Source organism: Triticum aestivum, chromosome 5D (assembly GCF_018294505.1).
Source record: "Triticum aestivum cultivar Chinese Spring chromosome 5D, IWGSC CS RefSeq v2.1, whole genome shotgun sequence".
NCBI classification, from domain to species: domain Eukaryota; kingdom Viridiplantae; phylum Streptophyta; class Magnoliopsida; order Poales; family Poaceae; genus Triticum; species Triticum aestivum.
In genome coordinates this window covers 482,838,345-482,909,675 of record NC_057808.1, presented here as the reverse complement: position 1 = coordinate 482,909,675, position 71,331 = coordinate 482,838,345, and the positions used below count along the sequence as shown (strand labels likewise).

The 71,331-nt window shown below is 46.2% G+C and overlaps 2 protein-coding genes, 1 long non-coding RNA gene, 3 other non-coding genes and 1 pseudogene across 6 annotated transcripts; 3 read left to right on the top strand and 4 right to left on the bottom strand.

Annotated features, from left to right (window-relative positions):
* Positions 1–3,470: 3,470 nt before the first annotated feature.
* LOC123125618 (uncharacterized) lies at positions 3,471–6,444 on the bottom strand. The gene is made up of 5 exons (XR_006461447.1): positions 6,411–6,444; positions 5,704–5,815; positions 5,405–5,487; positions 4,851–4,917; positions 3,471–3,765 (listed from the first exon to the last, which is right to left on the bottom strand). It is a non-coding gene; the product is annotated as an uncharacterized lncRNA (long non-coding RNA).
* Positions 6,445–35,736: 29,292 nt separating this feature from the next.
* Positions 35,737–39,120, top strand: LOC123122990 (NADH-ubiquinone oxidoreductase subunit 8). The gene is made up of 8 exons (XM_044543381.1): positions 35,737–35,929; positions 36,088–36,169; positions 36,657–36,710; positions 36,814–36,905; positions 36,991–37,104; positions 38,388–38,455; positions 38,580–38,691; positions 38,782–39,120. Exons 1-8 carry the CDS (start codon positions 35,876–35,878, stop codon positions 38,875–38,877), a joined length of 672 nt encoding a protein of 223 aa, XP_044399316.1. The 5' UTR covers positions 35,737–35,875; the 3' UTR covers positions 38,878–39,120.
* A 429-nt stretch (positions 39,121–39,549) lies between these two features.
* TRNAT-AGU (transfer RNA threonine (anticodon AGU)) lies at positions 39,550–39,623 on the top strand. The gene has a single exon. It is a non-coding gene; the product is annotated as a tRNA-Thr (tRNA).
* Positions 39,624–44,372: 4,749 nt separating this feature from the next.
* Positions 44,373–44,446, top strand: TRNAT-AGU (transfer RNA threonine (anticodon AGU)). The gene has a single exon. It is a non-coding gene; the product is annotated as a tRNA-Thr (tRNA).
* Positions 44,447–44,801: 355 nt separating this feature from the next.
* On the bottom strand, positions 44,802–47,662 carry LOC123125617 (pectin acetylesterase 9-like; annotated as a pseudogene).
* Positions 47,663–49,430: 1,768 nt separating this feature from the next.
* LOC123126795 (U2 spliceosomal RNA) lies at positions 49,431–49,624 on the bottom strand. Its single transcript, XR_006462014.1, has one exon. It is a non-coding gene; the product is annotated as a U2 spliceosomal RNA (small nuclear RNA).
* Positions 49,625–50,782: 1,158 nt separating this feature from the next.
* On the bottom strand, positions 50,783–53,976 carry LOC123125616 (F-box/FBD/LRR-repeat protein At1g51370). The gene is made up of 4 exons (XM_044546091.1): positions 53,424–53,976; positions 52,328–53,224; positions 51,664–51,813; positions 50,783–51,451 (listed from the first exon to the last, which is right to left on the bottom strand). The coding sequence occupies exons 1-4, from the start codon at positions 53,454–53,456 to the stop codon at positions 51,071–51,073; spliced, it is 1,461 nt and encodes a 486-aa protein (XP_044402026.1). The 5' UTR covers positions 53,457–53,976; the 3' UTR covers positions 50,783–51,070.
* Positions 53,977–71,331: the final 17,355 nt, after the last annotated feature.

Genomic DNA, 71,331 nt, shown 5'->3' with positions numbered 1-71,331 from the left:
TCTTCAAATAAAACAATGCTACCTCTTGGTGGAGATAGCACCCCGGTTGTACATGCACAAGAACCAGCCCTACCACACATAACCCAAACTCTCGCAGATTGTACCCCTACTGCGATGGACAGAGAACCAGCTTCACCCAATCTAACCCCAACCCCAGCCAACAGTTCCTGTTGACACAGCACCATCTCCACCACAGAGCTCCCAAACAAGAGCAGTTAGTATGGCAGCTCCAGTGCCCAAAGGGCCAGTACTATCACGGTGAACCCCAACTCCACCAGTTAGTACGCCTATTCCTTTGGATGAAGCACAACCAGCTAGTCGTAGTTTAGCATCTATCGCATTTGATGTTGTTAAATCATATGTGCGTATCTTCCCATCTTGGAAATATTATACTGAAGATGAAGGAAAATGCCAGTTGCAGGTGTTTGTCCAGGAGTTATGTGTAAGTAATGTTATTCATGGCAATTACTTTGCTTCGTCCCATACATCCTACCTCCATGATGGTTATAATACAGCAAATTTTCCCATTTTTCTCTATAGAGAAGGACCAATTTGGAAACTCAGGATGAGGTAACCTGTGCTAATACCTCTGCTATCTTCAAGAATGCTTGGTGGCAGTATCGGAATTACCTGAAGAAAACGTACTTCACCGGCAAAGAAACTCATCAAATTCCCTTACGTTCTCCTGAGACAAATTTACTGGACGATGACTGGGAACGCCTTGTTCTGTACTGGTCCCGAACCAAGAATGTGGTAAGGTCTATGAGCTCATTTTCTATTTTTAAGTATTATATTCTTGCGTCTTACTGTACTCTGTTCATGTAGAACAAGTGCCTAAACCTGAAGAACAATTGTTCTAATTTAAGATTCCATTGCTATCATAGTTCAAAAAAGCGCTAGGCGTTAATTGTGCGTTTTGCCACCGCCTTGCGCTTTACTGACCAAAGCGCATGCTTATGCGCAGTTATGCACAGATTATGCGTAGTTATGCGCAATGCGTTTTGCCAACGCCTAGAGCCTAGGCGCGCTTAAGCGCTCGCTTAGGCGCGCCTTTTTTAACTACGATTTCTTTGCTCTTGTATCACTGTATTTACTCATACAAACTTATTTTTAAATTGAAGAATCCAATCGAAACTCCAATGGCACAGCAGGTATGTTCACGCATGTTTCTTTAACAGGTTTGCTCTTATCAATAGCTCTGCTGATTTCAATTTCAATTGTGTATACAGTTGACTTTCATATCATGCACATTACTAGCATCACAACAGAGCCAATAGTGTTGTTGTACATGTAGACCCGTGGTACCCATCTGAAATCTTGTTGTGCCGTGTAGTTTCCCACGCTTTGTATTCTTTCACTGCTGCTTTGTCTTGAACTGATATGATTTGAACCGTGTCTCTATTTTGATTTGGCAAGACAATGCAGTGACCATAGGACATAGATATATGTTTATTTGATGCTTTTATTATGTACTAGTACTTGGCAATAGAAGACTTGGTAGTTTAATCTTGTCCACCTTACTAATGAACTGGTTCACCGAAATGAGTTTCATATACTGGTACATGCTAAACTTGTTATGTGTCTGCTTGTTTCTTCTTTTAGAATGCTGACAGAATATTGGGGAAGAGTGCCTTATTAAGCAATGGTAAAGGAAGTAATGCAGATAAGGTTCAGGATAGTGACACATCCTTGTTGGTCTCCAACAAAGCTGATAAAACAGCTAAGGAAGACTATCTTGAAGACAGCGAGACAACCCCAAAGTCCTGTCTTGGTTTAGTGTTCGAGTTACTGGCCACTACCGCTTGCACAAGCTATTCAAACTCACTGTCTGAATCAGTTCGGTTTCTTGAGTCTCAACTACAAGTTGAAAGACATCGATCAGCTGTGCTGCGACAAGAAGTGGAAGGATTGCGGAAGTCCCTAGAGCATTCAGATGCATACTTTCTGGTGCAATAGCAAGCGTTGGAGGATTTTAGCGCCAAACAGGACAAAGCTAATCAACTTGCTAAGCTTATTGCCAGCATGGTGGATACCCAGGATAACGTTTCTTGAGCTCTTCTGAAGTTGTTTCAGTTATGCTCTTGTTTTGCTGCCGCGTTTATTTGCACTGGTGGCCAATTTTGACGGCCAGTGTATGTAATGTGCTGCTTTGTTCCCTATATTTGCACTGGTGGCGAACTTTGATGCCCAGTGGATGTAATATGTGTAATAGCGGTAATAGGCTAGCGTTAATTGCCTGCTTATTTATTTCCTTATTGTCTTGTTTAGTTGTTTGCTTGTAGTCACTGCAGTTCTTTTTCTGTTTTTTTCTAGTGGCCACAATAGCCTATTTTTGGTAACTAGGCCAAAATAATCATGGCAACACACGGACTGTTGTAACCATGGGCCTCCTGCAGGCCGTATGGTCCATGCGCCTTCGTCCGGCCGTAGGATCCATCGGCCTTCTATACGGGCCTTAGGGTCCATGGGCCTTCTACGGGCCATAGGGTCCATGGGCCTTCTACGGGCCGTATGATCCATGGGCCTTCTACGGGCCATACTATCCATGGGCCTCATACGGGCCGTAGGATCCATGGGCCTTCTACGGGACGTATCATCATTTCGCCAATCATGGGCCGTACTATTCATGGACCATAACGGGCCGTTAATAGGCCGTATTTGATAACTCTATGAAAACAGCCCAACGGGTTTTTTTGACATGAAAACGGCCCAACGTATTAACGGTCCGCAAACGGGCCGACTATAACGACGGGCTGAATTTGGCCCACAAGCAGAAAATGACAGTAACGGGCCGTATGTCACCGAATGCTGCAAATGAGCCCAAGAATTAATGGGCCCTGAGAAGGCCGAAAGATAACTTGGGCTGGAAACGGCCCAATGGAATAACGGGCCGTTAATGGGTATAAAGTGATACACTGTTCATTACGGGCCAGTTTCACCACGGGCCGTTAATGGGCCAAGAGTTACAAAGGTCCTCATATGGGCCGAAAGAAGTCATGGGCCACACATGGGCCGGAAGTTAAAACGGGCTGAATCATATTGGACGGCCCAGATGACGCTACTGGGCCTAATTCGGATAGGGCGTAACAGGCCCTAGGTTACACTACACCATGACCAAAGAATAGGGGTCAGAACATCTGCCGGGAAAAGTAGCCATTGGAGGCAGTCAAACTGCCGGGAAAGTTTTTTGCCGGCAATTACAAACCGCCCTTGAAAGTCCCGTCGGGGAAAGTAATTCCCGGCAGTTAGTGTGAACCCCGGCAGATGCTCTGCCCTTCATATTCATACCATTGCCGGCAGTTAGAATTATTACCGGCATACTGCTCTTCCCCGGCAGGCTGACAATTCAGGGCAGTTAGAAGATTTCCCGGCAGCTCTTCTGCCTGGATTTGAGTTCGCTGCAGCCACACAAGTCTCCCATACATGTATTTCAACAGCTATTATCTAAAGTCCATTTTGTGCCATGTATATATAAAACACACATGCATGCATATACTTATGAGCAATCCATCATCCATAGATTCACAAGTCTCCATCCATACATAATCCATACATATATAGGTTCACAAGTCCAGGACAGCCAAAAGCACAACCATCCATCAGGTCTAAATGCATACAGTTGTAGGTTCATAAGTCAAAGTATTACATCATAGACAAAAGTGCAAAATAGGTTTTAGGTAGAAACATATCCCAGCAGAAGATCCTTTTAGCCTCACCAAACACACCTCTTGAAACTTGTGAATGCAAAGGCATTATGCTGGTGACCTGTAAAGAAAAAGGTAATGGCCAAATAGATCAGCTCGGAAGAACACATCTTCCAAACATAGAAGTTGCATGGGTTGAAAAAGAAAATCAACTCATCCAAACAAAAAGACACATGTGTGTTACCCTGTACTTTGCATTGCACAAGGCATAGAAAGAATGTGTGGATGTACTCATATGAACAGATTGTGCACTATGTATGAATCATCAGGAAAATCAATGTAACCTATCACTATAAATATATACCAATTGTCATCTTTTGGTGTAGTATAATTTCTCTTGATTGCTGTGAAGTAAACAAAACATTCAAAAACAGGGGCCAAGTGCAAAATCAGAACTTAGGCCCTAAATGTCATTCAAAATTAGAAAGCAAACTTTATAATATATATCACGTTGGCAGTGCAATTGTTTGAATAACTACATTCTATCAAAAAGTGATTTTCACTGTAACTCAAAAGTAATACATTCTAGTGCTAGAAGAAATTGCAGAAAAGGAAACTATATTACAGAAAAAACGGCGACTAAATAAACAGATGGGTTTTAGGGTAAATAACCAGATGGTTGGTTGAGGCCTTGAGGGTGATCCCCAAGCTAGTAACTTGTCAAGTTTATTGAGTAGCCATTAGGATAGTCACTAGTAATACTAGTCAGGAGTCAGGATTACTATTACGTGCAAAATTGGGGCCCTAATAATTTGGGATAGTCATCAATAGTTATGAGAATGTATACCAAGTGAACAGCCCACTGATTAAGTTTGCACTTGGTTTCAGGAAAAGAGTTTGCAGGCACATAAATGTCTGTGGAAAGATTAAGTAGTAGCTGCAGAATTATTTAAGAAACAAGAAACAGAGTTGCTGGTTGTGATTCAGAATAGAAGGACTTAAGCATATGTTTGAAAGTAGGCACATTTTTTATCTACTGGGAAAACCAAAAAAAGTACTAGTTGCTAAGGAGGAAATAAGAAACTTGTAGGTTCCTACTTTCAAGCACATGCTTCATTCAGAAAAATAATAAGTCATCAGTATGTGAAAGGAGAAACATATCTTTTCTTTAGTATAATATTCCAAAATTCTAAGAAGATACAATACCTTCTAGCTGTGGGAACTGCTATGGGCTGCCATGGTTGCTTCTGCATAACTTTACGAACACCCCAATCTGCAAACATAGGATTATCAACAGGAAGCAATTTGAGAAACCTACAATTGCTGAAATAGACATGATTAGAAAGAAGTTTAAAATATCTACAAGGTCATGCAATAGATCGCCCGAGAGCATTGGCCATGGTCCTCACATTCCCATAAGGGCATTGCAAAATAGCATCATTTTTCATCACCATTGAGAACCATGGTCGGCGAGTCCCCTGGAAAGGCCTTATTAAGCAGCTCTAGCAATATGTTAAAACTCTTATCACTCCAACCCCAAGAAATTTGGTGTGGATTAATCTAACTACAAAGTGTAGCTTTGAGAAGCTTGTGCACCCGGGATAAAGTTTGGCATCTGCATCATCTAATAATTGGTGAAAAGCCTCTATATTTAGATCACTTCCATCTTCCCTTAGGTCACCATCATTCCCACCATCGTCCCCAACTTAACCGAATTCATGCCCTATATCTTGGAGCATTTCTGGTATCTCATCAAGTACCTCAAATATGTCCTCATCTTCAACCTCATCATTTTGAAACTCTTGTCCATTACGGTTTGCTTGTACTAAATTTCGACCCTTGCCTAAATATCGCAAGCCAACACAAATCAGTATTTTTTTTACAGAACCAAGGCATTGAAATCATAATTACAAACCAAAGCAACCTTCCAAGTATTCGAAATATAGTCAAACAATTACCATGTAACGATAGAAACAAATCACGAGATATTCAAAATATAGTCAAAAGAAACCACACAGTGATATATAAAAATCAAATTCTCAGTTATGATAAGACTCACAAAAGGCTGCAAGGGCACTTCTTCGGTTATTGATGGTTGCAGCTTGATACTTCTTCCCTTGCCAACTTTGATCTCAAAACTTGTCTTTCAAGATCAGTTTAGGCTGGTTAACCTGCAAACCATCCAAACATAATTAGCATGGGTGAAGAATAATCAACAATTATCCTGCAATTATCTATCCATCATCTATTTTTTGTTATCCTATTCTATATGTGTGTTCATCATGCAGCTCATCCTACTTAACACTACCTTCAGGAAGGCCTAGGACTTGGTTAACCAGAATATGGCATACATGTTGGTAACAAGTTTAATTTTCAGTTTTATTCCTTTAATCCTGACATGCATACTGGCATATGTAGGTCGTATATTACTTCATCTGCACTATACTCCTTGTTGTGGAATTTACATAACTAAGTATTTATGAGATCACAATAGAGGTTTTGTGAGTTGTATATTTCTGTTGCCAACAGTTGCTTATTCTTTTCTATATGTGCAAGCATGATCTGCTGCAAATTCTCTTTGCATATTGTTGTTGCATAAACAGATCAGAAGGTTTAGATCTTCTCTTACTAGTTAGTCAGAAACCTGTTATTTGGAGCATATCAATGCCAGGCTGCTAGATCTGAAGGCTAATGTGACAATTTGCTAGATAATTTGATAGAGCGCAATAGAGAATGATCTTACAAAACATGGCTTTAAATGCATACCTGTAAAGACCGACCACAAACAGAGAAAAGAGCTCAGTTGCAGCCTCTATGTGCGACTGAGGCTAGCTGTTGCTGCTGCTGCTGCTTCAGTTGACGAACACAAGTTGAAGCCGTGGCAGAGGGCAGAACAGAGGAGCAGCAGCAACAGACGAACAGCAGTGGCAATTGCACCAGGTGGTAGCACGAACGAACAGAGGAGCTGTCACACCGGGCTGCACTGTGAGGCGAAGCAGGGGCGGGGATAGGGATTGGGGAATGGGGTGGCGGCGCTGGACTGGGGATGCTGGTGCGGCGTGGAAGGAGATGGGGATGGGAGGCGGCGGCTCAGGGTGATGGATGCCGGTGCAGTGTGGATGGGGATTGGCGGCGGCGTGTCTCGGAGGTGTGGGTGGGGCAGCGCGAGTACGAGATTTGGTGGTGTCCGGCTCTACGAGTACAAGATTTGGGGGCGGCGGCGCTGTGTAGAGGCGTGCATGGGGAGGGCGACGGCAGGGTGACGAAGGGGATGGAAGCGGGGTGGCAAGGATGCGGGTGAGCCGCCGGCGGCGATAGGCTGGGCGGGCGGCAAGGACGCTTGACGCGGGCGAGTCGGCGGCGGCGCTAGGGTTGCCGGCCTCGAAGGCGAGATGCAGTGCGGCGGCTTACGAGGAGGGAGGGAGAGTGGCGGAGGAGATATGTGGATAAGGGAAAAGATAAGGCCGCGTGGGCTTCCAGTGCCTTCTAATTTTTCGCTCTCCCCCGACTGCGCGCGTTTTCTTGGGCCGTCCCCGCCAACTTGGTTACCAGCAGTCCATTTGCCCTCAACTAGAGTTCGCGGCAATTGGGCTGACCTCGAAGAGGCCGGCAGTTATTCTGCCTGTCTATAACTACCGTTCCCGGCAGTTAACTTGACTGACATAGTCTTGCCTGGCAAATAGAGCATTCCCGGCAGTTAATTGCCTCCAATACTGGATCATTCCCGGCAGTTAATTGCCCCTAAACTTTGGTCATGGTGTAGTGTTAGCGGGCTGTAAATGGGCTATATGCGAACAGGCCGTTAACAGGCTTTCCGTGGGCCGGCCCGCCACCTTTTGACCAAGTCAAACGGGCCGGCCTTTTCACAGGAATGGGCCTCTGTTGGGCAGTGCCACATGTCGCCGTATCATAGGCGCCTTCGGTCCAATGAGCGACATCTGTCCCAACGGTGAGCCGGCACATATTTCCTCCAGCCAATGATGATTTTACACATGGAAAATCCCCATTGGTCGAGGTTGTTAACGGGTTATCGGATCCAAAACCCGACCTGATAGCTTAACGGCGTTCCGTTACGGTGGATGCCACGTGTCGGTCACCCTTGACGAAAGCACTTCTGTGACGCGCGATTTATCGTCATGGAAGTGGACACTTCCGTGATGATAATTTTGGCTATGTCATGGAACACTTCTACGACAGCACAGGTATGACTATCTTGATTCTGTCATAAATTTGTCATGGATGTACATGCATGACAGAAAACGTGACCTACTGTGACAAACACGTATCATCACGGAAGTGTCTTTTTTTTGTAGTGATTATAGGCGGTTCCCAAACATAAAGGTAAAGATTTTACTCCCCCTCCACCGACAATCACACTCCACGGCTTGTCCGAAACAACGGGTGTCGTCCAACTTTCAACAATCCTGGGGGAGTTCTGTTTAAATTATTTGTGAATTTGTTTTTGATCTTTTGATCATAGGACTGGGCATCCCAGTTACCAGTCATTTTCTCGTGAATGGTGAGCGGAGTCCACTCATCGTGAGAATAACCCACCTAGCATGGAAGATACTGCTAGCCCCTAGTCGCTACATGAGCGATTCGGGCATACAAAACAGATTATTATTTGAAGGTTTAGAGTTGGGCACATGCAAATTTACTTCGAACGACAGGTAAATACCGCATATAGGTAGATATGGTGGACACTCATGGAAGAAACTTGGTTCAAGGAATTTGGATGCACAAGCAGTATTCCCGCTTAGTACAGATATTTTGGCTAGCAAAGGATTCTAAATAGCAAGCAGCATATGTTCAAGTGACAATATAACTTCTATACAAATATACCCAAGCATAAATCATTATATTGTCTTCCTTGTCCAACTTCAACTAATTTGCTCAGGTTTGAAAATAATTAATGGGGCTCACAATCATAGAAGATGTCCAAGATAGTATATTTATATGTGAAATCTCTCTTCCTTCAATATTCTTTCATGAATTGTTCAAGTGACCAATACAATGTTTGCTAACCTTCAATAAATTTACCACCTCTACTTCTTATATCTGAAGTCATTACTCCCCATGGGAAAGGCATATGAAACCTATATAATTTCAGATTTATGACATTCAAATCATTCAACCATTTACTCATAGGATATAAGTGAAGCACACGAGTAAATGACAAACTACTCCAAAAAGATATAAGTGAAGATCAATGAGTAGTTAAATAATTATGTAGCTATGAGAAGACTCTCTCTCATTTAAGAATTTCAGATCTTGGTATATTATTCAAACAGCAAGCAAAACAAAATAAAACGACATTTCAAGGATAGCACTCATCATGTGAAGAAGCAAAAACTTAGGCTCAACCGATACTAACCGATAATTGTTGAAGAAGAAAGGTGGGATGCCTACCGGGGCATCCCCAAGCTTAGATGCTTGAGACTTATTGAGATATTATCTTGGTTATCCTTAAATATTACCTTGGGGTGCCTTGGGCATCCCCAAGCTTAGGCTCTATCCACTCCTTATTCCATAGTACATCGAATCTTTACCCAAAACTTGAAAACTTCACAACACAAAACTTAACAGAAAATCTCATGAGCTCCGTTAGCGAAAGAAAACAAAACACCACTTCAAGGTACTGTAATGAACTCATTCTTTATTCATATTGGTGTAATATCTAATGTATTCCAACTTCTCTATGGTTCATACCCTCCGATACTACTCATAGATTCATCAAAATAAGCAAACAACACAATGAAAACAGAATCTGTCAAAAACAGAACAGTTTGTAGTAATCTGTATCAAACGCAAACTTCTAGAACTCAGAAAAATCTTACAAAATAGGAAGACCTAGATAATTTGATTATTGATCTACTGCAATTGGAATCAGTATTTTATCATTTCTGGTGATTTTTAAGAATTGTTTTCGTGGGTAGAAAGTTTCTGTCTTTTTCAGCAAGATCAAATAATTATCATCCAAGAAGATCCTATAGGTCTTACTTGGCACAAACACTAATTAAAACATAAAACCACATCTAACCAGAGGCTAGATGAATTATTTATTAATAAACAGGAACAAAAAGCAAGGAACGAAAATAAAATTGGGTTGCCTCCCAACAAGCGCTATTGTTTAACGCCCCTAGCTAGGCATGATGATTTCAATGATGCTCATATAAAAGATAAGAATTGAAACATAAAGAGAGCATCATGAAGAATATGACTAGCACATTTAAGTCTAACCCACTTCCTATGCATACGGATTTTGTGAGAAAACAACTTATGGGAACAATAATCAACTAGCATAGGAAGGCAAAACAAGCATAACTTCAAGATTTTCAACACATAGAGAGGAAACTTGATATTATTGCAATATGTAGAAGCATATGATCCTCTCACATAATAATTTTCAGTAGCATCATGAATGAATTCAACCATATAACCAGCACATAAATCATTCTTTTCATGATCTACTTGCATAGAAATTTTACTACTCTCCACGTAGCAAATTTATTCTCATCAATAGTAGTGGGAGCAAACTCAACAAAATAACTATCATGTGAGGCATAATTCAAATGAAAATTAAAATCAAGACGACAAGTTTCATGGTTATCTTTATTCTTTATGGCATACATGTCATCACAATAATCATCATAGATAGGAGGCATGCTTTCATCATAATAAATTTGCACATCAAAACTTGGGGGGCTAAAAATATCATCTTCATCAAACATAGCATCCCCAAGCTTGTGGCTTTGCATATCATTAGCATCATGGATATTCATAGAATTCATACTAACAACATTGCAATCATGCTCATCATTCACATATTTTATGCCAAGCATTCTATGTAATTCTTCTTCTAGTACTTGAGCACAATTTTCCTTCCCATCATTTTCACGAAAGACATTAAAAAGATGAAGCATATGAGGCAACCTTAATTCCATTTTTTTGTAGTTTTCTTTTGTAGACTAAACTAGTGATAAAACAAGAAACTAAAAGATTCAATTGCAAGATCTAAAGATATACCTTCAAGCACTCACCTCCCCGGCAATGGCGCCAGAAAAGAGCTTAGTTGACGGGGTGTGACTGCCGCTTACCTAGCCTCCCCGGCAACGGCGCCAGAAAAGAGCTTGATGTCTACTACGCAACCTTCTTCTTGTAGACATTGTTGGGCCTCCAAGTGCAGAGGTTTGTAGGACAGTAGCAAATTTCCCTCAAGTGGATGACCTAAGGTTTATTAATCCGTGGGAGGCGTAGGATGAAGATGGTCTCTCTCAAACAACCCTGCAACCAAATAACTGTTGGAAATATGCCCTAGAGGCAATAATAAAATGGTTATTATTGTATTTCCTTGTTCATGATAATTGTCTGTTGTTCATGCTATAATTGTATTAACTGGAAACCGTATACATGTGTGAATACATAGACCACAACATGTCCCTAGTAAGCCTCTAGTTGACTAGCTCGTTGATCAATAGATGGTTATGGTTTCCTGACCATGGACATTGGATGTCATTGATAACGGGATCACACCATTAGGAGAATGATGTGATGGACAAGACCCAATCCTAAGCATAGCACAAGATCGTGTAGTTCGTTTGCTAGAGCTTTTCTAATGTCAAGTATCATTTCCTTAGACCATGAGATTGTGCAACTCCCGGATACCGTAGGAATGCTTTGGGTGTACCAAACGTCACAACGTAACTGGGTGGCTATAAAGGTGCACTACAGGTATCTCCGAAAGTGTCTGTTGGGTTGGCACGAATCGAGACTGGGATTTGTCACTCCGTATGACGGAGAGGTATCTCTGGGCCCACTCGGTAATGCATCATCATAATGAGCTCAATGTGACTAAGGAGTTAGCCACGGGATCATGCGTTACGGTATGAGTAAATTGACTTGCCGGTAACGATATTGAACAAGGTATTGGGATACCGACGATCGAATCTCGGGCAAGTAACGTACTGATTGACAAAGGGAATTGTATACGGGATTGATTGAATCCTCCACATCGTGGTTCATCCGATGAGATCATCGTGGAACATGTGGGAGCCAACATGGGTATCCAGATCCCGCTGTTGGTTATTGACCGGAGAGTCGTTTCGGTCATGCCTGCATGTCTCCCGAACCCGTAGGGTCTACACACTTAAGGTTTGGTGACGCTAGAGTTGTAGAGATATTAGTATGCGGTTAACCGAAAGTTGTTCGGAGTCCCGGATGAGATCCTGGACGTCACGAGGAGTTCCGGAATGGTCCGGAGGTAAAGATTTATATATGGGAAGTCCTATTTTGGCCACCGGAAAATGTTCAGGATTTTTCGGTATTGTACCGGGAAGGTTCTAGAAGGTTCTGAAGTGGGGCCCACCTGCATGGGAGGACCCACATGAACGTGGGTAGTGGGGGCAAGGCCCCACACCCCTGGTCAAGGCGCACCAAGATCCCACCTTAGAAGGAATAAGATCATATCCCGAAGGGATAAGATCAAGATCCTAAAAAGAGGGGATAACAATCGCTGGGGAAGGGAAATGATGGGATTTCTTTCCCCCATCTTTGCCAACGCCCCAATGGACTTGGAGGGCAAGAAACCAGCCCCCTCCACCCCTATATATAGTGGGGAGGCGCATGGGAGCAGCACCCCAAGCCCTGGCGCCTCCCTCCCTCCCGTGACACCTCTTCCTCCCCGCTTGCGCTTGGCGAAGCCCTGCCGGGATCCCGCTACTTCCACCACCACGCCGTTGTGCTGCTGGATCTCCATAAACTTCTCCTCCCCCCTTTCTGGATCAAGAAGGAGGAGACGTCCCCGCTCCGTACGTGTGTTGAACGCGGAGGTGCCGTCCGTTCGGCGCTAGGATCATCGGTGATTTGGATCACGACGAGTACGACTCCATCAACCCCGTTCTCTTGAACGCTTCCGCTCGCGATCTACAAGGGTATGTAGATGCACTCCTCCCCTCTCGTTGCTAGCATCTCCTAGATTGATCTTGGTGACACGTAGGAAAATTTTGAATTTCTGCTACGTTCCCCAACAGTGGCATCATGAGCCAGGTTTATGCGTAGATTCTATGCACGAGTAGAACACAAAGTAGTTGTGGGCGACGATTTGTTCAATTTGCTTACCGTTACTAGTCTTATCTTGATTCGGCGGCATTGTGGGATGAAGCGGCCCGGACCGACCTTACACGTACTCTTACGTGAGACAGGTTCCACCGACTGACATGCACTTGATGCATAAGGTGGCTAGCGGGTGTCTGTCTCTCCCACTTTAGTCGGATCGGATTCGATGAAAAGGGTCCTTATGAAGGGTAAATATCAATTGGCATATCACCCTTGTGGCTTTTGCGTAGGTAAGAAACGTTCTTGCTAGAAACCCATAGCAGCCACGTAAAACATGCAACAACAATTAGAGGACGTCTAACTTGTTTTTGCAGGGTATGCTATGTGATGTGATATGGCCAAAAGGATGTGATGAATGATATATGTGATGTATGAGATTGATAATGTTCTTGTAATAGGAATCACGACTTGCATGTCGATGAGTATGACAACCGGCAGGAGCCATAGGAGTTGTCTTAATTTATTGTATGACCTGCGTGTCAATGAAAAACGCCATGTAATTACTTTACTTTATTGCTAACCGTTAGCCATAGTAGTAGAAGTAATAGTTGGCGAGACAACTTCATGAAGACACGATGATGGAGATCATGATGATGGAGATCATGGTGTCATGCCGGTGACGAAGGTGATCATGCCGCGCCTCGAAGATGGAGATCAAAGGCGCAAGATGATATTGGCCATATCATGTCACTTTATGATTTGCATGTGATGTTTGTCATGTTTACATCTTATTTGCTTAGAACGACGGTAGCATAAATAAGATGATCCCTCACTAAAATTTCAAGAGATGTGTTCCCCCTAACTGTGCACCGTTGCGAAGGTTCGTTGTTTCGAAGCACCACGTGATGATCGGGTGTGATAGATTCTAACGTTCGCATACAACGGGTGTTGACGAGCCTAGCATGTACAGACATGGCCTCGGAACACAAGCAAAACACTTAGGTTGACTTGACGAGCCTAGCATGTACAGACATGGCCTCGGAACACAAGAGACCGAAAGGTCGAACATGAGTCGTATAGTAGATACGATCAACATGGAGATGTTCACCGATGATGACTAGTCCGTCTCACGTGATGATCGGACACGGCCTAGTCGATTCGGATCATGTATCACTTAGATGACTAGAGGGATGTCTATCTAAGTGGGAGTTCATTAAATAATCAGATGAACTTAATTATCATGAACATAGTCAAAAGGTCTTTGCAAATAATGTCGTAGCTTACGCTTTAGTTCTACTAAGATATGTTCCTAGAGAAAATTTAGTTGAAAGTTGATAGTAGCAATTATGCGGACTGGGTCCGTAAACTGAGGATTGTCCTCATTGCTGCACAGAAGGCTTATGTCCTTAATGCACCGCTCGGTGTGCTGAACCTCGAGCGTCGTCTGTAGATGTTACGAAACATCTGACATACACGTTTTGATGACTACGTGATAGTTCAGTGTGTGATGCTAACGGTTTAAAATTGTGGCACCAAAGACGGTTTTGAAACGTCGCAGAACATATGAGATGTTCCAAAGACTGAAATTGGGATTTCAGACTAATGCCCACGTCAAGAGGTATGAGACCTCTGACAAGTTTCTTAAGCCTGCAAACTAAGGGAGAAAAGCTCAATCGTTGAGCATGTGCTCAGATTGTCTGAGTACTACAATCACTTGAATCGAGTGGGAGTTAATCTTCCAGATGAGATAGTGATGGTTCTCCATAGTCACTGCCACCAAGCTATTAGAGCTTCGTGATGAACTATAACATATCAGGGATAGACATGATGATCCTTGAGCAACTCGCGATGTTTGACACCGCGAAAGTAGAAATCAAGAAGGAGCATCAATTGTTGATGGTTAGTAAAACCACTAGTTTCTAGAAGGGCAAGGGCAAGAAGGGATACTTCATGAAACGGCAAATCAGTTGCTGCTCTAGTGAAGAAACCCAAGGTTGAACCCAAACCCGAGACTAAGTGCTTCTGAAATGAGGGGAACGGTCACTGAAGCAGAACTACCCTAGATACTTCGTAGATGAGAAGGCTGGCAAGGTCGACAGAAGTATATTGGATATACATTATATTAATGTGTACTTTACTAGTACTCCTAGTAGCACCAGGGTATTAGATACCGGTTCGGTTGCTAAGTGTTAGTAACTCGAAATAAAAGCTGCGGAATAAACGGAGACTAGCTAAAGGTGAGATGACGATATGTGTTGGAAGTGTTTCCAAGGTTGATGTGATCAAGCATCGCATGCTCCCTCTACCATCGAGATTGGGGTTAAACCTGAATAATTATTATTTGGTGTTTGCGTTGAGCATAGACATGATTGGATTATGTTTATCGCAATACGGTTATTCATTAAAGGAGAATAATGGTTACTCTGTCTATTTGAATAATACCTTCAATGGTCTTGCACCTAAAATGAATGGTTTATTGAATCTCGATCGTAGTGATACACATGTTCATGCCAAAAGATATAAGATAGTAATGATAGTACCACATACTTGTGGCACTGCCACTTGAGTCATATTGGTATAAAACGCATGAAGAAGCTCCATGTTGATGGATCTTTGGACTCACTCGTTTTTGAAAAGATTGAGACATGCGAACCATGTCTATTAGTATATATGCATGAAGAAAGTCCATACAGATGGATCATTTGGACTCACTTGATTTTGAATCACTTGAGACATGCAAATCATACCACATGGGCAAGATGACTGAAAGGCCTCGTTTTCAGTAAGATGGAACAAGAGAGCAACTTGTTGGAAGTAATACATTTGATGTGTGCAGTCCAATGAGTGCTGACGCACGCAGTGGATATCGTTATGTTCTTACTTCACAGATGATTTGAGTAGATGCTGAGAATATTTACTTGATGAAACACAAGTCTGAATTATTGAAAGGTTCAAGTAATTTCAGAGTGAAGTTGAAGATCGTCGTGACAAGAGGATAAAATGTCTGTGATATGATCATAGAGATGAATATCTGAGTTACGAGTTTGGCACACAATTAAGAAATTGTGGAAATTGTTTCACGACTAATACCGCCTGGAACACCATATTGTGATGGTGTGTCCGAACATCATAACTGCACCCTATTGGATATGGTGCATACCATGATGTCTCTTATCGAATTACAACTATCGTTTATGGGTTAGGCATTAGAGACAACCGCATTCACTTTAAATAGGGCACCACGCAATTCCGTTGAGACGACACCGTATGAACTATGGTTTAGAGAAACCTAAGCTGTCGTTTCTTAAAAGTTTGGGGCTGCGACGCTTATGTGAAAAAGTTTCAGGCTGATAAGCTCGAACCCAAAGCGGATAAATGCATCTTCATAGAATACCCAAAACAGTTGGGTATACCTCCTATTTCAGATCTGGAAGCAAAAGTGATTGTTTCTAGAAACGGGTCCTTTCTCGAGGAAAAGTTTCTCTCGAAAGAATTGAGTGGGAGGATGGTGGAGACTTGATGAGGTCATTGAACCGTCACTTCAACTAATGTGTAGCAGGGCACAGGAAGTTGTTCCTGTGGCACCTACACCAATTGAAGTGGAAGCTTATGATAGTGATCATGAAACTTCAGATCAAGTCACTACCAAACCTCATAGGACGACAAGGATGCGTACTACTTCAGAGTGGTACGTAATCCTGTCTTGGAAGTCATGTTGCTAGACAACAATGAACCTACGAGCTATGGAGAAGCGATGGTGGGCCCGGATTCCGACGAATGGCTCGAGGCCATAAAATCCGAGAGGATCCATGTATGAAAACAAAGTATAGACTTTGAAAGAACTACTTGATGGTCGTAAGGCTGTTGGGTACAGATGGATTTTAAAGGGAAGACAGACAATGATGGTAAGTGTCACCATTAAGAAAGCTCGACTTGTCGTTAAGATGTTTTCCGGCAAGTTCAAGGAGTTGACTGCGATGAGACTTTCTCACTCGTAGCGATGCTAAGAGTCTGTTAGAATTATATTAGCAGTTACTGCATTATTTATGAAATCTTGCAGATAGGATGTCAAAACATTGTTTCCTCGACGATTTTCTTGAGGAAAGGTTGTATGTGATACAACCAGAAGGTTTTGTCAATCCTGAAAGATGCTAACAAGTATGCAAAGCTCCAGCAATCCTTCTAAGGATTGGAGTAAGCATCTCGGAGTTGGAATGAACGCTTTGATGAGATGATCAAAGATTTTGGGTTTATACAAAGTTCATGAGAAACTTGTATTTCCAAAGAAGTGAGTGGGAGCACTATAGAATTTTTGATGAGTATATGTTGTTAACATATTGTTGATCAGAAATGATGTAGAATTTCTGGAAAGCATCCAGGGTTATTTGAAAAGTGTTTTTAATGGAAAACCTGGATTAAGCTACTTGAACATTGAGCATCAAGATCTATAAGGATAGATCAAAAACGCTTAATAGTACTTTCAAATGAATACATACCGTGACAAGATTTTGAAGGAGTTCAAAATAGATCAGCAAAGAAGGAGTTCTTGGCTGTGTTACAAGGTGTGAGTATTGAGTAAGACTCAAGACCTGACCACGGCAGAAGAAAGAGAAAGGACGAAGGTCGTCCCCTATGCTTTAGACGTAGGCTCTACAATATGCTATGCTGTGTACCGCACCTGAAGTGTGCCTTGCCATGAGTTAGTCAAGGGGTACAATAGTGATCCAGGAAGGGATCACATGACAGCGGTCGAACTTATCCTTAGTATCTAGTGGACTAAGGAATTTTCTCGATTATGGAGGTGGAAAGGGGGTTCGTCGTAAAGGGTTACGTCGATGCAAACTTTGACACTAATCCGGATGACTCTGAGTAGTGAACCGGATTCGTATAGTAGAGCAGTTATTTGGAATAGCTCCAAGTAGCGCGTGGTAGCTGCATCTACAAGATGACATAGAGATTTGTAAAGCACACACGGATCTGAATGTTGCAGACCCGTTGACTAAAACCTCTCTCGTAAGCATAACATGATCAAACCCTAGAACTCATTGAGTGTTAATCACATGGTGATGTGAACTAGATTATTGACTCTAGTAAACTCTTGGGTATTAGTCACATGGCGATGTGAACTTTGAGTGTTAATCACATGGTGATGTGAACTAGATTATTGACTCTAGTGCAAGTGGGAGACTGTTGGAAATATGCCCTAGAGGCAATAATAAAATGGTTATTATTGTATTTCCTTGTTCATGATAATTGTCTGTTGTTCATGCTATAATTGTATTAACTGGAAACCGTAATACATGTGTGAATACATAGACCACAACATGTCCCTAGTAAGCCTCTAGTTGACTAGCTCGTTGATCAATAGATGGTTATGGTTTCCTGACCATGGACATTGGATGTCATTGATAACGGGATCACATCATTAGGAGAATGATGTGATGGACAAGACCCAATCCTAAGCATAGCACAAGATCGTGTAGTTCGTTTGCTAGAGCTTTTCTAATGTCAAGTATCATTTCCTTAGACCATGAGATTGTGCAACTCCCGGATACCGTAGGAATGCTTTGGGTGTACCAAACGTCACAACGTAACTGGGTGGCTATAAAGGTGCACTACAGGTATCTCCGAAAGTGTCTGTTGGGTTGGCACGAATCGAGACTGGGATTTGTCACTCCGTATGACGGAGAGGTATCTCTGGGCCCACTCGGTAATGCATCATCATAATGAGCTCAATGTGACTAAGGAGTTAGCCACGGGATCATGCGTTACGGTACGAGTAAAGTGACTTGCCGGTAACGAGATTGAACAAGGTATTGGGATACCGACGATCGAATCTCGGGCAAGTAACGTACCGATTGACAAAGGGAATTGTATACGGGATTGATTGAATCCTCGACATCGTGGTTCATCCGATGAGATCATCGTGGAACATGTGGGAGCCAACATGGGTATCCAGATCCCGCTGTTGGTTATTGACCGGAGAGTCGTCTCGGTCATGTCTGCATGTCTCCCGAACCCGTAGGGTCTACACACTTAAGGTTCGGTGACGCTAGAGTTGTAGAGATATTAGTATGCGGTTAACCGAAAGTTGTTCGGAGTCCCGGATGAGATCCCGGACGTCACGAGGAGTTCCGGAATGGTCCGGAGGTAAAGATTTATATATGGGAAGTCCTATTTTGGCCACCGGAAAATGTTCGGGATTTTTCGGTATTGTACCGGGAAGGTTCTAGAAGGTTCCGAAGTGGGGCCCACCTGCATGGGGGGACCCACATGAACGTGGGTAGTGGGGGCAAGGCCCCACACCCCTGGTCAAGGCGCACCAAGATCCCACCTTAGAAGGAATAAGATCATATCCCGAAGGGATAAGATCAAGATCCCTAAAAAGGGGGGATAACAATCGCTGGGGAAGGGAAATGATGGGATTTCTTTCCCCCACCTTTGCCAACGCCCCAATGGACTTGGAGGGCAAGAAACCAGCCCCCTCCACCCCTATATATAGTGGGGAGGCGCATGGGAGCAGCACCCCAAGCCCTGGAGCCTCCCTCCCTCCCGTGACACCTCTTCCTCCCCGCTTGCGCTTGGTGAAGCCCTGCCGGGATCCCGCTACTTCCACCACCACGCTGTCGTGCTGCTGGATCTCCATCAACTTATCCTCCCCCCTTGCTGGATCAAGAAGGAGGAGACGTCCCCGCTCCGTACGTGTGTTGAACGCAGAGGTGCCGTCCGTTCGACGCTAGGATCATCGGTGATTTGAATCACGACGAGTACGACTCCATCAACCCCGTTCTCTTGAACGCTTCTGCTCGCGATCTACAAGGGTATGTAGATGCACTCCTCCCCTCTCGTTGCTAGCATCTCCTAGATTGATCTTGGTGACACGTAGGAAAATTTTGAATTTCTGCTACGTTCCCCAACAATAACAAAGAGTATCTTGTGTCCCCAACACACCCAATACAATGGTAAATTGTATGGGTGCACTAGTTCGGCGAAGAGATGGTGATACAAGTGCAATATGGATGGTAGATATAGGTTTTTGTAATCTGAAATTATAAAAACAGCAAGGTAACTAATAATAAAAGTGAGCGTAAATGGTATTGCAATGCTAGGAAACAAGGCCTAGGGTTCATACTTTCACTAGTGCAAGTTCTCTCAACAATAATAACACAATTGGATCATATAACTATCCCTCAACATGCAACAAAGAGTCACTCCAAAGTCACTAATAGCGGAGAACAAACGGAGAGATTATTGTAGGGTACGAAACCACCTCAAAGTTATTCTTTCCGATCAATCCATTGGGCTATTCCTATAAGTGTCACAAACAGCCCTAGAGCTCGTAGTAAAATAACACCTTAAGACACACATCAACCAAAACCCTAATGTCACCTAGATACTCCAATGTCACCTCAAGTATCCGTGGGTATGATTATACGATATGCATCACACAATCTTAAATTCATCTATTCAACCAACACATAGAACCTCAAAGAGTGCCCCAAAGTTTCTATCGGAGAGTCAAGACGAAAACGTGTGCCAACCCCTATGCATAGGTTCATGGGCGGAACCCGCAAGTTGATCACCAAAACATACATCAAGTGGATCAATAGAATACCCCATTGTCACCACGGATATCCCACGCAAGACATACATCAAGTGTTCTCAAATCCTTAAAGACTCAATCCGATAAGGTAACTCAAAAGGGGAAACTCAATCCATTACAAGAGAGTAGAGGGGGAGAAACATCATAAGATCCAACTACAATAGCAAAGCTCGCGATACATCAAGATCGTGCCAAATCAAGAACACGAGAGAGAGAGAGAGAGAGAGAGAGAGAGAGAGATCAAACACATAGCTAGTCGTACATACCCTCAGCCCCGAGGGTGAACTACTCCCTCCTCGTCATGGAGAGCGCCGGGATGATGAAGATGGCCACCGGAGAGGGACCCCCCCTCCGGCAGGGTGCCGGAACAGGGTCCCGATTGGTTTTTGGTGGCTATAGAGGCTTGCGGCGGCGGAACTCCCGATCTATTCTGTTCCCCGATGGTTTTGTTGGAAATATGCCCTAGAGGCAATAATAAATGGTTATTATTATATTTCTTTGTTCATGATAATTGTCTATTGTTCATGCTATAATTGTGTTATCCGGAAATCGTAATACATGTGTGAATACATAGACCACAACGTGTCCCTAGTAAGCCTCTAGTTACTAGCTCGTTGATCAACAGATAGTCATGGTTTCCTGACTATGGACATTGGATGTCATTGATAACGGGATCACATCATTAGGAGAATGATGTGATGGACAAGACCCAATCCTAAGCATAGCTCAAAGATCGTGTAGTTCGTTTGCTAGAGCTTTTCCAATGCCAAGTATCTTTTCCTTAGACCATGAGATCGTGTAACTCCCGGATGCCGTAGGAGTGCTTTGGGTGTGCCAAACGTCACAACGTAACTGGGTGACTATAAAGGTACACTACGGGTATCTCTGAAAGTGTATGTTGGGTTGACACGGATCGAGACTGGGATTTGTCACTCCGTATGACGGAGAGGTATCTCTGGGCCCACTCGGTAATGCATCATCATAATGAGCTCAATGTGACTAAGGAGTTAGCCATGGGATCATGCATTACGGTATGAGTAAAGAGACTTGCCGGTAACGAGATTGAACAAGGTATTGGGATACCGACGATCGAATCTCGGGCAAGTAACATACTGATTGACAAAGGGAATTGCATACGGGATTGATTGAATCCTCGACATCGTGGTTCATCTGATGAGATCATCGTGGAACATGTGGGAGCCAACATGGGTATCCAGATCCCGCTGTTGGTTATTGACCGGAGAGGCGTCTCGGTCATGTCTGCATGTCTCCCGAACCCGTAGGGTCTACACACTTAAGGTTCGGTGACGCTAGGGTTGTAGAGATATGAGTATGCAGAAACCCGAAAGTTGTTCGGAGTCCCGGATGAGATCCCGGACGTCACGAGGAGTTCCGGAATGGTCCGGAGGTGAAGAATTATATATAGGAAGTCAAGTTTCGGCCACCGGGAAAGTTTCGGGGGTCACCGGTATTGTACCGGGACCACCGGAAGGGTCCCGGGGGTCCACCGGGTGGGGCCACCTATCTCGGAGGGCCCCATGGGCTGAAGTGGGAAGGGAACCAGCCCTTAGTGGGCTGGGGCGCCCCCCATGGGCCTTCCCCCTGCGCCTAGGGTTGGAAACCCTAGGGTGGGGGGGCGCCCCACTTGCCTTGGGGGGCAAGTCTCCCCCCTGGCCGCCGCCCCCCCCCCCATGCAGATGGGTCTTGGCCGGTGCCCCCCAGGGGGCCTATATAAAGGGGGGAGGGAGGGCAGTAGTATTACAGCCTTGGGCGCCTCCCTCCTCCCCTGCTACACCTCTCCCTCTCGCAGAAGCTCGGCGAAGCCCTGCCGAGATCCCGCTACATCCACCACCATGCCGTCGTGCTGCTCGATCTCCATCAACCTCTCCTTCCCCCTTGCTGGATCAAGAAGGAGGAGACGTCGCTGCACCGTACGTGTGTTGAACGCGGAGGTGCCGTCCGTTCGGCACTCGGTCATCGGTGATTTGGATCACGGCGAGTACGACTCCATCAACCACGTTCATTGGAACGCTTCCGCTCGCGATCTACAAGGGTATGTAGATGAACTCCTTTCCCCTCGTTGCTAGTATACTCCATAGATGGATCTTGGTGAGCGTAGGAAAATTTTAAAATTCTGCTACGATCCCCAAAAGTGGCATCATGAGCCAGGCCTATGCGTAGTTACTATGCATGAGTAGAACACAAAGCAGTTGTGGGCGTAGATGTTGCCAATTCTTCTTGCCGCTACTAGTCTTATCTTGTTTCAGCGGTATTGTGGGATGAAGCGGCCCGGACCGACCTTACACGTACGCTTACGTGAGACAGGTTCCACCGACTGACATGCACTAGTTGCATAAGGTGGCTAGCGGGTGTCTGTCTCTCCCACTTTAGTCGGAACGGATTCGATGAAAAGGGTCCTTATGAAGGGTAAATAGAAATTGGCATATCACGTTGTGGTTTTACGTAGGTAAGAAACGTTCTTGCTAGAAACCTATACAAGCCATGTAAAAACTTGCAACAACAATTAGAGGACGTCTAACTTGTTTTTGCAGCATGTGCTATGTGATGTGATATGGCCAGAAGATGTGATGAATGATATATGTGATGTATGAGATTGATCATATTCTTGTAATAGGAATCACGACTTGCATGTCGATGAGTATGACAACCGGCAGGAGCCATAGGAGTTGTCTTTATTTTTTGTATGACCTGCGTGTCATTGAATAACGCCATGTAAATTACTTTACTTTATTGCTAAGCGCGTTAGCCATAGAAGTAGAAGTAATCGTTGGCGTGACAACTTCATGAAGACACAATGATGGAGATCATGATGATGGAGATCATGGTGTCATGCCGGTGACGAAGATGATCATGGTGCCCCGAAGATGGAGATCAAAGGAGCAAAATGATATTGGCCATATCATGTCACTATTTGATTGCATGTGATGTTTATCATGTTTTGCATCTTATTTGCTTAGAACGACGGTAGTAAGTAAGATGATCCCTTATAATAATTTCAAGAAAGTGTTCACCCTAACTGTGCACCGTTGCGAAGGTTCGTTGTTTCGAAGCACCACGTGATGATCGGGTGTGATAGATTCTAACGTTCGCATACAACGGGTGTTGACGAGCCTAGCATGTACAGACATGGCCTCGGAACACACGCAATACACTTAGGTTGACTTGACGAGCCTAGCATGTACAGACATGGCCTCGGAACACGGAGGACCGAAAGGTCGAGCATGAGTCGTATAGAAGATACGATCAACATGGAGATGTTCACCGATCTTGACTAGTCCGTCTCACGTGATGATCGGACACGGCCTAGTTAACTCGGATCATGTTTCACTTAGATGACTAGAGGGATGTCTATCTGAGTGGGAGTTCATTGAATAATTTGATTATATGAACTTAATTATCATGAACTTAGTCTAAAATCTTTACAATATGTCTTGTAGATCAAATGGCCCACGTTGTCCTCAACTTCAACGCGTTCCTAGAGAAAACCAAGCTGAAAGATGATGGCAGCAACTATACGGACTGGGTCCGGAACCTGAGGATCATCCTCATAGCTGCCAAGAAAGATTATGTCCTAGAAGCACCGCTAGGTGAAGCACCAATCCCAGAGAACCAAGACGTTATGAACGCTTGGCAATCACGTGCTGATGATTACTCCCTCGTTCAGTGCGGCATGCTTTACAGCTTAGAACCGGGGTCTCCAAAAGCGTTTTGAGAAACATGGAGCATATGAGATGTTCGAAGAGCTGAAAATGGTTTTCCAAGCTCATGCCCGGGTCGAGAGATATGAAGTCTCCGACAAGTTCTTCAGCTGTAAAATGGAGGAAAATAGTTCTGTTAGTGAGCACATACTCAGAATGTCTGGGTTACACAACCGCTTGTCTCAGCTGGGAGTTAATCTCCCGGATGACGCGGTCATTGACAGAATCCTTCAGTCGCTTCCACCAAGCTACAAGAGCTTTGTGATGAACTTCAATATGCAGGGGATGGAAAAGACCATTCCTGAGGTATATTCAATGCTGAAATCAGCGGAGGTGGAGATCAGAAAGGAACATCAAGTGTTGATGGTGAATAAAACCACTAAGTTCAAGAAGGGCAAGGGTAAGAAGAACTTCAAGAAGGACGGCAAGGGAGTTGCCGCGCCCGGTAAGCCAGTTGCCGGGAAGAAGCCAAGGAATGGACCCAAGCCTGAGACTGAGTGCTTTTATTGCAAGGGAAGTGGTCACTGGAAGCGGAACTGCCCCAAATACTTAGCGGACAAGAAGGCCGGCAACACCAAAGGTATATGTGATATACATGTAATTGATGTGTACCTTACCAGTACTCGTAGTAGCTCCTGGGTATTTGATACCGGTGCGGTTGCTCATATTTGTAACTCAAAACAGGAACTGCGGAATAAACGGAGACTGGCAAAGGACGAGGTGACGATGCACGTCGGGAATGGTTCCAAGGTCGATGTGATCGCCGTCGGCACGCTACCTCTGCATCTACCTACGGGATTAGTTTTAAACCTCAATAATTGTTATTTAGTGCCAGCTTTGAGCATGAACATTGTATCTGGATCTCGTTTAATTCGAGATGGCTACTCATTTAAATCCGAGAATAATGGTTGTTCTATTTATTTGAGAGATATGTTTTATGGTCATGCCCCGCTGGTCAATGGTTTATTCTTGATGAATCTCGAACGTGATGTTACACATATTCATAGTGTGAATACCAAAAGATGTAAAGTTGATAACGATAGTCCCACATACTTGTGGCACTGCCGCCTTGGTCACATTGGTGTCAAGCGCATGAAGAAGCTCCATGCAGATGGACTTTTGGAGTCTCTTGATTACGAATCATTTGACACGTGCGAACCATGCCTCATGGGTAAGATGACCAAGACTCCGTTCTCCGGAACAATGGAGCGAGCAACCAACTTATTGGAAATCATACATACCGATGTGTGCGGTCCAATGAGTGTTGAGGCTCGCGGAGGATATCGTTATGTTCTCACTCTCACTGATGATTTAAGTAGATATGGGTATGTCTACCTAATGAAACACAAGTCTGAAACCTTTGAAAAGTTCAAGGAATTTCAGAGTGAAGTTGAGAATCAACGTGACAGAAAAATAAAATTCTTACGATCAGATCGTGGTGGAGAATATTTAAGTCACGAATTTGGTGCGCACTTAAGGAAATGTGGAATCGTTTCACAACTCACGCCGCCTGGAACACCTCAGCGAAACGGTGTGTCCGAACGTCGTAATCGCACTCTATTGGATATGGTGCGATCTATGATGTCTCTTACCGATTTACCGCTCTCATTTTGGGGCTATGCTTTAGAGACTGCCGCATTCACTTTAAATAGGGCTCCGTCGAAATCCGTTGAGACGACACCGTATGAATTATGGTTTGGGAAGAAACCTAAGCTGTCGTTTCTAAAAGTTTGGGGATGCGATGCTTATGTCAAGAAACTTCAACCTGAAAAGCTCGAACCCAAGTCGGAGAAATGCGTCTTCATAGGATACCCTAAGGAAACTATTGGGTATACCTTCTACCTCAGATCCGAAGGCAAGATCTTCGTTGCCAAGAACGGGTCCTTTCTGGAGAAAGAGTTTCTCTCGAAAGAATTAAGTGGGAGGAAAGTGGAACTTGATAAGGTGATAGTCACCCCTTCCGTACCGGAAAGTAGTGCAGCGCGGGAAGATGTTCCTGTGGTGCCTACACCGACTGGGGAGGAAGTTAATGATGATGATCATGAAGCTTCGGATCAAGCTACTGCTGAACTTCGTAGGTCCACAAGGACACGTTCCGCACCAGAGTGGTACGGCAACCCTGTCCTGGAAATCATGTTGTTAGACAACGGTGAACCTTCGAACTATGAAGAAGCGATGGCGGGCCCGGATTCCGACAAATGGCTAGAAGCCATGAAATCCGAGATAGGATCCATGTATGAAAACGAAGTATGGACTTTGACTGACTTGCCCGATGATCGACGAGCCATAGAGAACAAATGGATCTTTAAGAAGAAGACAGACGCGGATGGTAATGTGACCATCTATAAGGCTCGACTTGTCGCTAAGGGTTATCGACAAGTTCAAGGGGTTGACTACGATGAGACTTTCTCACCCGTAGCGAAGCTGAAGTCCGTCCGAATCATGTTAGCAATTGCCGCATACTATGATTATGAGATATGGCAGATGGACGTCAAAACGGCATTCCTTAATGGCTTCCTTAAGGAAGAATTGTATATGATGCAGCCGGAAGGTTTTGTCGATCCTAAGAATGCTAACAAAGTATGCAAGCTCCAGCGCTCAACCTATGGGCTGGTGCAAGCATCTCGGAGTTGGAACATTCGCTTTGATGAGATGATCAAAGTGTTTGGATTTACACAGACTTATGGAGAAGCCTGTGTTTACAAGAAAGTGAGTGGGAGCTCTGTAGCATTTCTCATATTATATGTGGATGACATACTATTGATGGGAAATGATATAGAATTCTTGGAAAGTATAAAGGCCTATTTGAATAAGTGTTTTTCAATGAAGGACCTTGGAGAAGCTGCTTATATATTAGGCATCAAGATCTATAGAGATAGATCAAGACGCCTCATTGGTCTTTCACAGAGTACGTACCTTGACAAGATATTGAAGAAGTTCAATATGGATCAGTCCAAGAAGGGGTTCTTGCCTGTATTGCAAGGTGTGCAATTGAGCACGGCTCAATGCCCGACCATGGCAGAAGATAGAGAAAAGATGAATGTCGTCCCCTATGCCTCGGCCATAGGGTCTATTATGTATGCCATGCTGTGTACCAGACCTGATGTAAACCTTGCCGTAAGTTTGGTAGGAAGGTACCAAAGTAATCCCGGCATGGAACACTGGACAGCGGTCAAGAATATCCTAAAGTACCTGAAAAGGACCAAGGATATGTTTCTCGTTTATGGAGGTGACGAAGAGCTCGTCGTAAAGGGTTACGTCGACGCTAGCTTCGACACAGATCTGGATGACTCTAAGTCACAAACCGGATACGTGTATATTTTGAATGGAGGAGCAGTAAGCTGGTGCAGTTGCAAGCAAAGCGTCGTGGCGGGATCTACATGTGAAGCGGAGTACATGGCAGCCTCGGAGGCAGCACATGAAGCAGTCTGGATGAAGGAGTTCATTACCGACCTAGGGGTGATTCCCAATGCGTCGGGCCCGATGACTCTCTTCTGTGACAACACTGGAGCTATTGCACTTGCGAAGGAGCCCAGGTTTCACAGGAAGACCAGGCATATCAAGCGTCGCTTCAACTCCATTCGTGAAAGTGTTCAAAATGGAGACATAGATATTTGTAAAGTACATACGGACCTGAATGTAGCAGATCCGTTGACTAAACCTCTCCCTAGAGCAAAACATGATCAACACCAGGATGCAATAATAAATGGTTATTATTATATTTCTTTGTTCATGATAATTGTCTATTGTTCATGCTATAATTGTGTTATCCGGAAATCGTAATACATGTGTGAATACATAGACCACAACGTGTCCCTAGTAAGCCTCTAGTTGACTAGCTCGTTGATCAACAGATAGTCATGGTTTCCTGACTATGGACATTGGATGTCATTGATAACGGGATCACATCATTAGGAGAATGATGTGATGGACAAGACCCAATCCTAAGCATAGCTCAAAGATCGTGTAGTTCGTTTGCTAGAGCTTTTCCAATGTCAAGTATCTTTTCCTTAGACCATGAGATCGTGTAACTCCCGGATGCCGTAGGAGTGCTTTGGGTGTGCCAAACGTCACAACGTAACTGGGTGACTATAAAGGTACACTACGGGTATCTCTGAAAGTGTCTGTTGGGTTGACATGGATCGAGACTGGGATTTGTCACTCCGTATGACGGAGAGGTATCTCTGGGCCCACTCGGTAATGCATCATCATAATGAGCTCAATGTGACTAAGGAGTTAGCCACGGGATCATGCATTACGGTACGAGTAAAGAGACTTGCCGGTAACGAGATTGAACAAGGTATTGGGATACCGACGATCGAATCTCGGGCAAGTAACATACCGATTGACAAAGGGAATTGCATACGGGATTGATTGAATCCTCGACATCGTGGTTCATCCGATGAGATCATCGTGGAACATGTGGGAGCCAACATGGGTATCCAGATCCCGCTGTTGGTTATTGACCGGAGAGGCGTCTCGGTCATGTCTGCATGTCTCCCGAACCCGTAGGGTCTACACACTTAAGGTTCGGTGACGCTAGGGTTGTAGAGATATGAGTATGCGGAAACCCGAAAGTTGTTCGGAGTCCCGGATGAGATCCCGGACATCACGAGGAGTTCCGGAATGGTCCGGAGGTGAAGAATTATATATAGGAAGTCAAGTTTCGGCCACCGGGAAAGTTTCGGGGGTCACCGGTATTGTACCGGGACCACCGGAAGGGTCCCGGGGGTCCACCGGGTGGGGCCACCTATCCCGGAGGGCCCCATGGGCTGAAGTGGGAAGGGAACCAGCCCTTAGTGGGCTGGGGCGCCCCCCATGGGCCTTCCCCCTGCGCCTAGGGTTGGAAACCCTAGGGTGGGGGGGCGCCCCACTTGCCTTGGGGGGCAAGTCTCCCCCCTGGCCGCCGCCCCCCCATGCAGATGGGTCTTGGCCGGCGCCCCCCCTCCCAGGGGGCCTATATAAAGGGGGGAGGGAGGGCAGTAGTATTACAGCCTTAGGCGCCTCCCTCCTCCCCTGCTACACCTCTCCCTCTCGCAGAAGCTCGGCGAAGCCCTGCCGAGATCCCGCTACATCCACCACCACGCCGTCGTGCTGCTGGATCTCCATCAACCTCTCCTTCGCCCTTGCTGGATCAAGAAGGAGGAGACGTCGCTGCACCGTACGTGTGTTGAACGCGGAGGTGCCGTCCGTTCGGCACTCGGTCATCGGTGATTTGGATCACGGCGAGTACGACTCCATCAACCACGTTCATTGGAACGCTTCCGCTCGTGATCTACAAGGGTATGTAGATGCACTCCTTTCCCCTCGTTGCTAGTATACTCCATAGATGGATCTTGGTGAGCGTAGGAAAATTTTAAAATTCTGCTACGAGGGGCCCACGAGGGTGGAGGGCGTGCCCAGGGGGTGGGCGCGCCCCCTGCCTCGTGCTCTCCTCGTTGATCCCCTGACGTGCACTCCAAGTCTCCCGTATTGCTTTCTTTCCAAAAATAACTTTTTCGAAGGTTTCATTCCGTTTGGACTCCGTTTGATATTCCTTTTCTGCTAAACACTGAAACAAGGGAAAAAATAGAAACTGGCACTGGGCTCTGGGTCAATAGGTTAGTCCCAAAAGTAATATAAAAGTGCATAGTAAAGCCCATAAAACATCCAAGATGGATAATATAATAGCATGAATACTTCATAAATTATAGATACGTTGGAGACGTATCAGTCGCGCAGGCTCTTCAGCTCGTCCTCCAGCTCTCGGCAGCGGTCGCGGGCGGCCTCGGCGTCCTTCAGCGCCGCCTCGCGATCGGACGCAGCTTTGGCGGTGGCCTGCTTCTCCTTCTCGGAGGCCGCCGCGGCCTGACTCAGCGACGCTCGAACCGCCGAGTCAGAGTGAAGCCAGTCGGAGGCTAGCTCCAGGCGCCCGGCTACCAGGCGCGGGTCCGCGCCCAGGAGATCTTCCCGCAGCTGGGCCATCTCCGAAAGGACGCGCTCCAAGATGGCAGAGGAAGCAGAAGAACCTGGGGCCAGAGGCGCAGCAGGAGGAGGGGGCGGCGTCGTCACCAGAGCCTGGGAGATCAAGGGATCCTGAGCTTTTGGGACCTCATCAGCCGAGCCAGGCACCGGCACTTCCGGAGCCAGCAGGGCCACGGGGGCTGACTCCTCCCGATGATGCTCCTCTTGGCCTCGCGAGGGCGACCGGGCTGGGGAGGTGAAGTGTTGTCGCCCCCTTTCTCCGCAGAGGGGGGCGCGGCCGCTCTATCCTCCTTCCTTTTCTTCGCCGAAGGCATCGGCCTGATCAACCAACGGTGAACGTCAGAAAATAGCAACTACGAGCAGAAACAAGACGAAGCTCAAAGCACTTACTAATCCACTACGGCATAGTCCACCCCCCCCCCCCCCCCCCCCCGCTTAGGGAGCCTGAAGCCCGAAAGCTTCGGAGCCTGAGGAGTGAGCACACGAGATCCGGGAGCAGAAGATGGCGCAGCAGAAGGGCCAGAGGTAGCTCCAGGCGGCGTCAAGGCAGGGGCGGCACCTCGAGGAACCAGCGACGACCTGCCCCTCGTCGGGATAACGGGCAGCTCTCCCTCCTCCTAGCGGGCGTCGACCTCGGCGTCGTCAGGAAGGGCGCGGAGGATGTCAGCTTTGCTCAAGGGGGAGGTCTCCCACATCCCTTCGGGGGTCACCTCCGAGTCTTCCTCCTCCCCCTCTTCCTCCCCATGGGACTCATCGGAAGACAGCTCCACCGGCTTCGGCGCCACAGAGGCCACGGTAGGCGCCGGCGGCACCAGCCCGCGCGCGTCAAAAGTCGGCCGGGCGGCGACGATCTGCTCCCAGTCCGTGCGGCGGAACAAAGGAATGAAGGCGCTCGGTGGGTACTCTTGGTTGTCCCCGACCAAGAGGCGCAAAACTGCGGATAGCTCGTCGTCGGGCAAGGCCTCTGGGCTCAGGCGAATCTTGTCTTCTTCATCTCCAAGCCTCCACAAGGGGCGCGCACGCGCTTGAAGAGGAGCAACGCGCAGCGTCAAGAATTCCCTCAGGAGCATGGCCCCTGTCACTTTGGCCGCCCTCGCGTTGCCCGGGTCTTCATCTGCGCCAACACCGATGACACCCACTCATCAGTGAGCTCTGCACGAGACCACCCCTTGTCGGACTGGGGCATCTCCGTCGGCAGCGCCAAGCGCGGATGGATACACTTGGCGCCCATCATGAACCATTTGGCCCTGAGGTTGTCGGCCTTCTTCCCGGTGTTCGAGATCGAGTTGGCCTTGCCGGCCGCAATGAAATTGGCGCACCCAGAGATATGGCCCTCGCTGACGCGGAGGAAGAAGAAGTGGCACAGAAGAGCCACGGACGGCATCACGCCCAAATACGCCTCACAATAGTAGGCGAAGATGGACAAGAGAAGGATGGAGTTGGGATGGAGATGCAGCGCCTGCAGCCCGTAGTGGCCGAGGACTTCATAGAAGAAATCGGAGAAAGGAGGAACCAACCCCGCGGCGATGCCGCTCGTAAAGAAGGGGAAAAACGTGCTCCCCTCGGGCTCCGGCACATCGGAGGCAACCTGGAGCTCCGTCTTCCCCCTCTCGTTGCTCTCCCCCGCCGTCAGCAAGCGCGTGGCGGCGAGGCTCTTCTCCGAGACGTTGGGCACGTCGAGAGCAGGTTCGTACCAAGCCGGCGACGCGGATGGCTTGACCTTGCGCGGCACCATTAGTCGCTGATGCGGGAGAAGATGTGAGCAGATCTGAGGATTTCGGAAGCAGGGCGCAAGAAAGGGGATCTGAGCAAGGCGAAGAGAAGCAATGAAGGCAAGCACTGTCTGCGCCAGCCTTTTGTCGAGTCGGGCAGTTGCCGAGGCAGCTTGGGGAAGCAGAGACGCCCACGTCCAATCAACCGCCACGCGTCGACCAAGGTCGCAGGCTTTTGGGGTCCGCGGCGCTCCGCACTTGACCTTTGGCTTCGCCTCGAAGCCAAGCCCGAGCGCGCCTTGGGCCCGGGGGCTACTGTCGGCGTTCTGGGAACGGGGGTCCCCAGACTTGCCTGCCTGCGGCCCACGGCGTGGCTCTGCGCGTGGGCCCGTACGGCCCATCTTCATCAACAAGGCGTTCAAGACCATCGCGAGGGGCCAAGCCTCGCGAGGCGGACGACACAAGACCTCCTCAGGAGCGGTCTCACCAGGTTGGCTGGCGAGGAGCAGAGAGACCAAGGCAAGGCAAACCTCGCGAGGTTCTCGTGACGTAAGCCATGACGATCGAGATCAGGCGGGCGCCAGGCGGCCGCCAGCGCGCGCAGTGTCCTTGTTTCCCCTTTGGTGCTAAGGAAGCAAGCGCAGGTGCGGAGTACCGAGGCGTCAAGCAAAGGTTTCCATATCGGTGCAACGAGACCAAGACTAGTCGGACGGCAAGACAGAGGTCACCATGGAGCCTAAGGCGGCGTCACCACCAGAGCCTTTTGCAGGCGAAGACCGCTTTTGTCAGGATAAGCTGTACTAGCTGTCCCCTTTCAAATTGGCCGTTGTTGGCTCCCTTCTCACTCAATATTTGGGGAGAGGACCAGGGCCTATATAAGTAGAACTAGCCACCACCGTAGGAGATAACTCATTCAGAGGCATCTCATCTGATCTTTAGCTGACCCTTAGCCACACACCAGTCACAAGAACACCTCAACCTCAGGAGGCTGTTCTTCCCCTTGTATTGTTCATCATCAGCCCAAGAGGCAATCCACCACCACCACACTGGAGTAGGGTATTACACCACAACGGTGGCCCGAACCAGTATAAACCTTGTATCTTTCGTGCTGTGAGTTCGTTGAGTTCGTACGCGAGATCTTAGCAAGCTAGGGCGTGGATCGGTAGGGAGAGAACTTCGCGCGCACCCCAGAGTTCGAACCTCAAGGGTTTTGCCGGAATCCATGATTCGACAATTACTATGTAATCTAGATTATTGACTAGTGCAAGTTGGAGACTGAAGGAAATATGCCCTAGAGGCAATAATAAAGTTGTTATGTATATTTCCTTATATCATGATAAATGTTTATTATTCATGCTAGAATTGTATTAATCGGAAACTTAGTACATGTGTGAATACATAGACAAACAGAGTGTCACTAGTATGCCTCTAGTTGACTAGCTCGTTAATCAAAGATGGTTAAGTTTCCTAGCCATAGACATGAGTTGTCATTTGATGAACGAGATCACATCATTTGATGAACGGGATCACATCATTAGAGAATGATGTGATTGACTTGACCCATCCGTTAGCTTAGCCCTATGATCGTTTAGTTTATTGCTATTGCTTTCTTCATAACTTATACATGTTCCTATGACTATGAGATTATGCAACTCCCGAATACCGGAGGAACACTCAGTGTGCTATCAAACGTCACAAAGTAACTGGGTGATTATAAAGATGCTCTACAGGTGTCTCCGATGGTGTTTGTTGAGTTGGCATAGATCGAGATTAGGATTTGTCACTCCGATTGTCGGAGAGGTATCTCTGGGCCCTCTCGGTAATGCACATCACTATAAGCCTTGCAAGCAATGTGACTAATGAGTTAGTTGTGGGATGATGCATTACGGAACGAGTAAAGAGACTTGCCGGTAACGAGATTGAACTAGGTATAGTGATACCGACGATCGAATCTCGGGCAAGTAACATACCGATGACAAAGGGAACAACGTATGTTGTTATGCGGTTTGACCGATAAAGATCTTCGTAGAATATGTGGGAGCCAATATGAGCATCCAGGTTCCCCTATTGGTTATTGACCGGAGATGAGTCTTGGTCATGTCTACATAGTTCTCGAACCCGTAGGGTCCGCACGCTTAACGTTCGATGACGATCGGTATTATGAGTTTATGTTTTTTGATGTACCGAAGGTAGTTCGGAGTCCCGGATGTGATCACGGACATGACGAGGAGTCTCGAAATGGTCGAGACATGAAGATTGATATATTGGAAGGTTATGTTTGGCCACCGGAAAGGTTTCGGATAGGTTCGGGCATTTTTCGGAGTACCGGGGGGTTACCGGAACCCCCCGGGGGGTCAATGGGCCTTCATGGGCCTTAGTGGAAGAGAGGAGGAGGCGGCCAAGTGGAGGGTGCGCGCCCCCCAAGCCCAATCCGAATTGGGGAGGGGTCCGGCCCCCCTTTCCTTCTCTCCCTCTCCCCCTTCCTCCCCCTCCTAGTTGGACTAGGAAAGGGGGGACCCTACTCCTAGTAGGAGTAGGATTCCCCCCCTTGGGGCGCGCCCCATGAGGCCGGCCGGGCCCCTCCTCCACTCCTTTATATACGGGGGAGGGGGGCACCCCATAGACACACAAGTTGATTTTCTTAGCCGTGTGCGGTGCCCCCCTCCACAGATTTCCACCTCAGTCATATTGTCGTAGTGCTTAGGCGAAGCCCTGCGTCGGTAACTTCATCATCACCGTCACCACGCCGTCGTGCTGAAGAAACTCTCCCTCAGCCTCAGCTGGATCTAGAGTTTGAGGGACGTCACCGAGCTGAACGTGTGCAGATCGCGGAGGTGCCGTGCGTTCGGTACTTGATCGGTTGGATCGCGAAGACGTTCGACTACATCAACCGCGTTACTTAACGCTTCCGCTTTCGGTCTACGAGGGTACGTGGACACACTCTCCCCGCTCGTTGCTATGCTTCTCCTAGATAGATCTTACGTGATCGTAGGATTTTTTTTTTGAAATACTATGTTCCCCAACAAGATCGACCTCTCACAAGGGTCCGAGGACTTATCACCATTGATGAATACTTGGTTGAGGGGTGGTGAAGCTGGTGGTCGACGCCACCCAGATCATGTGATCGCCGCCGCTAGTGAGAGAGTGGAGAGAGGGGAGAGTGAGTGGTGAGAGAAGGATGAGGGGATTTATGCCGCTGCTCCGGGAACCAAGGCGGCGTGTCCCGCGTGTAACTGCCTTCACCCATGTGCACTCGCTTGCATCGCTCGGGCCTGGCTCGCTGGGAACGGCCGATTCGAGCATTCCTTCAGAGTCAAGCCCAGAGGTGTTTTAACTTATGTTCGGGTCAAGATTCCATACAAGTCAAGCATCCAAATAGCCCAAAATTGCATCCCAGGGCTGGCTAAGGTAGATGCAACCCACCAAATGCATCCCAACTGCATGATTTGGACATCTTCTTCGGCCGCCCCAAACTCCCTTCCTCCTTTGTTGTTCCCTTGAGAAATCGCCGTGCTCGAGCTACTGGTTGCAGCATTGAAGTTGATTCCCTATATGCATATGGGTTAATCTTTTTGGGGGGTCTATATGCCAATGGGTTTGTCTTGGCATTTTCTCTTCTGTTCTAGTACAATATTTTTCTCTGTTGTAACACGACACTTTTTTCTTCTGTAATGGACATGTGTAGCAAATTTCTTTATTATGAATGGAAATTCTGTTTGCTGTAGCATGTCAATCCTCTTTTGTGAGCAACAAGGTTTGACCGGCTCCGGTGAGGGAGGACGATTTCGGCGGCACGCCTTCCGTTTGCTCCAGTGTTTGTAGTCGTCGTCAGGTAGTCCATGTACGTGGTTGTAATTTTTATTACCTCTAGTGTTCTTCATATTTTCCATACCTTCTTTTAGGAGACGTTCTCTGTACCTTTTTTTTAGATAAAGACGTTCTCTGTACTTTATTTTTTGAGCGGTAGACGTTCTCTGTACCTAGTGCCTTCAACACACAGAAGGCCCTGTCTGGGCAGTGCTGCACTTCCCAGCCCAGCCCAGCCCAGCCCAGCTGCAAGTTCCTCTTTCTCCACACCCGGACATCCCCCAGCCACTAACTAGAGACCACAGTGCACAGCCCACCTCAACCCCACTTTCGATCCGAACCCACCGTATCCTCGTCGCCGACGACGCCACCATGGCGGCGCTCCTAGCCCGGCAGGCAGCGCTGGCCCTCCGCGCCAGGCAGACGGTGAGCGACCCTTCTACCCCTCCCCCCGCCTCCCCTGCCTGCCGTCGCCCTCCTAGATCTACGCTGTCCGTCCTCCGGCTTCCAGATCGAGCCATGCCGCTCCGCTTCTCCTGCTTGCCTTGTTGTGCGTCTGATTCCGTGGTTTGCCGGTGTTTCAGGCGCGTCTAGGCCCGTCCGCGACGGCGATGCAGGGCCACCTCCGGACCTACATGGACGCGGGGGCGCCCAAGAGGTTCAAAGGTCTCCGCCCTCTCCCCCTCTTCTTACTGAGCTGTTCGGTATTGTTATTACTCCGTACTTATCAAATGTGGTTCGGGCTGCGTCGGTTCTGTGTTATCATTTCAAGGCATTCCGTGTGTTCGAAGTGATTGGCTTTCTATGTCCTGTGGTGCATACGGTAGCGTGTGAGCGAGGAATTAGGGCTGTACTTGAAACTCTTTGGAACAGATCTTTGGTTATATCAATTAGTTGCACACTGATGCCTGACACCCAATGTGAAATGGTCAAAAATTGTGCCACGCTCCCTCCGGCTGGTTTTAGGAGAACCTGTTCTTTACAACTAAAAGCCATTTGCTGATGATGATGGACCATAGTATCGAATTTTAATTGGCCTAATTCTTTCGAACACTAATTCCATGCTATGATTTGTGTGTGCATAGTTGCATATTGAATTTAAATTTGTGCGATGCTACTGTTCTCTGAAAGTGCTGCCCCCTTTAATGGTCAGAGGACGAGGAGAAAGAACAGCTTGCGAAAGAGCTCGCCAAAGATTGGAGTGCTGGTGAGTATATGTTTTTTATATGGGCGTACAATTGTATGTTGGCTATTTTCCTTGTTGCTGTTAGGATACTGCTTCACCTCTCATTTTAATGCTCTTTCTTCAGTGTTTGAAAGGAGCATCAATACATTGTTTTTGACTGAAATGGTCCGTGGTTTGATGCTGACGCTCAAGTACTTCTTCGAGAGGAAAGTTACAGTTAAGTGGCGAATTTCACACATGCTATTAGTCTTATTGTCGTGCTTGCTTCTGTTGACTGTTCTTTTATCTTGACTCCTTGTAGATTAACTATCCATTTGAGAAGGGCCCTTTGAGCCCTCGTTTCCGAGGGGAGCATGCTCTCAGACGTTATGATACTGGGGAAGAGCGATGCATTGCCTGTAAACTATGTGAAGCTGTAAGTTGTGTTCTGTTAAATCTTGCAATAATAGTGGATTAGTTAGCAAACCATATGAATTTATCTCCTGCCGAATGAAATTGAGATCTAAATGGTCCGTAGTAATAGCAGGCCATGCTTATATGAAAATTTGATGTCCGCACCAGTAATACCTCCATGCAATGTTATAACAGTGATGCCATGTTTTCCATATCAAATTATGAGTTCTTAGGGCCATCTTCTCCTTCCCATTATTTACTTTGCAAAACTGGTTTCCTTTCAAGTATATCTGACTGAAATTGATTAAAGTTTTTAAGAAAAGTTTTATCTTACTTGCTTGAAGTTATTTACAATACATGATGGTTTTGTTCTTGTTGGCGGTAGACCTTGTAGTTGTTAGTGCTTGTGGAGTAAAGCATTAAGATTGATGCTCTGTGAGTATTCAAAATAGTCTGGCCATTGTATGAAGGGTTTCAGTTCCTGGGATTGATCGCTTTTTCCCGTGGGTACAAGGAGAACAAATCGTGGCCTGGAAACATTTAATTTAAAATCTGAATTGCAATTTGAAGTACAATTGATGGCATAATTATGGCCGTGAATCAGACAGATGTCGGTCATTCTTTGAGGGTAACGGACAAGTCAAAACCACGAAGAAAATTGCTGGTTACTGACTGGGAACCTGTCCTAAAAGAGTCCACAACTCCAGGGTTGAAACACTGATTCTGTAAACCTCTTGAATCAGTAAGATTGTGTACGGTGTTAGCAGTTAGAACTTCGAGCTCTGAATCACTGGCAGCAAGAGCATTGCAGCTTTCTGCTTATTCGTGCTTTTATTTAGAAAAAATATTTGCAGCTCAAATTTCTTAGGCCACATGCTTCTTCAATCTAGCATGGTGTATGGAACTGGTGCACATATGGGGTTTGAGAAATTCTTGAAGAAGCATCATACCTAGATTTAATAATATTTTGCAATTGAACGCACAAAGGTAAAATTCATGAGCCCCCCATGGCGCCATGTGTCCACTACTACCTTGCTAGATTTACCACAAACTTTGTTGAACACTGATAGTTTCTGGAAGTAGCTTGCTGTACCGTGTAAGTCTGTAACATTCTCACCAATCTTAGTTATTGAAGTCTTGGCCTTTGATTAGCTTCAAAACTTACTGAAAATTCTCATGTATAGTAGTGCAAAACCGTGTGATTGGCTTAAGATGCTTGAATGTTGGATGTTTCTCATACTAGTTGAAATGGTAGTTATTGATGCATAAGTATGCCTTCTCTCACATGGCTTCACATGTGGTCAGATATGCCCAGCCCAGGCAATTACTATTGAGGCAGAAGAACGTGAAGATGGCAGTCGCCGAACCACAAGGTAATCGAATGGCTGTTTATTTTCTGTGAACTGTGTTAACTGTTAAGTATGCCACTTTGATCTACTGCTCTTAATCTGCAATCAAGCTCCATTCTGAAGATTCATATTTTATTTTGTTTTGCAGATACGATATTGACATGACCAAGTGCATCTACTGCGGGTTCTGCCAGGAAGCTTGCCCTGTCGATGCTATTGTCGAAGGCCCTAACTTTGAGTTCTCTACTGAAACTCACGAGGTAAACTAAACTAGCTGATTCCATCATATGATGTTATTTCCACACATTCCCCGGGAATCATGACACACAACGTTCTCTGGCATGGTGCAGGAGCTGCTGTACGACAAGGAGAAACTGCTCGAGAACGGCGACCGCTGGGAGACCGAGATTGCTGAGAACCTGAAGTCTGAGGCCCTTTACCGTTGATTTGCTCTTGCCATTAAATTGGATCTGCCATTTCCCCTGTTTTGCTCGACTAGCCGACAAATAAGCAAACCTGTATCATAACCTGAAAGCCAGGTGCCATGTTTTTGTGCCTGTGCTCCATCTGTTGTACTAGCATGCTCCAGGGTAAAGGTTTACGGCATGTTTTTGCGATTATTAAAATGTTTTCGACTCTGATGGCATCGTGAACAAAATACTGGTTGTGGAGTTACATTTTCCTGTCAATACGTTGTGTTTGCATTTGTTAATTTTATGAATGATGAATCAACCACGGCTATGCACTGGTCTGGACTGGATTGCACGTTCGTAAATGTGAAGCCGTGTGTAGTACGTACGTATCAGTTATGGACTATTGAACACGGTGCAGGAGTAACACCGTTTCCTTTGGAAGGTTGGCACAACTTGGCATCACAGTCATAAAATCGTCATAAGGCTAAGATGATTTGAGATCTTGAAGTGGTGCACACAGCAGAGTTTTATCTTTTAAAGAAGAGTTCCCCATAAAGTTATCTGGCTTTAGTCATGAAATGAAATTCTGCAAAGGCGACAGTACGAGGATCTACGTATGGTCCACTGTCGGGGAAGAAGAAACCGTCGTCCGGTGACAACATAATTTACAGGATGTGTAACCAAATTATAAATTCCGTAGCAAAAGCTTTCATAGCTCAGTTGGTTAGAGCACCCGTTTAGTAAGCGGGAGGTCTTGAGTTCAACTCTCAATGAAAGCAATTCCTTTTTCTTGTTTTTTCTTCTTCCCCGAGTGTTCTGTTTCGGCAATTTTTTTGGCCTTTGCAGTTTGTACGCAAGTGGTTCCATCAATGCATTGTACCAAGGGTGGATGTACTCCAAGAACTCCAATCATCTCAGCCACCTTGTGGGGGTGGGATGTCGCCGTTGGTGAGGTGTTCATGATGCCAGGCTAAGGACCGTCGTTCCTCTTGTTCAACTCTCAATGAAAGCAGTTTCTTTTTCTATTTTTTTCTTCTTCTCCAAGTGTACTGTTTCGGGAATTCTTTTGGCCTTTGCCAAACGGAGACCGAGCTCCATGGAGCCCTTTATTTGAAAACTTTAAATCCAAACTTTTCAGTTTCAAAAAATTCTGAAAATAAATACACATATACTTAGATACATAATGTACATGTGTGCAAATTTTCAGGTCGAAGTACATCAAAATGTGAGCTGCACAAAAAAGACAAATCTGAGGCCTTTTAGCATATGTACTATTCATCTATAAAGTCCATGATTTTGGTTTTTTTGTACAGCTCGCAATTCAAGGTATTTCATCATAAAAAATTTCACACATACACTTTACATCCTCATACATGTGTATTTTTTTTCAGAATTTTTTGCAACTGAAATTTATGAATTTTGAATTATTCAAAATAAAGGGCTCCATGGAGCTCGGTCTCCAAAATGCGCTCCAAGATCTCAAATCATCTCAGCCACCTTGTGGGATGGGATGTCGCCGTTGGTGAGGTGTTCATGATGCCAGGCTAAGGACCGTCGTTCCTCTTGTTTGAAAATCCTACACCTCTGTCCCAGAGGGTGTTCTACAAATGCCCTAATCAAAATCACAGGCTCACATCGGAAATCCAACCCCAGGATCATATCATGGGTTTGAGACCTGAAAAACTCGTAGATAGATGAAGACCATAATAATAGCTCCAAAAGTCCAAAAACCTCCTACATATGAGGGGAGAGAGAAGGGAATCTCAATGGCAAACTTGTAATTCTGCACCAAAATCCCTCATACGTACAAGTCATGGGCAAATGTGATATGATATTCTTGCGCCGTGAAGAAATACACTAGATGCCACATGATATTCTTGTAATCGTTCAACCCTTCATCCTTGACCATGTCTTGCCATGACACTAGGTTGAGATATGCTCTTCCTCTTATCTTGCCATCCCTCCCTAGCATGGCCAGAACCAAGGACTTGTTTCGACTTCCAAAGTTGCCAAAGTAACTGAAAGTGCATCTCTTAGATTTCCTTAATTTGTTTTGAACGTCGATAACTACCGAACGTTTGGTCTGGGGGCGTACCAGACCGAACGAAAGGTTCGGTACGCCATCTTAGCCCGGCCGAACGATTTCGTTCGGGATGAGAGGCCCCCAGCCCGAACGCCCATTCCCACTGCCCCTACAGGCCCTTTTTTAGGAACACCGCCTTACAGGCCTCTTCTCTGTAGAAACAAAAAAAAAGCCCAGAAGCGACACAAAAAGCCCTTCTTTGCTGGGACAAAATAAACACAAGCCCTTTTTTTGTCGGGACAAAAAATTGTCATGGATCATATGTAAAGTAAAATATTCAAAGAAAATTAGGTTAAAATGCCATAAAGTTGGTTTGACATGAAAAAAACCATTAGCGATTGCATTGACATGTATGTAAAGGTAATATAGGTAAATTTGCCCTTTTTTCCAATTGAAGGTCGACAATATAGGTAAACTTGCCATGTCAAAAAGATAAAAATTGCGATGGCAAAATAAAAAAGTAAATTTTAACAAAAAATAAATAGGAAATAGAGGTTAAAAAATAAATTGCCATGGCGTTACAGATAAAATTGGCATGCCAAATTGAAAGAAAAATTTGCCATCTTTTTTTTATTTGAAGGTCCTATACTGCCGTGGCAATATAGGTAAATTTGCCATGTCAAAAAGGTAAAAATTGCCATGGAAAAATAAAAAAGTAAATTTTAACAGAAAAATAGAAATAGAGGTTAAAAAAAGAAATTGCCATGGCGTTGCAGATATATTTTCCATGTCAATATAGGAAAAATTGCCATGGCAAATTGAAAGAAAAATTTGCCATCTTTTTTTTTTCCATTTGAATGTCCTATATTGCCGTGGCAATATATGTAAACTTGCCATGTCAAAAAGGTAAAAATTGCCATGGAAAAATAAAAAATTAAAATTAAAAAAATAGAAATAGAGGTTAAAAAAAGAAATTGCCATGTCGTTACGGATAAATTTGCCATGTCAACATAGGAAAAATTGCCATGGCTAATTGAAAGAAAAAAATCCATGTTTTTTTTCATTTGAATGTCCAATATTGCCATGGCAAAAATAGGTAAACTTGCCATGTCAAAACAGTAAAAATTGCCATGGCAATAAATTAATAAAATTCTCATAGAAAAAATAGAGGTTCAAAAAGAAATTGCCATGGCGTTATAGATTAATTTCTCCATGCCAGCATAGGGGAAATTGCCATGGAAAATTAAAAGAAAAATTTGTCAATTTTTCTTCAATAGAAGGTAAAATTTCGATATCATCAATACAAAACTATTGACATTGCCACAACATTTTTTTTACAAAGCCAAAAGTTATGAATTTTTTGCCATGGCAAATTCACTTTACGGCCCATGGCAAATTATAGCTTTTGCTACGTTAGCAAAATACACTTGCCATGGCACAACTCATTTTTTTAGAAAAGCAAAAGCCATTGAAGGCAACATGTTATGATTTTTGCCATGGCAATAAAATAATGTAATTTGTCACAACAATAAAATTTGAGTTGCCATGGCAACATAATTTTGAGTTCCCAAAATGGCGAAAAACATAATTTGAGTTTGCCATAAATTATAATTTCTAAAATGTTGTCGCGAAAAAGTTATTAATGGTCGACGTGTGGGAAAACATCTACACTTGCCATGGCAAAACACATATTAAGTTGCCATGGCAATTGTTAAATTGGCGTGCAAAACCCAAAAGAACTCCAAAAAATGCCATGGCAAAAACAAATTAACTTTCCATGGCAAAAAACCCCCGTAAAATGCAATGATCACCTCGTTGCCATATGACTATATGACACATAGTTACTAAAAAAGCCTACATTTGCCATATAACCATTAGAAAACAACAATCTGAGATGGGCCATGATATTAAGACAAAATCTATAAAAATATTGTCATGTGTGAATGAACTAACAATTTATAAAGTTGCCATGGTATGAGAATTTGTAATAATCTAAGAAATTGCCATGTTGTGCTAAACATCGTGATTAGAAATTGCCATGTATTAGGACCAAAAACCTAAATTTGTGTACTACTCACATGGCAAAGTTAGTAACTACAAAAATCACAACAAAAAATTGTGTTCTACTCAGATTTTAGTGTAGCATGGCAAATTTAGGGACTATTCCATACACAAGCAGTGGCAAAAATGTGTTCAAAAAAGCTCATGGTACTCAGCATCTAGCAAAGTTCATCAGACATAGGTAAAAATGGGGGAAATGGGACGTTGTACAGATGCAGACATAAAACTGTAGAAGGAGAGCGGCGGCGCATCGACCTGTCGGATCCCCCTCGCCCGTGGTGTAGCTCAAGCTCGAGCACCACCCCGTCGGGCTCCCTTCTGAGGATGGACGCCGTCTGTGAGGAGCCCATCGTGTTGCCTCACCGCGGACTCATCGCCGGGCACCCCGACTCCACTCTCCGCCCGGTGCACGCCGGGAATCGCTGGAGTCATCGCTGCCTCCCCCAATTCACCGGATGGGAGTAGAGATGGCACAGCGCTGCGCTGCTCCGCCGCCGCTCCTCCTGCTCCTGTACGCCTCAGCCGCCGCCGCGACCGTCGTCGCGTGATTCCCGCGCCCGCCCTCTTCGCGTGACCACACCTCGAGCCGGGCGGTGAGCTTGAGGAGGGGAGACGACCTAGATGCCCGCCGCCGCGGCGTGGGCGAGCAGGGGGCGCTCTGCCTCCGCCACGGCCGCACCTCTAGTCCGTGGGAGCGGACCAGAGTCACGCCGCGCTCCGGTCAGCATCGCCTGAACGAGCTCGAGGAGGGGAGACAACTACCGCGGCGGCACAGGCGAGCGGGCGGCGCTTGGCCTCCGCCACGACTGCACCTCTACCCCGGAGAGGATCACACAGATGTATGCGGCCTCGACCCCTCCCAACGCGGCGGCGCGGGGAGCTGGCGGCAGCTAGCGGCGATCCACAGAGACGCTGTGGAGAGGAACAGTGGATGAGGGAAAGAAAGGGATAAGGCTGAGGGGGGAGAAGGAGACGATGTCGTTTGGTCAATCGGTCGTTCGGGAGTTGAGAGGAAAATCCCGAACTACTTCTCAGCTGACTTGGCAGTGTCACCTGCTCTAAGATGTGTGCAAATCATCTGACGGCACTCGAGGCGTTCGGGACCAAACGCTAAAATCCTGACGTTCGGGAGTTATAGAATCCGTTTGTTTTTGGTGATTTATGACATATCCATTAGGAGCAGTAATGTTTGAGTTTATTTCAGATTTAGTCCCTTGGCCCTGAGTGGAACATCAATGGTGACCCCTACCTACAACTTCCGATGATGCTGTCTACCTCAAGCTCTTAGAATGTACTCCCTCCGTTTCTTTTTTATTTCGCATATTAGTTTTGACTTGAATCAAATTTTCTAAAGTCTGTAACATTCTCAATACCAAATTGGTATAATTAGATCTATCAGAAAAGTTACAGGTCGTGTAAGTAAATAATTAAATTTGTAGCAAAAGCTTTCATAGCTCAGTTGGTTAGAGCACCCGTTTAGTAAGCGGGAGGTCTTGAGTTCAACTCTCAATGAAAGCATCCCTTTTTATTCTTATTTTTTTCCTTTTCTTCTCATGTATCAAAGGCAAAGGCAGGCGGTCTCCAACAGTTTTGGACTGTTAAAGTTTTGTTGAATAAATTAGGCTATAATAATTAGAGTTGTAATTAGCGGATAGCCCCTATATAGGTGGCCTTCTGCACATTTCCTGGCATTCTGATCTCTACCTTGTCTGATCAAACAACTATTCCTTTTTTTAGGGGGGGACAACGCATGTTTTCATGGCATAATTCCATCGTCAACCATGTCTTGGAGCGCAAGCTCTACGGAGAAGCAATCCAAGAAGCCGAAGCTAGACAGTCTGCACCCATCACCGATGACGGGTTTTGACGCGTCAACGCTCACGTGTTCCGTAGTAGCATGCCTTCTTTGTGCATAAGACATTTGATCATATTATCTCATGAATTACAAGTGCACAAGTTTTAACAAGATGCATATCTATGAATTTTGTATAGAATTTCTAGCCACTCACGAATGCATAAACCCTAGAACTCAGTGGCCTAACCTAACTAAATGGTATAATGTTGTGGCAAGTCGAGTCACAAGGATAGGGGCAGTCGACTTCTTGGGCGGCACCCCTTTCAAAGAACCAATCACCAACAAGCTTCGCAATTGTCTGAAAAAAAAAGATTTTAGTGCAAATGCTGCCCATTGGTAGAAGCCCACATACACAAGTACAGCTTATTCTTACAGGAGTAAATAATTATTAGTACTACCTTGTCATGTAGTCTTGGGGAATTTGGTGCAAACCATGTGTCCTGAGACTCGCTCTGGCAATGTGAAAAGCAAGAATTGATGAACATTCCCACCTTCGATTCACCTTCGAACGGTTTCAGAGCCATTAACATTGCGCTTCTCAGACCTGGAGACGATTTCAGAAATGTCCTCAAGGCAGCAACTTAAATCAAGGATCTTCTTTTAAGAGAATATATATGTAAGGAAATAACTAAATCAAGAAGCTTGCGCCCGTTGGTTTAATGTACATTTCACAGATCCGTATAAAGCACAAAAGTGTAACCTTGGAGAGTTGCAATTTGGGATGAGCTGCATCCACTGAGCGCCGCCTTACAGCGACTCCATTGACCTCTAGGATCAGACGAAGGAGGCACAAAATTTTGAAAAAACTGTCCAAAAAATGTTAAGCATGTGCAGTTACTAGTGATCGGATGCTGAAAAAAATATATAAGGTAGTACCATGTCTTGTTTTACCTGATATACGCTGTAAGCTGAATTCAAGATGAAATAGGGGGCTCTAATGCTCCGAAGCACATATTGCGGGAAAAAGCACTGCACACAAAGGGTGGGAAGTTATGCATGGTTTAACACAAGCACGGTGTAAAAATGCGGTTTGGTTCTACTAGCAAGGAAGAGTATAGGAATCCAAAGAGTCCTCACCTGATAAGATTTTACTGTTGAATCCGAACAGTTTTTGTTCAAATTCTTCTGAACCCCCTAGATGAAATTTGAAAAATTGCAAGAAGTATTTCAAAACAGGAAGGTCCAAGGCATCGTAGAGATATTCCAAATTTACTGTGGGAAGACCGGAAGAGGGATTTTGCTAGTGAAAAGGACCTGGAAATCGACTACCCCGTTAAAGAAAGACCTGACGGTGCCGTGGCCGGAAATTCGTCCCTGCAAAATGATGCCAAGCCCTTTCAACACATTTGACAAAAAGAGTTGACATTACAGAAGTATTTTTTTTCTTGCTATTTGCTCCAACTTACACATCAAGGAAAAACCCTGCGTCGCTCATGCATTTCACCGTGGCAACACCTCGGAGACGCTTCTCGAGGTCGTCGCAGTGGAAGAACGTAGCTAGACCTCCTGCTGAGCAGCCTGAGAGCAGCACCTGAAGGATTCAGAACATGCTCAAAACCATGGCCGACTTAATTGTTGTCTAGCTAAAACAAATATGCAGAAGGTATATATAGGTTGTCACTGATGAGATCTGATGAACCTTTTCGGCTTTCGCAAGACCTTTCAGGAACAAATCGGTGATGATTGCATCCCATATCCTCTGGTCTCTCATGTACATGACTGAAGACTGCATACGTAGAGGCATACACCAAGCACTGAGCAGCAAACTTATGTTGAATGCATGCTGGCATGCAGCAACGAGAAAACAGTGGAAGCATACTTACACCATTTTTGAACTCTGAATCGCCCGCAAAGGAGCCGCCGTCGCAGTATCGCATTTTCACTCGATTCCAGTTGTAAAAATCTGCTCGAATTGTTGGCAAATGCCGTGTCAAGAATTTCCAAATAATGAAGAGGATTTAAAAACTTTTATTTTTTGGAGCAATTTTTTTGCAAGTGGCCTGAAAACCCGATGCAGATGTGGGCTAACAATTGATCCTTGCAGGACCATTAGCTTGAATTCACCATGGACCTAGCTAGCTAGCTTGGTTGTTGGTAGTGCTACCTACCGGATTGTTGTGACTGTTTGGTGCAAGCACGAAACTGAAGAATTCTGAAGTGTGTGTTCGTTTTCTTTGTTGCTGACTGAAAGACAATTCAGGGATTGAGCTGAGGTACCTACCTGGGTTCATGGCGGGATCGTTGCTGAGCAATCCGGAGAACGTCTCGAGCTTGTTCATGAGGCTTCTGGAACCTAGGGACGTGCGGGCTCTCCCGGCGCACGACCGCGCGTCGTTGCACCAACCGCCGCCCTCGAACTGGAGCAGCCAGCCGCGAGCGCCGGAGCCCTGGTGGAGGTGGTACGCCGGCGGGCTCCCGTCGAGGCACACTGCAGTGGAACACAGACGCCACGCCACCATTGGTACTCCATAACGCAAATGCACATCATAGACAATATGCCGCCGGCGGGAGAGAAGAGGATATGTTCAAGGGGACGTGGACTTGCCTGCTCCCGTCGACGCGGCGCCCGGGACGAGAGCCATTTCCACCATCAGCTTCTCCTCGACTACCACGGCCGCCGCAGAGGCGGCAGCAGCGACGACGACGACGAGCACACCCGTGGCGACGGCTGCAGCCCAGGTCCGGACCCGCCGCCGGGCCATGGCGATCAACGGCGGCACGCAAGAAGCCAAGAACTGACGGCTGTCTCGTGGATGTGCGCGCATGTATGTACAGGCAAAACTTTCAAGTCGGAAAGCGAAATGACAAGGGCGAGAGAATGCACCGGAACCGGATGTCGATGATGGAAACTTGTGCGGATAACAGCGTCTCGTCGGCGTCTGCTCCTTCGTTGGTTGGGGGCGGATAATGATGTACAGATCATGGTTTCTTTTGCGGGCACAGATCCACTCGCGGCGTTGTGTGGTTTCAACCTTTAAGTTTTGCTCCTTGTTGCTCTACATGTTGGTTGATTTTTTGATTCACTTAATATTGCAACTTGATGTTCGCATCATTGTATAGCCCTCACGCGCTGTCAAAGGACGGAGGGCAAGCCCTTCACGTTGACACATTGTTGGGTGAAGCTCAAAGGGGGGCCCATCTGGGTGAACAACATGTGGCGATGAAAAATTTCAAGTTCGAGGAGAGAAGTATGAGATGAAGGCCGCTTACGAGAGGTATGGTTTATATTTGGGATTGATGGATTTTAAAAACTTGTTAAACATCCGGCATTTTTATTAGTATTTAAATGCATAGTTGAATTGGTATCGATCGATGATTCAAAGTGAGGCCGCATGGTAGACATTTGGTTTACTGTTATTCTTCTTTCTTTTTGAAAATGGACAAACATTTGGAGCACCGGGTCGGATGGCCACCCCCTATCTGCTGTCCATGGATACGTCCGAACGTTGGACTTTTGATGTGTCCATTTTGATGCACAACGTTGGAGATGCTCTTACTACATAATTACCCGCGTGTTATAAACTGGCACACGTACATTAATTTTGCAATTTAGATTTGCTGGATAAATAAGTTTTGCTAAATGCAACTACAGTGGAGATAACATATATGATGATATGGTTGTCAGGGCATCTCCGACGGAGACCCTCAAATCGACCGTACATGCTCTTTGCGATAGTTTAGACGGTTGTTCAGACAGTTTTTTGCCATCCCATGCTATCCCTCAAACGTCCACGGAGATGTCCTTTTTGGTTGTGAGTTTCTGTTATGGCTCAGAAGCTTGAATGGCCCACCAATGGCTTCAGTGGGTACTGATGGTTCTTTCTTCAGAGCACTTGCTCAATTCTCCAACTCTAGAAGACTGGCCAGGGAAGAGGATGTACATGGGGAATACATAACAAACATAGTCAGGAAAACAAGGAGATGATAGCATCCTCTGACGCTGATCATACAACGTTGTACAATCTTATTAATGGCTTTGATCCTAAGCAAGCACGTGTAAAACGTATAACTACGCATAATACAAGATCTACGTGCAATGCAAATGATACAGGTCTATGTTCTTCAACATTACTGGCACATTAGTTCTGTACTCATTCACCTACAAAAAGGAAAACAAGTTTATGTGAAGTTGGGCAGGTACAGGCACTACTCAGTCGTGGCTCAGCTCAACACATCACATGTATAATGGAAGCGCTTGAAAAAACAAATGCTGAGATTCTTTTACTTATTTGTGTAGGTGGCAATTAACCAGTAAAAAAGGATGAGAGTTAATACATCAATGATCTTAATCTTAGCTTTGCTCCATCATAAGCTGCAACAAGTTCAGAATGGCGGTGTTCTAATTTTCCCCATCATCAGCTGAAACAAGTTCCAAATAAACAGAGTAGGCCAGTTTGACAGACAGCAAGAAAATCAACAACCTGTCAATAGAAGCGGTACAGACATAAAAGCAAACACAAACACCTCAGCATGGTAACCTGAACTTACCTTCAGTGTGGGTGGCACTTCTTGTCCTTGCTCAATCAAGTTCGAAATGTGAAGCGGTACAGACTGTTCAAAGCAAGTTTGACTAAAAGGATGCTACAGTTTGTTCAAGAAAATTTCATTGAACTTTCAAGGAGCATAAATGTTTGAACTTGGATTTGGTTGGGGTGCGCCTGCATGGACTGTAGTGCAACGCCCAGGCGACACCTGAGAGCCCCAATGGCAAGCCATTGTGGTGGACCCTCCCCCATAAAAAATAAATTTAATATCGTTGTGGGCACATGGCCCACATATCAGATATTAAACTGATAAGAACAGATACTACACTTGATCTTAGCCAAAAGGCTTTCAGAGTTGCCCTCCCCCTTGTTTTATAGCTACCTCGGCTGCGCATCCCGCCTCCGCAAGCGAGGTGGTACTAAAGGGAACTAAACGAAAGAGCAGGGAGCCTCTGCTTTTTTTTTTTTGAGTAACACAGGGAGCCTCTGCTGCGCTGTTGCGACCAGTCAGGCCAGGCTATCGCCCGTTGGGCTTCAATAGGCCCGACAAAAATACCATGGCCCAGTATTACGGCTTCCATTTTCTCCCTTTCGTTCCGCTCGCTGTCTGTGACATGTAGGGACGAGCCGAGCTTGAAGCCACCGCACAATACGGGGCCGTCGCATTCTCGTCCGTTCCTCCTCCCTGCTCTCCCAACTGCAACTCCGCGTGGTCGTAGCGATCGGCCGAGGTTGGCGACGTCCGGCGCCATGGAGGATCAGGCGTTCGCGCTGGTGCGGCGGGCGGTGCAGGAGGACGACGGCCGGTGACTAAGCGGCCGCGCTCCAGCACTACGTGAGTCTAGGACAAGATACAAGAAACTTGAAGGAATGGAAAACGTACGAATGTCAGCTGTGATGACAACTGGTACAGTTACCATGTTTAGCTTTTTTTTCTGAAGGCGATACAAGGTTGGTATAAACAGCACCAGGACAAAATACATTTTTTTGGAAAAGGAGGCGAGCCCCCGGCCTCTGCATCTGAACGATGCATGCAGCCATATTATTAAGAGTCTCAAAACAAACAGTATTCAAAGTAGACCAGGACAAAATACAAGAAACTAGGAACAAATAGATTGTGTTCGAGTAAAATACATGGCATGTGAGCTGTTCAACTAAAAGCGACTTTTCAGTAGAAAGTGGAAACTTCACAAGGTTCAGTTCAGTAAGGCAAAATAATCTTCAATCCACATTTTACTCTTTCATAGTAGTATCTCACAGTTCTAAATCCTTAAGTTGGTATGTGGCAAGAATGAAGTACGAGAGGTGATTGGGTACATAAAAGCATCGAAATCAACTTGACTTGCTCGTTTTATCAGTTGCTGCAGCCATATTCTGAAGATAATCTGGAGTTCTGGACAAATGTCAGGGCAATGTGTGAATCCAAAATATAGCGGAGTCCATTTATAATAATGAAACAAGCTTTCTTCTCGCTTTATAAATAATAAATCAACCACCACGTTGATACAACAAGGTTAAAGCGCTGCCAGAACCTATTATTAGAAGTATCATTGAGTTATAAGAAAGTCCAGCATGATGTTGTCTCTAAGGAGACACCTTACAGGGCACAAATTATCAAGAGAGATAAAAATAGCAGAGGATTGGCTTGCATCGTGCATACATTTATTAATAATTCGTTCAACACGAATTAACAAGCCATCTACAACTACAATGAGCACTCATATATTTTTTTTCGTCAGCTTCTTAAATATGGAAAACAATTTGCCTCTGAATATAACAAGCCATCAGAAAGCAGGTATCTATCTACAGCTTCTTACGATCGTCAAAAATTACTTGGCCTGAGAACATCACACCATCTGTAATTCGCCTGACCACCCTTTCCTGCTCATTCTTGCTCTCTGGGAAAAGACGCTCTGCAGAAGAACAAGGCGGCGGCTGCCCAAGGTCATCACATGCCTCACATGACTCATCTCTCAAAATTATTTTCTGCAAATTGGGTGCTCGCTCCAGCATAGCCCTTGTGAATGCCAGCTGCTGCTTTAGCGGCTTAAAACAAATAATTTGGAGCTCTCTTAGTAGAAGGTTCTTGGAGCCGCGGCAGTCCATCTCCCACTGAGGGCTCCTTCTTTCAGGGAAGCGCCGCAGTCTGACCTGGCCACCAATATCGCATAAATGGTCATATACCTGCATTTGCATTAGGAATAGTTATATAGATATAGGCTTGTAGTTTAAATTTTCAGGTTCAGCAGCAGTTCAATGTACAGAATGAAAAAAAAACAGCATAACATACAGTTTGAATATGAGATTATGAAGACATAAAAGTATTTTAAATTGGGAAAAACATACTCATTACTGAAGCTGGAAAAGCGTTCTTAGTCAGAAGCGACACAACTCACCTGAATTTGTAATATTTCAACAGAGGGGGCTGCCTCAAGAAGGGCTGTCGTCCATATAAGGTCGAATTCAATAAAGATACCAAGTATGGACAGCATCCTTAGCTTGCTGAATGCAGAGCTGAGTTGCTTCATTTCAGGTTGCATCCAAAGCTGGCCAAAGATAAATAAATTTGGATTAAATTTCATAGGATGCGCAAACGCAAATCTACATAGTTAAAAAATATGTCACAGAAGTACAAAATCACTGACATATTGGCAAAATGTACTTGGTGAGAGAGCTCCATTCTAAGAAATGATTGAATCAATTGGGACACATTCTTTTTTGAAAAAGTCACACTTCAATTGTGAATGTACCAAAATAAAATACAATAGTTGTCCGAGAGCAGGGTTTCGTTAAAATGTAGCTTTCTACGCATTTGCCAACCTATGCGTAGTTGTCCAAAAGCTTATACCAAAGGTTTTGTTTTCATAATAGTTTCTATCCGATAGGTTTGTAGTTCCACGAAATTTACTCGTACAGAAAACTCAAACACACACACACACACATGCAGAATGGGAATTACCAAACACAGCCATGTCATTACCTATACAGAGAAACAGATCTACGATGTCACTAGGATAACTGTGAAAACATGGCGAATAGAAAACTTCAACTAGTACTTACATTTTCTCCCATAAAATCCAGTGTTAGAGTATGTATGCCCGTGGTGCCACGTAGAAGTTCACTTAACTTGATCACATTCTGACCAAGTTCGGGCCCATTTGCAAGGTGTAATTCTCCAAGAGAGGGAACAGAACCAAAAGACAATGGTGCATCTTCAGATTCCCAAGTATCCCAATGAAGCTTCTCCAGTTTCGGAAGGCAGACCAGCTCAAGCCTCCCAAAGCAACACGTGTCGAGGTCCAGAACACGGAGTTTTGAGTTTGGTGCATCTATCTTCGACAGAAAGCCACGCCCAGCGTCACAATGAAAGAGTCTTAGATACATCAATTGTGTGCAACGGTCAAACAGGAGATGGTGCATGTCCAACTTGTAAAAGCACACATTGTGGAGAGAAAGCCTTGTGAGGCAATGGAACACACTAGGGTAGGCATTGAAGAAACGATCCGTGTCGTCAGCAAGCCGTAGCATATGAGGATCATTACAGTCGCGCGGTTCCGTCTCATTGAAGATCGTAAGATCCAAATCTTTCAGCAAGCCACTGTCGATAGCATCGCACACTAGTGGGCCAATGTCGCTTGAGAACGCACTGATCGAGCAGAGCTTAAGCCGCAGGTTTGCGACGGTAGACTCTCTTCGAGGTTTACCAAAGAAGCTCCTGGCTGCATTGGTAAGGGACACCATCGCGTCATGCATGTCATTTGCCTCAATTGGATCTGGGTGTGGAATAGATAGGAAATCCTTGACATCAATGTTGAGCTCAGGCAGCAACCAAGGCAGATTTCTCCAACGTGTAGAGAGTACACTTGTCCTTGCAGCTGTAATTAGGCCAGATCTCATCAAGATATACAGCAAAATATCATCAGTCAGTGCACTGAGTCTGTCTTCCTCCTCTGATTGCTGCATAAATAAAACAGGTTTTATTTAGTACTGAGTAAATAAATTCAAAAGTGCCGGACATAGAGGAGTTACAAACATATACTGTATATACTAGTCAGGTACACGGCGCATTACACGTAGGAGCTTATAGATAACCAAAGTATGAATGATTATCGACATACCACGTTATATAACAACTAACATGTAAATTTGAACTTACTTGGCAAGGCGAATCATTATTATGTAGCTCCATGACGAACCCAATGGGTCTTCTGCACTTCGAATCTCACTGGTGATTCTTGGGAGAAAACCGATGCGCGTTTGTATTATTTGTCTGTCGAGATTGCTCTGTCTTATTTATATGCAGTTGCTGCTCCGGTAAGCTCCTAATCGGAAACGGAGGGGGCCCTAATCCGACTCGAACTAGAAGAGCTTGGCAGCTATTCCGAAATAAGACCATAAACCGGACCAAAACCGAATTGTTTTGCAGTTAGGAGGTTCAAAAATCTATCATTTGCACATATAATTATTATAATATAAACCTAATAATATAAAACTCCGTATAACCAGCGAAACTAATAGAGAGAGAAAAATTCCCCTTCCCTGCTAACGGAGGACCCAATCGCAGAACCATCGGCCGATCCTGAAAAAACCGGCGAGGTGCCTGCTGCTACACATGGAAGGGGAGTTAACTTGTTGGAGTTCCAGTTCCTCCCATGGAACCCGTCCGCCTGCCTTCTCCGATGGATGGAAAAGTAGACGAGAGAAAGAGAGAAAAATCAGGACGGCGGCGGGTGGGCCTGTTCGGAGAAAATCCGAGCTAAGGAAGTGAGGATGCGTTCGGCAATGGGCAGTGCAGCAGCTTCCCGGCCCGGTCTGCCTCAAGTTGGCGGGCCCTATTTCGCGCCTGCGGCGCGGGGTAACAAAACGCGCACGCTTTGTGCCGGCCAATTGCGGGGCGGGGCGCCCAAGTTTGTTTCCTTTCGTTTTTTATTTTTGTTTTTACTTTCTGCATAAAAAACATTCGGGATTTTCAAAAATGTTACTTATAATTTCTGAAAACATGTTTTGGATATCAAAAAAGTTCGAAATTTTTATGAAAAAAACACTAGTTGTAAAAATGTTTCGTAATTCAAAAAATGTTCACTAATTTTAAAAATTACTAATTTGAAACTTGTTCTCGGATTTAGAAAAATGTTCATGAATTTTTAAATTGTCCTCGTATTTTAGAAGATGATCTAATTTTTTTAGGAATTTAAGAGAAATCGCGAATTTTTAAAAAAAATCATGTTTTCTAAAAAAATTCATGAAAACATTTTATGAATTAAAAAAAGTATTCATGATTTTTAAAAAAAGTTCATGAAAACATTTCAAGAATTTGAAAAAAATCACATATTCCCATCCTATTTAGTTTATGATTCACAATGGTTCTCAAAGAACTTCATGAATTTGAAAAACCATTCGTGAAGTGAAATAACTTTAGGAGTTTGGAAAAAGTTTTTGGATTTAAAAAATATATGAAAACAAAAAAGAAAGAAAGAAAGAAAGAAAAACAGTTCAGGGAAAGATCTAGAACCTTCCCAAAACTGGTGGGGAGGAAAACCAGAATGGTCGACCCTATAGCAAAGGGCGCTCACGTCCTATGGGTGCACATTTTCTCTCTACCCCCCGTCGCTCGTGGGGAATCTGATTCCCCGTCGGAACAAGGCAAGGGGTCGCTTGCTAGAGCATGTAATGGGGTGAGGCCCAACAACGTGATACAACGCACACGCATCTTCTCCCAGTTGTGCACATCTCGTATTTGTTGATAGCTACATTGGCGAGCTTGATTGTCTAAGGCGATTCTTGGAAACGTTCATCGTCGGGGTTCTCAACCTGTTGTAAGGTCTAGTTCATGGAAGCCGCCTCCTGTTGATCATGCCAAGATACATGTCCATTGTGGGCTTTCCCGAGATTGGTGCTGCAGAGGCAGTGTGCAGGGATGAAGATGGAAGATTCCTTGGTCGTCAATGGTTTTTCGGGGCGTAACCGAACCGACAACTTTGGACGCCATTGCCTGCTGTGAAGCACTAGTTTTGGCTCAAGACCTTTACCATCACATAGTCATTGTTGCATGCGACTGTGAGCCAATTGTTGATAACATCAAGGAAGGAATGCCAGGATGACAAATATCACGAGTTGTGATGTTATCTTCAAAGGTCATAGCCTAGCCAAATACTCTAGTTCGCTTGATGAGGGTCGCCATGTATGGCTTTCCAATCCTCGTGAACCAACTTGTATCCCACTAAATATTCATATTGATCAATAAAGTTTTGACAAGCCCCTAAAAAATGGTGCACATATCATCCCTGGGAGTTGGAACACCTCTAACCAATCCCTTATAATCGGTTACCTCCTAAATTTTTTTGGTTTTTAAGAATTAACCAAACCTACCATCCTGGTTAATTCCTCAAATTTTTGAGGAGTTAAGACAAAAAACAAGTAGCTCTTCTCTCTCAAATATAAGCGGTTGGTCTCCATTTTCAGTAAAATTTCTCTCCTCCCTAATCCCCGCTCGTGGTCATCTCCTCTTTCCGCCATCAGTGCCCGAAGTCACCACCGCTGTCATCGGAGGACCCGATTCAGGCAGAATGGATCTGCATGACTCCTCTGCAACCCGGCTATACACTCCCGCCAGCGCTACGCCACCAGAATCGACTCACATGCCACCGCCCGCGCGAAGTAAGCAGATTGGCACCAAAAACGCGGTGTGGACTGTCGTGCTGTCAAAAAAGGCTAGTGGCGCCCGAGATAACGATGCTCGCCATACACTTGCAATGGTCGGCGGCAAGCGGATGAGGAAGCCGACAGAGGCCGGGAAGGCCCTCACCAAGGTGGCGATGAAGGTGATGAAGGCATCCATGTCGTCGCCTCCTCTCCACGTCCAGTGGCTCGTAGCACTTCTCTAGCCACCCCTCCCCCCTCCTCTAGCACGTTCGGCCGTTGCTGCCGCGACCGAGGTACATGGCCACCAAGTGTTCAACAATATGTGCGAGAGGTGAAAAGTTTTGCTTCTCTTTTCTGGCCAAAGTATTGGTTGGTGATTTGCGGCCTTGCGGTGATTACCATTGAACCGATTTTGGATATAGACAATACCTGCCTTTTTCCCAGAGGTGACCCTGTGTATCGAACCCACATGAAGAATTGATAATTGAAAGATGATTCTTGCAAGTTGTTGTCGTCGCTAAGAGAGAAAGCAATATTAGCAAAATAAGCCAGGGCTTAAGGTCTTAACTTGCGGCAGTATACATGCACTTGGATTTTATCTATATATCCAACATGGTCGTTCATCGTGGCTTAAAATCATGCACACATGCAAACACTACACATGATGCCGGACCAAGATGCACACGGATATAGAAGAGCTGCCAGACTTGGAAGACTGGAAATACTTAAGTTCTCCTATCATGGACATAGCATAATCTTTGGCCATCATCTTGTAAAATTCTTTGTTGTAAGATTGATTAGTACAAACGAAGACAATACCGCCCACATATATCTTACACGCAAATAAGTTACCATCATATAAGTTAGTGAATAGAGGGTAATCAGCATATCTTGGTTTGGAGCCCCTTGCCTTCAGAACACTCTTGAAGCGAACATACCCAACTCGAGGATCTTGCTTGAGGCCATAGAGTGCTTTGTGAAGCTTGTAAACTTTTTTCTACCATGTAGTGTGTAAACTTTGTCTGGATTCTTCGAGTTTTCAAGACATGGGGGTTGCTTCACGTATACTTCTTCCCCAATAGTACCATCAAGGAATGCTCTTTCCACATCCATCTGATACACCAATATTATGATAGTTAGCATAAGGAAGTAAGATTCAAATTGCTTCAAGATGTGCACTAGTGCATATGGCTCACCAAAATCGGTAGTACTTTGACCTGAGTGTAGCCTTGTTCGACAGGTTGAGCTTTACTCCTCACAACTTGACCATCTTCATCTTGCTTGTCACAGAATATTCATTTGGTGGGGATGATATTGTGCACTGCTGGATCTGGTCTTTTGACCAATATGTCCCAACTTTGTTGCAATTCTTGTTTTTTTGCTACCATCCATTAAGGTTCTTCGAGTGCTTCCTCAATCTTAGTTGGTTCTAGGATAGACACAAACGAAAAATGCATGCAGAAGTTAGGTAAGAGAGAAAGGGTTCGAGTGTGTGGACCTGGAGCATTGATGTCGTTGAGGTTTTTTTCAACTTGGACTTGCTTAGAGAACCTTTGATCACGAGGTCCATTTAGCCTTGTTGATCGGTATCTTCTCGATTTGCTTCAGGAGTAGCTTCTTCACGATTTGCTTCGGGACCAAAATTTTCTTCGGGAGAAGCTCAAGTCGATGATCTAGTACATCTTGAGCATCGGCACATCTTAAGTTTGTTCAGGGTTGTGTGGTCAACAATGCAGGTAACTCCAAACCTTTACCCCCTGCCTCCCTCGTAGTATAGGTAATATGTTTGACAATTGGTTGCATGCATTTAAAACGAATTCTTCCCATATTCTCGCCGGGTGGTAGTCTTATGTTGGGATCCCTGTCTATCCAGGAATGATGTGTGTTAAAAAAAAGGTTGTTTCATCTTTTGTGGTGGTTATTCGTGCATGTACGTGTTGACTGTGTATATGGTCTATCCTGTAGAGGCTGGAGGACATGGATCTCTTTACATCCACATCTACCCGGTTGGAGAGGTTTTCTCCCATAATGGATGGTGGTGTAATCCTTGGACATATCCTCTAGAAACCTAGGTACCTTTCTTTTTTGCTTTACTTTTTTCGCCCTTACCTTTTTTATCCATGTTGTGTTTTGAACAGGTTGGTTGTGTGCATCATGATATGCAGAGGCCGGGTGCTCGCTTAGCACGGTTGTATCAACTCGATATGATGATTTAATGAAATTCAGTTTTTTGAGAAAAAATGTTAACCATGTGTACCACTTCATGGACCAGCAAACATTCACCATCACCAACACATTGTTCTTTTTGATCATTCAAATAAGGCCAATGGAGCGTTTTATGCAAATTTTATGTGACATTTACATTATTCACATAAATATCTATGCAATCTTTTTCACCATTTCGTGGTTCATTTTCAACAATCAAATCTAGTACAATGAAATGTTTCATGCATAATTTCTTCACATGGTCCATTACCAAAAATGCAATCTCCACATATATTAAGCATACTATTAGCAATAATGAAATTACAATCTGAAAGCTAATACACTAAATCATTCACAACCAGGAAAACAAAACCCAACCAAGCATTCTTGCAGCAACGTGGAAGGAATCAATTAAGTTACATCTCTCCATGGGCCAGAGATCCACATTGGAATCTTTTTTGTCATCCATCTTTCTGGTTAGGTTCAAATAATCTCCCGAAATAAGTTTTTTTTCTTAAATGGGAGGAGGTGTTTATAAAAATAACATCACCTCCCCGCCGAAGGGGGGAAGCGAAAGGCGGCTTGACGGACAAAGCCGAGCCAATATGATAGGCGGGTGAAGTGAGTGAAACACACTTTAGTAAGTGAAAAGACTCTAAAATTTGCATTCTCTTTGCTTTGACGTTTTCCCTAATTGGGGAGAGAGAGAAGACTAGTAGGAAGGCTTTCTGTCTAGTGCATACCACCAGCTCCTTTTTTTTGTTCATAAAAAATTTGTCCCAGCAAAAAAAAAGAAGAAAAAAACTGCAACGAAGCATTCAAAAGTTCATGTACTAAATATACATCAATGGAAAAATTATTGCAGAAAACAAGATTTAGAAACTACTCCATCCATTCCAAAATAGATGACCCAACTTTGTACTAACTTTAGTAAAAGTTGAGTCATCTATTTTGGAACGGAGGGAGTACAAAGGTATCTATTTCCTCACCATGAAGGATTCAACACCAGATTTAAGACGATTATGCACCTTCCCAACTACTCCCTCTGTCAAAAATGCTCTTATATTATGGGACGGAGGGAGTAGCTAGCCTGCATCAACCGTCCAACTAATAAAAAGTAATCAAACTTGGCATACACAAACATCATGCAAACATGTGGACCCAGCGTAGATGTGGAAAATCCTCTTTGCAAAAACTTGATGAATGTTTAAATCCAAGCATGCATTCATATCATATATTGCAGTAATCACACTACTAGCTTTTGTCTCTACAAACCAATGCAAGATTCAATATCAGTAAAATGTGATATCGTAGTGCAGCGCTGCATCCGATTTCTTTCCTTGAAATGGACCAATATTCAAGGCTTCTGGCCTGTCATGCAGATATGTGACCAACTGCGAACTGCTGTCACAGCTTTCTTCTTAGCATCCAAGCGATTATCAGATAACAAACCGAGAAGTGCCTGCACGTTTCACCAAGTAGCATCCTACTCTACATTGCCATCTCTTCACAAGTCATAACCGCAGAACACCAGACTATACGAATTACTACGGCTTGAGCAAGTACCGTCACAGTGGTGGTGTTTACACAACGGGGGCACCACCCGCCGCTGGCACTGCAGGCGGGGCTATGGCAGGGGCAGGCTCTGCAGGAGGGGCAAGGGCGGGACCGGCCTCCAGCGGGGCCATGGCGGGTGGTGCAGGGGGCGCAAGGGCGGGATCGGCCTCCAGTGGGGCCATGGCAGGTGGTGCAGCGGGCGGGATGGCAGGCGCTCCCGGCGGGGGGACGTGCTGGTGGCGGGAGGTGGCCATGGCAGCCCGACGAAGAGCGGCCTTCTCAGCCGCATGCTGCTCACATTCGGCCATCTTGCCAATGGCCTCATCCTCCCACTCGGGGTCGTACCCCATGCTCACCACGTTGCGCACCCTGGCCTGCTTCTCCGCCAGCCCGGGCCGCTTCTCCTTCCTGTTCTTAGACTTACTGCAACGCCACCAACAAAGAGATCGTTAGCTTGAATCAAACGCTGGCCAATATTCAATTATCTATGAGACACGGAGCTATAACTTGAAACCCAACACAAGCAAATGCCCCTAAAAGAAACACAGAAGCAAATGCATCATGGCAGCATACGCATATATACATAAATGTGCTCCAGCTGATATCCGTGATGCTGAGATTAATTGATCTGAACAAAGCGATAAGATGCTACAGCCATATGAAGTTGATCCTCAAACAGCTCTCCAGATAGCTAGAATATTTAGTCCAACATTTTATTGTGATAGAAAGGATTGCGAAAAATAGACTGATGAGTAGACCCACTTGAAAAGAGTGATAAAACCACAAAAATGAACGCCACCACTCTCCAACAGAAGCTATAAGCCTATAAGCAATTATATAGCAGTGTCATATTACATTTACATATGAGACATTCCCTGAATATTGTAAACAGTCAAAGGTGCATTGAAGTTCACTATGAGAGGTAAATCAAAACATGTCAGCAATGGCTATTCAACTAAGTATAACAGTCGTGACCAATCTGTTCAAATCCCTAGCACTTCACATATATAACAGGTCACAGACCATTCGGTCCCTAGCGTGTTCAGCAATCAGTCAATCACCAATCAAGAAGTAATTCATGACAATTTATCTATATGCTACAGTGTTGTGGCATTTTACATTCCCTGAGGTGTTTAAGAAACAGAAAACAAGCGGCATTTTTCATGAATACAACATTTCAGGATTATCAACAGAACCCACAGGGCACAGGCAACAATGTCGTGGCATTTCACAGTCCCTAAGGAGCAAGCAGCACTTCTTGAATACCAACAATTTACAGGCCACGGCATCAGCATGTCAGGAACATCAAAACCAACAGGCCATAATCTTGTACTAACATTTTACAGTCTATGGAGTCAACAAGTGCTCTGAAAATGGAAAGGATCATGCCAAGCAAATGTAGGATCTTGTGTGTGCATTCAGAATTGGCAATTAGTACAAGCCAACAAGCAGCGCAAATAACCAAAAAACTCAAGATTGCTCCAAATCCTCCTAATTACCTAATACCAACGATTACCAAATCAGGTGATTCCTCCGCCAAACTCGCTAACCACACCATAATCACAGTATAGGAATATCCTGCTAACTGATCGGAGCATGCATGCACGCCATAGGAGAAACTCTTATTTCAACTAAATTGTTCAGCAAGCAGCAATCAAACAGTGGTTCATGATTACTGACAATTTATGGATAGCTACAACTTTGTATCATTTTACAGTCCCTAATGTTACAAAAAAAAGAGCACAAAACAAGCAGTGTATTTCATAAATGCAACGAGATCAACGACACAGGCCACATGCTACAATGTTGTCCCATTTTTACAGTCCCTGGGGTGCTAAATTATCACAAAACTTGCAACATTTCACGAATACCAATAATCTACGTGGTGCAACATTTCAGGAACAACCCACAGGCGTCCATGGAATCCACTAGTGCCCTGAAATAGAAAGGATCACGCCAAAAAAATGCAGGATCCTGTGTGTAGATTCAGAACTGACGATTTGAACCCAACAGGCAGTCCAAATAACCAACAATTCGACTGCATTGCTCCGAATCCTCCTAATTACCAAACCAGCTGCGGATTCCTCCGTCAAATCCGCTTACCAGTCGCAACCACAGTTCTAGAGGAACATTCCGTTACCTAATCCGAGCATGCTTATCAAGGGAGAAACAACTACTCCAAACCCACACCGTAATTGCACCGGATCGAGACCCCATCACAGATTCGGGCATGAATGCCAAAGGAGGAGCATCGAATTCAAGGCTGAGGAGCTAAGCTACCCCGTCGAAACCGCAAGCACATCAAAAGCACGTCGTGATCGCATAGTAGGTGAGGCCCCGTTCCCGAATCGAAGCATTCCGGCCCGAACCCTAAGCCGCACCGACGACGGCGACGAGAAGCCCTGGCCGCGCGCCTACCGAGGGAGGCAGACGAGATCACGAGAGGCGGCATGGATTAGACTGCTCACCCCATGGAGGCGGGTGGCGGGCTGGGGCTGGCGGCGCTGGGGAGGTCGCCGACGCCGCTCCTCCTGTTGCGGCGGTGCGTGCGGCGCGCGGTCGGAGGCGTGTGGGCTGAGGAGGGGCGAGGAGAGAGAGAGTGCTGTGGACTGCGGTCTGCGGGGGATAGGATGGGTTTTTGATACGGGGCCTTGGCTAGTGGTATATATAGAGCGGCCGGGGATTTTGCTATGCCGCACCCGGACGGCTTAATTGAACTCACAGTTGCTAATGAACTTTTACCTTTTTTGACAGTGCAATAAACCGCGCTGCTTTGTGTATGAAGCGTGCAGAATTAATGAGAAACAAATCACACCTTGGTTATAACCGAACCAGTTTACATGTTGACCAGACTTTTCATCCACACCAAAAAAAAAAAGGTGACCAATAGGCAACGACACAGGAATGTCCCGGCGTAATGGGGCCCACTCATCTTGCTCCCGAAGGCGGCGCTGGCGCGCTGCCATGCCCTTGCTTTCACTATGATATATTGGGTTTATATCCCATAAAAAGGTTGTAACGAGGAAAATACACAAATTGTGATGGGTGAACATGTGTTTCTAAATTGCACAAGAAGAATAAACTTGGGACGACAAATGCAATGTCAGAACTTCAATATATTGTCGAACCATTTTAGATTCCATGTTTCAGTAGCACATCGTATTTTAGCAACCGCAAACTGAGTCGAACTACAATGTCAAGACTTCAATAGAAAATAATGGTACATTTGTCTTGCAAATTCCCCCCTCTCACGACAGAGCTAGGGTTCCTCGCTTGCACACTGTTATTGTTCGCCGGTTCCCCTTGCCTCTGTGTGCCTTCCGGCGCCAAGGAGGTGGGGGTTGGCCATGTAGTTTTGGTTGCCTAGCTTTCCCTATGGAGTCCGTGTGTCTGACTGGCAGTGGCAAGGTGATGACGGTGGCGGCGTAGAGTAAGATCTTCCTATCTTGTCCTCACTTTGGCGGTGCTGGTTGGCATCCCCAGAGGGCCTATGCAGCTTCTGTTGGAACTAGAGATTAATAGGCGGCATCAAATTTTCCTTACAGCATGCAGTCAACCAGTGTAGGAGGAGACTGTCTTTTATTTTTCAAGGGAGCCATGGATCAAGCGTTGACAATTAAAACTATTATTTCAACCTATGAGAAAGGGACTGGCCAATTGTTGAGCCCAGATAAATGCTCTATCATGTTTGGTAAAAAATGTAGTATGGAAGTTCAAGTGGCTGTTATGGTAATTTCGTGCATTACCGCCGAAGGATTTGAGGACAAATATCTTGGTTTACCGGTGCCTCAAGGTCGAATGAAGGCGGGCAAATTTCAATCCACTAAGGACAAAGCTCTCAAAATACTATCGGACTGGATAGAGAAATATGCTTCTTGTGGGGCGAAAGAAACGCTGATTAAATCTGTTCTGCAAGCTCTTCCGGTGTATGCTATGGGTATTTTTAAATTCCCGGCGTCTCTGTGCGAGGAATTATCTCAGATTATAAGGAATTTCTGGTGGGGGGATGAGGAAAACAGAAGGAAGACTCATTGATTGGCTTGGGATAAGATGACAAAGCCTAAAGCGGAGGGTGGTATGGGTTTTCGGGATCTCAGATTATTTAACTAGGCTCTTTTAGCGAAGCAGGCATGGAGGCTGGTGGTGAATCCGGAATCTCTGTGTGCCAGAGTGATCAAGGCAAAATATTATCCACAGGGGCATATTTTAGACACAGCTTTCCCGCAGTCGGCCTCTCTCACATGGCAAGGTATTTTGCATGGGTTGGAGCTGCTTAAATCCGGAGTTATTTGGAGAGTGTGTGATGGGGCTAATATTCATATTTGGAGAGATAATTGGCTTCCTAGAGCTTCTGGACTTAAAATCTCTGCAAAGAAGAATAGAACTAGAGTTAAATGGGTTGAGGAATTGTTCATGAGTGGAGAAAGGAGATGGGATGAGGAGCTGGTTAGGCATTTATTTTACCCTTATGACGCGGATGAGATCTTGAGGATGCGGATCCAATCAAATGGGGAGGCAGATTTTGTTGCTTGGCATTATGAAAAGTCAGGGTTGTTCTCAGTTAGGAGTGCGTACAAGTTAGCGCTCACCCTTAAGGATAAAAAAGAGGATGAGGGGCAATCCAGTGAGGCGGTAGGGACGGAGAGGAAAATTTGGAATATTATTTGGAAGGCAAACATTCCTCAGAAGATTCGTATTTTTGCATGGAGGGTTGCTTCCAATAGTTTGGCCGTACAGGTTAATAGAGTGGCGCATCATCAAGCCTCTGTTAGTACGTGTTCTATTTGTGGCATGGAGGATGAAAATACCTTCCATGCGCTTGTCTTGTGCCCGAAGGCGCGTGCGCTTCGCATGGCCATGAGGAACATTTGGGCTCTACCTGATGAGGAGGTTTTCAGATATACGGGGTATGATTGGTTTATTGTTCTCCTGAGTCAATTAAACCCCGTAATGCGAGACCAAATTATATTCTTATTCTGGAGGACCTGGCATTTAAGAAATGATTTGATCTTTGGTAAAGGAAAGGAATCAGTTTCAGCTTCTGCTTGCTTTGTGGAGAGTTATTGGGCGTCCTTTGGTGCATATCATTCTCCGAGGCCGGTGGATGTTCAAAATAAAGGAAAAGGGCCGTTGGTCCGGATTAGCGGAGTTCCTAATTCTCTAGATGCGAGTAGTGGCTGGTCCCCGCCTCCTGCAGGTTGGTTCAAGATTAATGTCGATGCTAGCGTCGTGGAGTCCATTAGAGAAGCCAGTGTGGGGGTGGTGGTCAGGGACGAGGAAGGGGAAGTTATTGTTTCGTCGTGGGATTTCATTGGTGCCTGTCAAAGCGTGGAGGAAGCGGAGCTTAGAGCTTGCATTGCCGGTCTCTACATAGGTATTTCTCTTCATAACCCTATAATTTTAGAGACTGACTGCACTTTTGTGGTAGCGGCTCTTGCATCGGGGGACTATGACAGGTCTGCTATGCGTGACCTGAAGATGGAAGCGTTGAGTATCTCGAAGTTGATCAACAATCTTCAATTGTCAAAGATTAGCCGCACGGCCAATATGGTGGCTCATTTAATCGCTAAGTATAGCTTTGACAATAGAGTAGATGGTATTCTTGTAAATGATGTACCGCCCTGTGTGGAGAATATTGTATCGAATGAGTGTACTGGTGTGGTTGGTTAATTAATATAAGTTGGTGTTAAAAAAAAAGTGTAGGACGAGAGACAACGTCAATTTAACCAAGACCTTGTGCCAATTTTCTGTTTTTCCAAGGTTGATTTTGTAAGAATATTAGACAAGTTTAATATATGGTGTTGGCCTTGTTGCAAAAAAAGAAAGATATATACAAGTATGCAAACCTAAATACTACACCCTCCGTTCCCAAATATAAGCCTTTCTAGAGATTTCAACAAGTGACTACATATGGAGCAAAATGAGTGAATCTACGCTCTAAAATATGTCTACATGCATCCGTATGTTGTTGTTCATTTGAAATGTCTAAAAAAACTTGTATTTAGGAACAGAGGGAGTAGTAAGCATAAGGGCATAACACGTGTGACAGAATGTACACAATCGGAAGCAGACATATAAATAGTTGAATGTTATATTTGTGTAAATACTTTTACACCTTACTCCAATGTAGATTTGCTCTCAATTAATGCTTAATATTTTTTACATTGACCAAGAAATATACAGTTGCTAAAGCTTGTATACAACGTGGAGAAGGAAGAACAGAAAAAAAATCACCCCGATAGTCAATATGTGGTTGTATGAGGATGATTACACCCCTAATCCACCTGTGTCTCGGTTCGCGTTTTCTCCCCTTTCCCTGTGCGACTAGGGAAACTCTCCCCTCCAGACTGCGTCGGCGAGCCTATGGATTCACCTTACTTCTGTCTGCCGCTCCGGCTAGTAGTTTAGGTTGGGGTTTTTTACTCCTCGCAACTGCGGCACTCTGGTGGATGGCAACACTTCTTCTTGAAGTTTGTCTTCGTGACTCCGATCTTCCTCGGGTTCATCCATCAAGACGTAGTCGACGGAGCTCCGGCATAGATTTCCGTTGTCACCTTGTGACGACGAGGTTAGTCTTTAGATATTTGGTGTCAATCTATTTAAGGGTTCAATGGCAACGACTGCGGCTCCAGTGTTGGTCCTTAGGGGCACCTGTATTAAGCTCCCGGCTGTCATCGACGAGATTAAGCCGCTCCGGTAGGGGAACTGTGATAGCAGCGCGTCAGCGGCTTGTTTTGGTGGCGATAGTGGTGGTTCGGTGAAATGGAGACCTCGATGTACTCCTTTTTTTTAGTGCTTTGTACTTTCAGTAAACTTTTCTAACATATCTGGATTTTTTTCAGGGAAAAAAACCGCCCGTGTCTCATTGAAGCGAATTATTTTTCCATGTCGGGCCATGTTCTGGCCGAAAAGTGAGGCGCTAGTGGTGTTTCAAAGGTATGCAACTCTGGCTTATATTGGTGTTTTTTAGAGGAGTTTCCTATTGGTGTGGGTGTGTGGGTGTGTGTGATGATACTGCACGTATGTGCATTTGTATATGTTGTATTTTGTGTTTTAAACAAATTCACCTCAAAATTAGAGCATCTCCAGCCGTTGGCCCCTAGGCGGCGCTTTTACGCCTCCTGGGGGCGAGCCGGCGCTTTTACGCGCATCCTGGGGGCGAGCCGGCGCTTTTACGTGCCTCCTGGGGACGAGCCGGCGCTAAAATCGGCTTGAGGGCGAGCGGGTTCCCAGCCGCTCACCCCAGACGCGTTTTTTTTATTTTAAAAAATCTGAATTCGGCAAAGTTCGGCTAAATTCGGCAAACTAGACATTCATACTCAACATGTTCGGCGTTTACATAAATTATTAAAAAAAGGGCATCTATGGGGCGACGAAGTCGATCAGCGCGGCGAAGTCGCCGACGTCGCCTCCGTCCTCGTCGTCGTCGTCGTCGGCCTTCTCCTTCTTGATGGCGCGGCCGCCCCTGCTGGACCCCTCCCTGGCGCCTCCATGGCAGACCGGTGGTGGCGGCGCGTCGTCGTCGTCGTCGTTGTCGTCGAGGACGACGATGCCTCCCTCGTCCCGGCCACGGCGACGGGCTTCGAACCGCGCGAAGGCGGCGCACTGGCGCTCCCTCTCCGTCTGTACCCAGTCGTCGCGCACCCATTTGAGGGCCGCTTCGTCGTCGAGCGCCTCCTCCTTGACGCTGCTGGCGAGCCCGGGCTCCGTCTTCACGACGGGGAGCCCCGGCTCCGTCTTCGGCTTGACGAGTCGGGGAGGACCCGAGGATGAGGCGCGGCCGCCGCCTTCATTGATGACGATGCCGGCTGAGCGGGTGCGCCGGCAGAGTGGGGTCTCTGCTACGGGCTCAGCCTTGACGCCGAACACCGCCGGAGAGCCGGAGGAGTGGGAAGAGGAGTGGGAGGAGGAGCGGGACGAGGACGATGAGACGGAGACAAACCTCCTGGGCATTCATTGTCCGGCGCTGCGGCGGGGGACCGGGGCGGTGGCCAGGTATGTAAGCGGCAGGTTGTTGCCGCCCTCTAGGTGCGTGAGAACCTCGCGGAGCGTCCGGCCGGGGACGAACCACCACAGGCGTCGCCCCTCGCTGTTCCACCGGCCGCCTCCCACCACCGGTGCCCCGTTGGTGGAGGCGAGGCGTTGCTCCTGACGGCGCTGGAAGTACGCCGCCCGTGCCTCGTGGTTGTCGGCGGCGTACTGCGGGGAGGCGCGCTGCTCCTCGGTCAGCGACGACCGAACGCAGTCGACCTCGCCGGCGAAGTAGTCGGGGCGCGCGACGACGTCCGGCAGGGGGGAATGGGGACGCCTCCGGCGCCGAGCCTCCATCCTGTCGGCCCAGCGCGCATGTCTGGAGGCGCCGGGATGTTGGTCTCGAAAAGTAGGTGCGCCTCCCACGATTGCAGCGAGCGGCGGCCGAAGCCGTTGGCCGCCGCTCCATCGTCGGGGAACCGCTCGCACATTCTTGTGGCTGGGGCTGGGAGAGAGGAGAGGTTGGTCGGCGGCGGAGAGAGAGAGGCAGAGAGCACAACGTCTGTGGCCAGCGGCGGGGGGGGGGGGGGGGGGGGCTTTTTATAGCTGCCGGGGAGGCGTGTGTACGCGGGGCGGGGAGTGAGACGTCGCCGCGCCGCCCCGTGAAAAGCCGCTCCGTGAGGAATCACTGGAAGGCTGACCGGCGGCAGCCTTGGCATTGATTCCCCGCGGGAAACCGAGGCGTTCTAAGGACGACGAGGCGAGTGTCGCTGACTCGGCGGGCCCGCGGCTCTTTCGCGCCAAAACCGTTTCGCCCGGCGCCCCCGAGCGCCCCCAGCGCGCCGGGTTCGGCCTGGGTCCGCCGGCGCCAAATTCGGTCCGAGCCCGCGAAAATTGGGTTTCTGGGAGCGCGGCTGGGCCGATTTTTGTGCGCCAGTGCGGAAAAATCACCTGAAGAGGGCGTGTTGGGGGCTCGGCTGGAGATGCTCTTACCAACGATGAGCATGAGCCGGTGGTACATGGCAAGTAATGACACCAAGAAATGTCCCAGCGGTACGCGTGGCACCCAGGAGTCATCCGGCGCACGACACCATCTTTCATCAGAAGTCAATGTTGTCATTCCTTTTCTTGCAGGGAAGAAAGAGACGCACGCGGCCACATCCGCACTGTCCGTTCAAAATCTGACGCCCCCGATCTGCCAGCCCGAACCACTTGACACCCATCCTTCTGTACTTCCCCTTTTCTGCCTTGATCTCAAAAAAAAAAAAAACACCCCCTCTTCCTCCACCTTTCCTCATTCTTCCCTATCATTGTAGTATGTTGCCATCACCGTTTAAGAGGCTGATGTTGAACAAGTAAAATCTTGTGACCATGTGAATTTGTTGTGGTCATGTTGTGTCTGTAGGTGCAGATTTCTTGTTTTTCACTTCTGCTCAAAAGTATCATTTGTATTTAATACGAGTGCGGTCTTTGTGTGCTTGAGCTCCAGGGAGATTTTTTCTAGAAAATAAACAGAAGCTGTATTTTAATCAAAAAAAATCTGACAAATATATACATGTTCATATGGATGTATATAACACATGTGTAAATTTTCATGATGAAATGCATTAACACTCACGCTACACAAAAAGGCAAAATAGTGTGCTCACTATCATTGTTTTCAAAAACACGATGTTGCCTTTTGATTTGAATGAGGATCTGGTGGCCACTAGGGTGTGGTGCCCCCCTGTCCGCAGTGTTCGATCTATATCATGTGGTTCTGCTTGAGACCACAATAAAATGGATGCAAGAAGCCGTTTAGACGCTAATTGACTGCCTCCTGCTATATGCCTATACCACTCTCTGCCAAGAGTACAAATAGAGATGGGAAGATGGTAGTTGGGTAGACTGCCAGGTGTGCGGCATCCTATGACTATCTGTCGTGGTGGGCGCACGGCAGATGCCAAGGGATGGCTAAAGATAGGAGGAGGCTCGAGGGCACTGGTGGGCTCCAGAGGCGAGGTCGGCATGAGCGAGCGCGGGATGCAAGACATACTCAGGTTCGGGGCTCTCCGGAGAGATAACACCCTAGTCCTGCCGAGTGTGGTTTATATGCGACAGTACAGAGTTGCTCCTAGAGCTGTATGGAGGAAGAAGGAGGTCGGGCCAAGGCTTAGGCTGCTCCCTCTCCTCGGGTGTTGCTTGCTAGACATGTGAGTGGGTGGATGGGTGTATGGTATCGCTTGCTTGCCCGTATGCATGAGGGCTCCTGGGGGTTTTATAGGTCAACCCCCAGGGGTACAAAGGTAATGTTACAAGGCCGTAGGGCCGGGTTGTCAGCGTCCAGGAACCCGGTGCTGGGGCCCGCCGGGTACCAGGGCTCGCCGGGTTCCCCGGGCGCGGGCCCCATGCGCCTAGGGGGCACAGTGTGCCGTATTGTCGGTCGTCAGGGCGTGCCGAGTCGAGTCGGCTACAGTGGCGCTCCGTCAGGTCGCCGCTTGCTGGCATCATGGGTGACACCGGGCGCACTGTTGCCACGCCAATCCTGGTCAGCGGGTAGGCGGGGGGCACTGTTGCCTCGTCCGGTTGACCAGAGGCATGGGCGGGGCACTGTGGCTTCGGTCATCAGTTGGTGGAGACTCGTCCCATCGTACGGCTGGGATGGGACTGCCGCTGACCCTCGGCCGGGTTTGGAGAACACGCCAAGGGCGGTGCTGGCTTGTTGGGGAAGTCTGGAGCTTGGTTGTTGGGGCCGAGTCGAGGAGTCCGGCCGGGTTGGAGAGCTTGGCCGGGTCGCGGGGCTTGGCCGGGTTGAGCGACCCGGCCAAGCGCGAGCCGGATCGAGGGGCGATGCTGGCCCCGTTGTTTTTAAAAAAGGATCCGGGTTCCGTTGCCTGCCTGGGGTTCATCCCCCCAACAGTAGTCCCCGAAGCTGTGAAGGTCCGCCATCTTCGGATGGGAGGGCCTTCACAGTTTCCCCCCTTGTAGAGGCGGATTTTGGTGACCGCCGGGTTCGGCAACACCCACTGTGTGCCGGCTTCCGGAAGCCGGATCGCGGCGTCCCGCTCGTAGCGGGAAACCGAGGAGTTCGACGAATATTGGGCAATCTTTCGGGCTTCGCGCGGCCGCCACGTGAAGCCTGGGAGCCGGAGGGGCCTGACAGGCCACGCGCGTGACGGGACGGGGCGACAGCCTGGGGCCCGCCGCCGCGCACCCTCGGCCCACGCACGCGAATTTATTGCTGCGTCCGTGGGTCGGTTGCCATTCTCGAGGCAGTTACTGCATGCGTACGTGCGCATTTATTGCGGGGAAGTGGGAGGGGCGAGCGCAAACGATCCCACTTCCCCACGTTTCAAATCGTGGCCTATAAATTGGGGGCGAAGGGGGCGGCGGAGATCATTCACGCTCGCGCTCCCCTGCCTCTTCATCCTCCCCCTGCTTCTGATGACCGCCGCTAGCTGCGACGTCCGCTGTCTTGAGCAGAGCTCTCTTGCCATCTTCTTCCTTTTCTCCTCCTTCTTCTTCCGCGCTCGGGTCGATGGCGCTGCCGTCGGGATCATGGATGGGTTCGACCATCACTCTTGACGACATCGCCTACCTCCGCGACACCAGGCACCTGCCGAGGGCGGAGGAGGTCGAGGCGCGCCTCCCGCAAGGTGAGCGGGAGCCGCGGCCCGAGGGCTCGGAGCGGGTGGTCTTCCTGCAGCACT

What these genes read in the sequence shown, in the direction of transcription:
- LOC123122990 (XM_044543381.1), top strand. Translation starts at nt 35,876, where the DNA reads ATGGCGGCGCTCCTAGCCCGGCAGGCAGCGCTGGCCCTCCGCGCCAGG. An exon ending in CGCCAAAGATTGGAGTGCTG is followed by an intron (nt 36,711 to 36,813) that starts GTGAGTATATGT and finishes CTCTTTCTTCAG; the next exon opens with TGTTTGAAAGGAGCATCAAT. An exon ending in GGCAGTCGCCGAACCACAAG is followed by an intron (nt 38,456 to 38,579) that starts GTAATCGAATGG and finishes TTTGTTTTGCAG; the next exon opens with ATACGATATTGACATGACCA.
- LOC123125616 (XM_044546091.1), bottom strand. Translation starts at nt 53,456, where the DNA reads ATGGAGCTACATAATAATGATTCGCCTTGCCAA. An exon ending in ATAATGATTCGCCTTGCCAA is followed by an intron (nt 53,225 to 53,423) that starts GTAAGTTCAAAT and finishes TTATTTATGCAG; the next exon opens with CAATCAGAGGAGGAAGACAG. An exon ending in TGGATTTTATGGGAGAAAAT is followed by an intron (nt 51,814 to 52,327) that starts GTAAGTACTAGT and finishes ATCTTTGGCCAG; the next exon opens with CTTTGGATGCAACCTGAAAT.